General features: G+C 48.9%; 1 pseudogene; it reads right to left on the reverse strand.

Moving 5' to 3' along the window:
* Positions 1 to 5,415: 5,415 nt before the first annotated feature.
* LOC123494515 (uncharacterized) lies at positions 5,416 to 53,383 on the reverse strand (annotated as a pseudogene).
* Positions 53,384 to 72,089: the final 18,706 nt, after the last annotated feature.

Consider the following 72,089-nt stretch of genomic DNA (forward strand, 5'->3'; position numbering starts at 1 on the left):
GGCCTCAAGCCATTTTGCGGAATCTGGGCTCACCATCGCTTCCTCATAGTTCGTAGGTTCGTCATGGTCAAGTAACATGACCTCCAGAACAGGATTACCATACCACTCTGGTGCAGATCTCACTCTGGTTTACCTACGAGGTTCGGTAGTAACTTGATCTGAAGTTACATGATCATCATCATTAGCTTCCTCACTAATTGGTGTAGTAGTCACAGGAACAGATTTCTGTGATGAACTACTTTCCAATAAGGGAGCAGGTACAGTTAACTCATCAAGTTCTACTTTCCTCCCACTCACTTCTTTCGAGAGAAACTCCTTCTCTAGAAATGATCCATTCTTAGCAACAAAAGTTTTGCCTTCGGATCTGTGATAGAAGGTGTACCCAACTGTCTCCTTTGGGTATCCTATGAAGACACATTTCTCCGATTTGGGTTTGAGCTTATCAGGATGAAACTTTTTCTTATAAGCATCACAATCCCAAACTTTAAGAAATGACAACTTTGGTTTCTTGCCAAACCACAGTTCATACGGTGTCGTCTCAAATGAATTTAGATGGTGCCCTTTTTACGTGAATGCAGCTGTCTCTAATGCATAACCCCAAAACAATAGTGGTAAATCGGTAAGATACATCATAGATCGCACCATATCTAATAAAGTACGGTTATGACGTTCGGACACATCATTACACTGTGGTGTTCGAGGTGGCGTGAGAAGTGAAACTATTTCACATTGTTTCAACTGAAGGCCAAACTCGTAACTCAAATATTTTACCTCTGCGATCATATCGTAGAAACTTTTATTTTCTTGTTACGATGATTCTCCACTTCACTCTGAAATTCTTTGAACTTTTCAAATGTTTCAGACTTGTGTTTCATCAAGTATATATACCCATATCTGCTCAAATCATCTGTGAAGGTCAAAAAATAACGATATTTGCCGCGAGCCTTAACATTCATCGGACCGCATACATCAGTATGTATTATTTCCAATAAGTCATTTGCTCGCTCCATTGTTCCGGAGAACGAAGTCTTAGTCATCTTGCCCATGAGGCATGGTTCGCAAGCATCAAGTGATTCCAAAAGCCCATCGGCATGGAGTTTCTTCATGCGCTTTACACCAATATGACCTAAACGGCACTGCCACAAATAAGTTGCACTATCATTATTAACTATGCATCTTTTTGTTTCAATATTATGAATATGTGTATCACTACGATCGAGATCCAACGAACAATTTTCATTGGGTGTGTAACCATATAAGGTTTTATTCATGTAAACAGAACAACAATTATTCTCTAACTTAAATGAATAACCGTACTGCAATAAACATGATCAAATCATATTCATGCTCAACACAAACACCAAATAACACTTATTTAGGTTCAACACTAATCCCGAAAGTATAGGGAGTGTGCGATGATGATCATATCAATCTTGGAACCACTTCCAATACACATCGTCACTTCATCCTTAACTAGTCTCTGTTTATTCTGCAACTCCCATTTCGAGTTACTAATCTTAGCAACTGAACTAGTATCAAATACTGTGGGGTTGCTATAAACACTAGTAAAGTACACATCAATAACATGTATATCAAATATACCTTTGTTCACTTTGCCATCTTCTTATCCGCCAAATACTTGGGGCAGTTCCGCTTCCAGTGACCAGTCCCTTTGTAGTAGAAGCACTTAGTCTCAGGCTTAGGTACAGACTTGGGCTTCTTCACTTGAGTAGCAACTTGCTTGCCGTTCTTCTTGAAGTTCCCCTTCTTCCCTTTGCCCTTTTCTTGAAACTAGTGGTCTTGTCAACCATCAACACTTGATGCTTTTCTTGATTTCTACCTTCGTCGATTTCAGCATCACGAAGAGCTTGGGAATTACTTTGGTCATCCCTTGCATATTATAGTTCATCACGAAGTTCTAATAACTTGGTGATAGTGACTAGAGAATTCTATCAATTACTATCTTATCTGGAAGATTAACTCCCACTTGATTCAAGCAATTGTAGTACCCAGACAATCTGAGCACATGCTCACTGGTTGAGCTATTCTCCTCCATCTTATAGGCAAAGTACTGTCAGAGGTCTCATACCTATTGACACGGGCATGAGTATGAAATACCAATTTCAACTCTTGGAACATCTTATATGCTCCGTGGCATTCAAAACGTTCTTGAAGTCCCGGTTCTAAGTCGTAAAGCATGGTGCACTAAACTATCAAGTAGTCATCATATTGAGCTAGCCAAACGTTCATAACGTCTGCATCTACTCCTGCAATAGGTCTGTCACCTAGCGGTGCATCAAGGACATAATTCTTCTGTGCAGCAATGAGGATAATCCTCAGATCACGGATCCAATCCGTATCATTGCTACTAACATCTTTCAACTTAGTTTTCTCTAGGAACATATCAAAAATAAAACAGGGGAGCTAAACGCGAGCAATTGATCTACAACATAGATATGTTAATACTACCAGGACTAAGTTCATGATAAATTAAAGTTCAATTAATCATATTACTTAAGAACTCCCACTTAGATAGACATCCCTCTAATCCTCTAAGTGATCACGTGATCCAAATCAACTAAACCATAACCGATCATCACGTGAAATGGAGTAGTTTTCAATGGTGAGCATCAGTATGTTGATCATATCTACTATATGATTCACGCTCGACCTTTCGGTCTCAGTGTTACGAGGCCATATCTGCATATGCTAGGCTCATCAAGTTTAACCTGAGTATTCTGCGTGTGCAAAAACTGGCTTGCACCCGTTGTAGATGGACGTACAACTTATCACACCCGATCATCACGTGGTGTCTGGGCACGACAAACTTTGGCAACGGTGCATACTCAGGGAGAACACTTTTATCTTGAAATTTAGTAAGGGATCATCTTATAAAGCTACCGTCGAACTAAGCAAAATAAGATGTATAAAAGATAAACATCACATGCAATCAAAATATGTGACATGATATGGCCATCATCATCTTGTGCCTTTGATCTACATCTCCAAAGCATCGTCATGATTTCCATCGTCATCGGCATGACACTATGATCTCCATCATCTTGATCTATATCAATGTGTCGTCACATGGTCGTCTCGCCAACTATTGCTCTTGCAACTATTGCTATCGCATAGCGATAAAGTAAAGCAATTATTTGGCGCTTGCATCTTATGCAATAAAGAGACAACCATAAGGCTTCTGCTAGTTGCCGATAACTTCAACAAAACATGATCATCTTATACAACAACTTATATCTCATCACATCTTGACCATATCACATCACAACATGCCCTGCAAAAACAAGTTAGACGTCCTCTACTTTGTTGTTGCAAGTTTTACGTGGCTGCTACGGGCTGAGCAAGAACCGTTCTTACCTACATATCAAAACCACAACAATAGTTTGTCAAGTTAGTGTTGTTTTAACCTTCTCAAGGACCGGGCGTAGCCACACTCGATTCAACTAAAGTTGGAGAAACTGACACCCGCTAGTCACCTGTGTGCAAAGCACGACAATAAAACCAGTCTCGCGTAAGCGTACGCGTAATGTCGGTCCGGGCCGCTTCATCCAACAATACCGCCGAACCAAAGTATGACATGCTGGTAAGTAGTATGACTTATATCGCCCACAACTCACTTGTGTTCTACTCGTGCATATAACATCTACGCATAAAACCAGGCTCTGATACCATTGTTGGGACCGTAGTAATTTCAAAAAAAATCCTACGCACAGGCAAGATCATGGTGATGCATAGCAACGAGAGGGGAGAGTGTTGTCCACGTACCCTCGTAGACCGAAAGCGGAAGCGTTAGCACAACGCGGTTGATGTAGTTGTACGTCTTCACGATCCGGCCGATCAAGTACGGAACGCAGGGCACCTCCGAGTTCTGCACACGTTCAACTCGATGACGTCCCTCGAACTCCGATCCAGCCGAGTGTTAAGGGAGAGTTTCGTCAGCACGACGACGTGGTGACGATGATGATGTTCTACCGACGCAGGGCTTCGCCTAAGCACCGCTACGATATTATCGAGGAGGATTATGGTGGAGGGGGGCACCGCACACGGCTAAGAGATCCAAGGGATCAATTGTTGTGTCTCCAAGGGGTGCCCCTCTCCCCGTATATAAAGGAGTGGAGGAGGGGGAGAGCCGACCCTCTCTATGGCGCGCCCTAGGAGGAGTCCTACTCCCACCGGGAGTAGGATTCCCCCCTTCCATGTAGTAGGAGTAGGAGTCAAGGAAAGGGGAGAGAGAAGAGAAGGAAGGAGGGGGCACAACCCCTCCCCCTAGTCCAATTCGGACTAGGCCTTGGGGGGCGCCCAGCCTCTCCTCTCTCTTTCCCCTAAAGCCCAATAAGGCTCATATACTCCCCGGTGAATTCCCGTAACTCTCCGGTACTCCGAAAAATACCCGAATCACTCGGAACCTTTCCGATGTCCGAATATAGTCGTCCAATCTATCGATCTTTAAGTCTCAACCATTTCGAGACTCCTCGTCATGCCCCCGATCTCATCCGGGACTCCGAACTACCTTCGGTACATTAAAACACATAAACTCATAATATAACCGTCATCGAACTTTAAGCGTGCGGACCCTACGCGTTCGAGAACTATGTATACATGACCGAGACACGTCTCCGGTCAATAACCAATAGCGGAACCTGGATGCTCATATTGGCTCCCACATATTCTACCAAGATCTTTATCGGTCAGACCGCATAACAACATACGTTGCTCCCTTTGTCATCGGTATGTTACTTGCCCGAGATTCGATCGTCGGTATCTCAATACCTAGTTCAATCTCGTTACCGGCAAGTCTCTTTACTCGTTCCATAATACATCATCCCGCAACTAACTCATTAGTTACAATGCTTGCAAGGTTTATAGTGATGTGCATTACTGAGTGGGCCCAGAGATACCTCTCCGACAATCGGAGTGACAAATCTTAATCTCGAAATATGCCAACCCAACAAGTACCTTCGGAGACACCTATAGAGCACATTTATAATAACCCAGTTACGTTGTGACGTTTGGTAGCACACAAAGTGTTCCTCCGGTAAACGGGAGTTTCATAATCTCATAGTCATAGGAACATGTATAAGTCATGAAAAAAGCAATGGCAACATACTAAACAATCGAGTGCTAAGCTAACGGAATGGGTCAAGTCAATCACATCATTCTCCTAATGATGTGATCCCATTAATCAAATGACAACTCTTTGTCTATGGCTAGGAAACATAACCATCTTTGATCAACGAGCTAGTCAAGTAGAGGTATACTAGTGACACTCTGTTTGTTTATGTATTCACACATGTATCATGTTTCCGGTTAATACAATTCTAGCATGAATAATAAACATTTATCATGATATAAGGAAATAAATAATAACTTTATTATTGCCTCTAGGGAATATTTCCTTCACTGGCAACGACCCTGGGCAGCCTCGACGTCCTTCACCGCCGCCTCGCGAGCAGCTGCTGCCTGGGTGGCAGCCTGCTTCTCCCCCTCGGAGGTTGCTGCGGCCTGGCTTAGCGCCGCCCGAACGGACTTGTCGGCATGAAGCCCGCCAGAGGCCAGCTCCACGCACCCAGCTGCCAGGTGGGGTTCGGCGCCCTGGAGATCTTCTTGCAGACGGGTCTTCTCAGAAAGGGCACGCTCCAAGACGTCAGGGGAAGCGGAAGGACCTGGAACCAGCAGTGCAGCAGGGGGAGGAAGAGGCGACGACGTCAGCATGGCTTGGGAGACTGGGGGTTCCCGAGCTTTGGGCACCTTAGCAGCCGCGCTGGGTGTCAGCACCTCCGGAGCCAGCAGGGCCGCGGGAGCTGACTCCTCACGAGGATGTCCTTCCGGGCCTCGCAAGGCCGACCGGGCCGGGGAGGTGCGAGCGCTGTCGCTCCCCTTCCCCACGGAGGGAGGTATGGCCGCCGCGGATGGATCAGCCCCGGACGGAATCACCGTACCTTCCTTCCTCTTTTCGCCACAGATGGCGGCCTAGCCAATCAGCGGAGAAGCGTCAAGGTCAAGCAACATAAGCAAGAATGGAGCAAGGTAGAAGCACTTACTAGTCCACCATGGTGTAGTCCACCCTCCTCTTCGTATGTTTGAAGCCTGAGAACTTCCCAGCCTAGGGCGCGGGCGCACGGGCCCCAGGGGCAGAGGAAGGAGCAGCAGACGGGCCAGAAGCAGCCCCAGGCGGCATCGGAGCAGAAGCACCATCTCGGGAGATCAGCACCGACCGGCCCCTCGTCGGTATCACGGGCGGCTCCCCCCTCCGGAGGTCGTCGGCCTCATCATCGTCGTCAGGCATGGTGCGGAGGAGGTCATCCTTGCGCATGGGGAAGCTCTCCCCCATACCCTCGGGTGTCGCCCCCGAGTCGCGCTCCTCGTCCTCATCTTCCTCCTCCTCCTTCTCCTTGCGAGAATCGTCAGAAGACACCTCCACCGGCACCGTCGCAGCCGAGACCGCAAGAGGCGCTGGCGGCACCAGCCTGCGCCCGTCAAAGGTTGGCCTGGTGTCCACAACCCACGACATGTCCGTACGGCGGAACAGGGGAACGAAGGCACTCGGCGGGTACTCTTGGTCGTCCCCGACCAAGAGGCGGAGAGCTACGGCTAGCTCCTCGTCAGACAGGGCTATTGGGCTCAAGCGAACCTTTTCTTCTTCGTCCCCAAGCCTCCACAAAGGACGCGAGCGTGCTTGAAGCGGAGCCACCCGCAGCGTCAAGAACTCCCTCAGGAGCACGGCCCCCTTCAGCTTCGCTGCCTTCGCGTTGCCCGGCTTCAGGTCGGCGTTCATCTGCTCCAGCACTAACGCCGCCCAGTCGTCAGCGAGCTTTGTGCAAGACCACCCCTTGACAGGTTGGGGCATCTCGGTCGGCAGCACCAAGCGTGGGTGGACGCACTTGGCATCCATCATGACCCACTTGCTCCTGATGCCATCATCCTTCTTCCCGGTCTTCGAGATCGAGTTGGCCTTGCCGGCCGCGATGAAGTTGGCGCACCCGGAAGTATCACGCCGAGGTACGCTTCGCAGTAGTAGGCGAAGATCGACAAGAGAAGGACAGAGTTTGGGTGAAGATGCAGCACCTGCAGCCCGTAATGGCCAAGGACCTCATAGAAGAAGTCAGAGAAAGGGGGACCAAGCCCGCGACGATGCTGCTCGTGAAGAAGGGGTAGAAGGTACTGTCCAAGGCCTCCGGCATGGCGGAGCCAGCCCGGAGCTCGGTCTCCCCCCTCTCGTTGCTCTCCCCCGCCGTCAGCAAGCGCGTAGCGGCGAGGTTCTTCTCCGAGACGTTGGGCGCGTCCAAAGCCGGCTCATACCAAGCCGGCGATGAGGTGGGCTTGACCACGCGGGGAGCCATTGGTCGGAAGCTTGGAAGGGGATTGAAGCAGATCTGGAAACTTTGGAAGCAAGGAGCGAGAAAGGGGATCTGGAGCAAGACGAAGGGAAGCAATGAAGGCAGGAGTAGTCTGTGCCAGCCTTTTTGTCAGCCGGGCAGTTGCCGAGGCGGCGTGGGGAAGCGAAGATGACCACATCCAATCAATCGCCACGCGTCAACAAGGCCACAGGCTGTTGGGGCCCGCGGCGCTCCTTACTTGCCCTTTGGCTTCGCCTCGAAGCCAAGCCCGAGCGCGCCTTGGGCCCGGGGGCTACTGTCGGCGTTCTGGGAACGGGGGTCCCCAGATTTGCCTGCCTGCGGCCCACGACGTGGCTCCACCAGCGGGCCCGTACGACCCATCTTCATCGGCGTGCACCCAAGACCCTCACGAGGGGGCCCAGCCTCGTGAGGCGGACGACGCAAGACCTCCTCAGGAGCGGCCTCACCAGGCTGGCTCGCGAGGAGTGGAGAGATCAAGGCGGGGCGAACCTCGCGAGGTTCCAATGACGCGAGCAATGACGACCGCAACCAGGCGGGCGCCCGAGCGCGCAGTGTCCTTGTTCCCTCTTTGGTGCTAAAGGGGCAAGTGCAGGCGCGGAGTTCCGAGGCATCAGGCAAAGGTTTCCATATCGGTGCAACGAGACCAAGACCAGCAGGACGGTAGGACAAAGGTCACCGTGGAGCCCAAGACGGCGTCACCAACAGAGCCTTTGGCAGGCGAAGACCGCTTTTGTCAGGATAAGCTGTACTAGTTGTTCCCCTTCAATTGTGGGATCCCTTCCCGCTCGATATTTGGGAAGAGGACCCGGGCCCCTATAAATAGGACTAGCCACCACAGTAGGAGGCAACTAGTCTGGAACGGAACCCTTCTCCGGCTCACGAGCACAAGAACACCTCGCCTCAAGAGGCTGTTCTTCCCCTTGCACTGTTCATCCCCAGCCCAAGAGGCAATCCAGCACACACACTGGAGTAGGGTATTACACCACATCAGTGGCCCGAACCAGTATAAATCTTGTGTCTCTGTGTTCTTTGGGTTCGGCGAGTTAGTCTGCTAGATCGTGGAGTGCGAGAGCTTGGGAGAGGAGAGATCTTCGTGCGCAACCCAGTGTTCGAACCTTGAGGGTTTTGCCGGAACCCATGATCCGACATTGGCGTTCAGTTATTTGCATAAAGTTAATGCTTGCAGAAAAGTGTTGATTATAAATAAGTATATGAACAATTTACTATACAAGCAAATTTTTGCTTGTTGTCATTGCAAGCAAGTAGGTAACGCAGAATTCAATTTGTAGTCAATATAATAAATGTACGAGGCGAAGATATAGGAGGTATGAAACAAACATAATGTCAGTACATGTCAATCACACTCAAGGATAGATAATTTAGTGTTCCATCACAACATAGACTAAAAACAAATGAAGAATGTAGCTAATAAATAAATAAAAATGACGCTCGTCAAGCACAGTTTGCTGTGATTGTGCCAGCGGCATCACCGATTGGTTGCGCGGATGTGGTTACAACAGGCAGTAAAAACCTTATTATAGCAGTTAGAGTAGTGGTTTAATACATGTATGTCCACATTATACATCGATCAAAAATAATTAGACATTCGAGGTATGTCTGCAAGATGGCATACCTTATTTTGCATTATGTTCCGTCTAGAACATAAGTGAAACATATGGCATGTTAATAAAAATGTGTTAAAAAGTAACCAGTGGAAAAGCATAATAAAGTAAGTAAGTTTATATGTGAAAAAACATACATACCACCTTTCTTTCGTTAGTTAAGCCACCTTTTTCTAAGAAGGATTTTTGTAATTCTGGATTAGTACTTAGAATGGCTTTTTCATATTGAGAAATTCGGTCTAGTGGCATTCGATCACAGAAGCTGTTGACAGCAGCATAGATCACAACAATTTGTTTTTCAATTGGAAGTGGTTCATATTGTGGTTGTTTGGGCACTTCTGTAAGCCTTGGACCTCTACTGAGTATTGCCTGAGTCGCAGCATCAAGGTCTGACCCAAATTGAGTGAAGGCGGCCACTTCGCGATATTGTGCCAATTCCAGTTTTGAACTACCGCAGACTTGTTTCATAGCTTTCAACTGAGCGGCAGACTAGACGCGACTGATAGATAAGCCAATGTTAATAGCTGGTCTAATTCCGCGATAAAAGAGCTCTGTTTCCAAACAGATTTGTCCATCTGTAATGGAGATCACATTGGCGGGGATATAGGCCGATACGTCTCCAGCTTGTGTTTCAATCACGGGTAACGCAGTCGAGCTACCTGCACCTGTCTGGTCTGATCGTTTAGCGGCTCTTTCGAAGAGACGGGAATGTAAATAGAAAACATCCCCTTGGAATGCCTCACGGCCTGGTGGTCGGCGTAACAATAATGACATTTGTCGATATGCCACTGCCTGTTTACTTAGATCATCATATATAATTAATGCGTGCATTCCATTATTGCGGAAATATTCCCCCATGGCACACCCTGAATATGGGGCCAGAAATTGCAGAGGAGCAGGATCCGAAGTGGTGGCTGCTACAAGAATGGAATATTCCAAAGCATTCGCTTCTAAAAGAATTTGAACTAATTGTGCCACAGTCGAGCATTTTCGTCCAATCACAACATAGACACAATACAATGTCTCACTCTCATTTGTTCCCCTTGAGTTCATTTGCTTTTGGTTTAACATAGTATCGATAGCTATTGCAGTTATTCCAGTTTGTCTGTCCCTGATTATAAGTTCTCATTGACCACAACCTATATGAACCTGTCGCCGTTCTGGGAACGGGGGTCCCCAGACTTGCCTGCCTGCGGCCCACGGCGTGGCTCCTCTAGCGGCCTGGTATGGCCCATCTTCACCAGCTAACACTCAAGACCCTCGCGAGGGGCCAAGCCTCGCGAGGCGGATGACACAAGACCTCCTCAGGGGCAGCCTCCCTAGGCTGGCTTGCAAGGAGCGGGGAGATCAAGGCAAGGGGCACCTCGCGAGGTTCCCGTGACGTGAGCCATGACGACCAAGGTCAGGCGGGCGCCAGCGGGCACAGCGTACTTGTTTCCTCTTTGGTGCTAGAGGAGTAGGCGTAGGCGAGGAGTCCTGAGGCATCAGGCAAAGGTTTCCATATCAGTGCAATAAGACCAAGACCAGCAGGACGGAGGTCACCGCGGAGCCCACGACGGCGTCACCACCAGAGCCTTTGGCAGGCGAAGACCATCTTTTGTCAGGATAGCTTGTACTAGCTGTTCCCCTTCAAATTGGCCGTTGTGGGATCCCTTCCCACCTAACATTTGGGAAGAGGACCCGGGCCTCTATAAATAGGACTAGCCACCACCGGGGACGGGGGATGATTCGGACCATCCCCACACACACAAGCTCACCAAGCTCAAGAACACCTCTCCTCAGGAGGAAGTTCTTCCCTTGTACTTGTTCATCCAAGCCAACTAGGCAATCCACCACACCTCGCCTCGGTAGGTAGGGGTGCGTCGAAGCTTTCCTTCCATCGATCCACGCTCCACCGCTCTACCGCGTCCATGGCAGACGTGCGTCGAGCCCGCGCCGAGCGAAGGGCCGCCCTCGCCGCCCGTGTCGCTCAGACAGCCCCTGTCGGCGGGCCTCCCTGTCGTTCTCCGTCACCCGCCGCTAACGCCGCCACTGGCCCGGCGAGAAACGAGCAGCAAGAGTCCTCGCTGCACCCCTCTGTGCGGCGGGACGGCCGCACCGCTACCCCGTCGCTGACTCCGGCCGGCTCATCGTCCCACGCTCGCCGCACGCCCACGGACGCGCAGGCCGCGCTACTCATGGAACGCGAGCTCCTGCGCTACCGCCCGGTCGACGACCTCTATGAGGACTGGCTGGACCGCATCGCCGAGCTCGTCAGCGTCGCAGGGGGCTCACCCGTACCGTCTCTCTCGCTACCTCGCCCTCCTCCAGCCGCGGGTGACGTAGCTCACGGAGCGCCTCCGCCACCCCGGCACCAAGACGGCACCCTGGCACCAAGACGCGCGGCCCCCCGGCACGACCCGCCGCGCCGGGCGCCCGCGCAAGAAGAAAGAAGTTGCCAAGAGATTCCCCGACCCAGAGAAGACGCTCCCGCGCTCCCGGCACCACCACGTCAAGACCGCGTGCCACCTGCGGCAGCGGTATGCGGTCACAAAGACCAAGCTCCTCCTCCGCGGCGGGCCCCGGTGGCTACTGCGGGCTGCCGTGCCTTCACCCCGGAGCTGCGCAGCGTCGTTTGGCCAGGCAAGTTCAAGCCAGACCTGCCTCCACGCTACGACGGCACCCCCGACCCCGCGGAGTTCTTGCAGCTCTACGAGCTGAGCATCGAGGTGGCCAACGGCGACGAGAAAGTCATGGCGAACTGGTTTCCCATGGCTCTCAAAGATGGTGCTCGCTCGTGGCTCCTGAACCTGCCCTCAGGTTCGATCTCCTCCTGGGGTGAGATGTGCGACCGCTTCGTCGCCAACTTCTAGGGCACTCGCGACCGCCCGCCGGCCGCGGGTGACCTATGCCGCATCAAGCAGCAGCCAGGGGAGACCCTGCAGAAGTACATCCAGCGCTTCAACAGCGTTCGCCTCAAGATCCCCAAGGTCACGGACGAGGCCATCATTTCAGCATTCTTTGATGGCGTCCGCGACGTCAAGATGAAGGAGGATCTCACTATCCACGAGGAGCTATGCACTGCACTGGAGATGTTCAACATGGCGACAAAGTGTGCGAGGGCTGAGGAGGGGCGCCTCTCCCTCCTCGAACTCCCAGCTGCCGACCCAGAAGAGTAGAAAGCCAAGGCCAAGGACGTGAAGCGCAAGGGGGTGGCCGTGCTTGCGGCGGAGCCGGACACAAAGCGCGGCCGGGACCACCCCGAGTCATCCAAGGGCAGCCGTCCATTCTGCGCCTTCCACAACATACACAACCACAACACCAATGACTGCCAAGAGCTCAGGGCCATTCGAGACGGACGCTTCGGCCGACGTCCCGAACGCGACGACCGGGGCTATGGTCGAGGAGGAGGACGAAGTGGAGGACGCTGGGACAACCGCGGCCCCGTCAAGAGTGGCGCGACCAGCCCCGCGAGGACCGCTGGCAGGACCAGCCTCGTGAGGGCGCCTAGAGGGACTAGCCTCGTGAGGACCGCCCCCAGGGCAATCCTGGCCTTCCTCCGCTGCCGCCGCCGCCAAGAAGGAACGACGACCACCATCAGGACGAAGGGGCTGGGGGCTTCCAGGAACCGCATGCTATCGCTTGCATTTTGGGCGGAGCTCAGGCCCAGCATCCCAGCGCATCTTTAAGCAGTTTTCTCGCGAGGTGAACGCAGCCCTTCCCAGGCTCAATGCCACGCGCCCGCTCAGGTGGTCCAAGTGCGCCATCACCTTCAGCTCGTCGGACCAGCTCAAGTGCGCGGCCACTGCTAGCGCCCTCCCGATGCTTTGCTCACCCGTCATCAGCAACGTCCAAGTCACCAAGACCCTCATCGACGGCGGCGCAGGGCTCAATGTCCTGTCCGTCAAGACATTCGATAGCCTCCAAGTGCCATACGATCAGCTGTAGCCTACCAAGCCTTTCTCAGGAGTGACCGACGGCTCCACCACCCCGATAGGGCAAGTCCGCCTCCTCGTCACCTTTGGCCAGCGTGAAAACTACCGCACCGAGCTCATTGACTTCGACGTCGCCCACATCCCCCTACAGTACAATGCCATCCTCGGGTATCCAGCGTTGGCCAAATTCATGGCGGTGACCCACCACGGCTACAATGTCCTCAAGATGCTGCGAAGTGGCGGCGTCATCACGGTTCCGTGTGAAGAAAGAGATGAGGTGTGCTCCCTTGAGCGCGCCTTCCAAGCCGCAGCAATCGACGACCCTGACAACCAAGGCACCATGTACCCTCCTGAGGCCATCCCCAAGAAGAAGAAGCAGCTACTCCACCTAGCGCCTCAGGGAAGCGGTGTCTCCAGTGGTACCACTTCAGGATCTGCGCCCACCGCCGGGGCGCCTCCCTCCCTCGCATAGGAAGGCGCGCCCGACGCCCTCCTCAGGCAATACTCGGGGGCTCTCTTCTGGAGGGCCTCAGACCTAGCCAATGTCACGAGGGAGGTGCTCGGGCACCACATGGAGGCGTGCTTTGCTGCACATTTCCCTCAAGAGGGCACTGGGCGAGGAGCGCTCGGTGCTCAGGAGTTCATCATCGAGGCCACCCAGGAGCTTCAAGAAGCAAGGACCATGCACGGCGACCACCGCCCACCAGCTAGCGCAGCTCCCCATCCTGGCGAGGATGGCAGGCTGCGCGTCTGCATCGACATTCTAGGGCTCAACAGGGCCGCATCTCAGGAGCGCTTATCGCGCGTTGGGCGGTGCGAGGGTCCGCCTCACAGCTACGTCTGCATGCCATTTGGCTTTCCGAACGTGGCGGCCGCCTTCCAGCGCCACGTGCGGAGTGTCCTGTCGGCTCAGGAAGCTAGGCTTCACGCAGTCCGGGCGGAGATGGCGACAGTCCTCAAGGAACCACCCGGGCCCCCGGAGCCTCCTGAGGCTCAGGGTCCTGGCGGCTCATGAGGAGCGACTCCTTCATCGCGCGCATTCGGCTACCTCAACCCTCCTTCGACAACGGTACCAGGTGACATTTTCCAAGTTTACTCAGCTGGGAGCGCCCCTCGGGCGGCACGATTCCCAGGTCGCACAGGCCTGTCCCTGCGGCATGTATCCTTTTTGCATCTTTAGCTTACTCCGTCGGGGGCGCCCCTCGGGCTGCATCATCCCCACGCTGCTTGGGTCCATCCCAGTGGCATGTATCGTTTTTGCATCTGTCTAAGCTAGCTTGTTCCATTGCATGAGTTACCTATGATTACCACCTGTCTGCCCGGCACTCCGATGCCATGAACGTCGCACGCCCTAGCAAGCCCACCCACGACCGCCTCATGATGAAGGACTGGCACGGCGTCTGTGCTCGGGTCCGTCCCTGCAGCGTCGCCAAACCCAAGAGGCTGAGCTCTGGCTCGCGTGCCCGCTCCCATGTACGTCACCTCCCATGGCCCTTGGTGCCTTGTTCTCGCATGCGCTAGTCATGGATGGACAGGCTAGGCCGCGTGACCCGGTGCCTCGCCACCGTGGGAGCCGCGCGCCGGTCGTCTTTCTTTAGGATTCTTCGCATGAGAAGATTAGGCACGACGTCTGTGCTCGGGTCCGTCCCTGTAGCATCAATAAACCCAATGACTGAGCTCTGTCTGGCAGGCCGGCCCCGCTCACGTCACCTCCTTGGGTCGTTGGTGTTTGGCCTTCTCATGTGATCGCCTCAGGAGATTTTCCCGGCGCGGGTTGCCTAACCATCTCGCAGGACCACTACAACCATCAAGAATCATGACCAAGCGCAACCCACCTTGAGGTAGGGCCTCGTGAGTCCCGTGCTGGCTCACGAGTGCCCAGCCACACCTCGTCTAGCCCTGCCGTGCAAGCCACGTGTCAAGGCGGGGCTGTACACGCCCCGGGAGCTCCACTCAGAGGGAGCCCTCACCCACGCACCAGTGGAAGCACCATGCTCCACACTGGCAGTCGACACGGTCGAGGAGCGGCTATGCCCGTGCAAGTGCGAAAGCGCTATGCTCCGCGCTGGTGATAAACAACTGAGAGCGGCCCCATGACCGTACCAACCTCAGGGAGCCACCCGGCTCGGTGTCCAGCCTCAACGCAACGCTTTCCCCTCGAGAGAGCCACGCGAGGGGGCTGGGTACGGGAGCTGCGCTCGGGTCATGCCCAAGCGTACACCGCCCTGCCAGGTCTCTCGGACCTGGTCGTCACGCGCCCTCCCGAGCGGAGCCAAGGTATGAAGGTCATTTGGACGTCAAGGGGGACTCCTGGGCATCGCGACCCGGGAGCCTAACTGGCCACATAGCCCTCACCCCTTGGTCTCGCCCTGGCGATCCGGATGACCCAACAGCGGCTGAGGTATGCGCGGGGTCGGGCCCCGCCGACGTAGAACACTAGGCCTACTCCCACATCTCCTCTCCATAAGCTGTTTGCATGTCCAGGGGGACTCCTGAGCATCACGCCTCAGGAGCCTAACTAGCCACGTAGCCCCTCACTCCTTGGTCTCGTCCTGGCGATCCGGACGATCCAATGGCGGCTGAGGTATGCGCGGGGTTGGGCCCTGCCGACGCAGAACACCAAGCAAACGGGAAGGAAATCACGGAATCTCAAACTAATATTACAAGACATGTTGTTATCTGAATACCAAACAGAAGTTTAAACGCCTCCACGAGGCATGGTGCATGTTGCAAAAGCAAAGTAGGAAAAGGAGCCGCCAGCAAGCCATCTCGTCATCCCTGGACGCCGCCATCACTTGCGAGGGGTGCCCCTTCCACTACAAAAAAATACACTTCTGTGATGATACATGTTTGTCACAGTAGGTCACGTTTTCTGTCATGCATGTACATCCATGACGATTTTATGACAGAATCAAGATAGTCATACATGTGCTATCGTAGAAGTGTTCCATGACATAACCGAAATTATCATCACGGAAGTATCCACTTCCATAACGATAAATCGCGCGTCACAGAAGTGCTTTCGTCAAGGGTGACCGACACGTGGCATCCACCGTAACGGAACGCCATTAAGCTATCGGGTCCGGTTTTGGATCCGATAACCCATTAACAGCCCCGACCAATGGGGATTTTCCACGTGTAAAATCATCATTGGCTGGAGGAAACACGTGTCGGCTCACCGTTGGGACAGATGTCATCCACTCATTGGACCCAAAGCGCCTATGATACGTCGACACGTGGCACGGCCCAACAGAGGCCCATTCCTGTGAAAAGGCTGGCCCATTTGAATTGGTCAAAAGGTGGCGGGCCGGCCCACGGCAAGCCTGTTAACGGCCTGTTCGCATATAGCCCATTTACAGCACGCTAACCCAGGGCCCGTTTACGGCCTATCCGAATTAGGCCCAGTAGCGTCATCTGGGTCGTCCAATATAATTCTAGCCCATTTTAATTTCCGGCCCATGTATGGCCCATGACGTCTTTCGGCTCATATGAGGCCCTTTGTAACTCTCGGCCCATTAACGACCCGTAGTAAAACTGGCCCGTAATGAACAGTGTATCACTTTATACCCATTAACGACACGTGGTGAAACTGGCCCGTAATGAAGAGTGTATCACTTTATACCCATTAACGACCCATTATTCCGTTGGGCCGTTTCCAGCCCATGTTATCTTTTGGCCTTCTTAGGGCCCATTTATTCTTGGGCTCATTTCCAGTATTCGTTTACTTGCAGCCCGTTACTGTCATTTTCTGCTTGTGGGCCAAATTCAGCCCGTGGTTACAGTCGGCCCGTTTGTAGCCCGTTAATATGTTGGGCCGTTTTCATAGCGTCATCAAATACGACCGATTAACGACGGCCCGTTATGTTCGGCCCATGAATGGACGATTTCAACTCTAGCCCATTTTACGGCCATAATGTGGTCTATTATTGGCCCATGTTTGGCCAACCGATCATACGGCCCGTATAAGGCCCATTGATGATACGGCCCGTAGAAGGCCCATTGTGTCTACGGCCCGTATAAGGCCCATTGTTTCTACGCCCCGTAGAAGGCCCATTGTTTCTACGGCCCGTAGGAGGCCCATGTTAACTACAGTAAATATGTAGCCCATGGTTATTGTGGCCTAGTTTTAAAAAATAGGTTATTGCGGCCACTAGCAAACCGCGGAAAAATAACTGCACTGACTACAAGAAAACAAATAAACAAGACAATAAGGAAATAAATTAGCAAGCAACTTACGCTAGGCTATCACGGCTATTACACATTACATCAACTGGGCATCAAAGTTCGCCACCAGTGCAAATATTGGGAACAAAGCAGCATATAAACGACGCAGCAAAACAAGTCCAGAACTGAAACCACTTCCGAAGAGCTCAAGAAACAATATCTTGCGTACCCATAATGCTGGCAAGATGCTTAGCAAGCTTATTAACTTTCTCTTGTTTGGCGCTTAAATCCTCCAGCACTTGCTATTGCACCAGAAAGTATGCATCTGAATTCTGCAGGGACTTCCTCGGTCCTTCGGCTTCCTGTCGCATAACATCTGATCGATGTCTTTCAACTTGAAGTTGAGACTCAAGAAGCCGAACTGATTCAGGCAGCGAGTTCAAAGAGCTGGTGCCAGCAGTAGTAGCCAGTAACTCGAACACTACATCAAGACAGGACTTTGGGGCTGTCTCAGTGTCTTCAATATAGTTTTTATCAGCTTTCTTGGAGACCAACAGGGATGTCTCACTATCTTGAACGTTATCTGCATTACTTCCTTTAACATTGCATAACGGGGTACTCTTCTCCAATATTTTATCTGCGTTCTAAAAGAGAAACAAACAAACACATCACAGGTTTACAATGTAGTATATGAAACTCATTTTGGTAAACCAGTTCAGTAGTAAGGTGGACAGGATAACAGCATGAAACAAACATATATCTATGTAGTATGGTCACTGTATGGTCTATCATTCTAGTTTATGTTGCCAAATCAAGATAGATACAGTTCGAATCATATCTATTTAAGACAAAGCAGCATAGACAGAATATAAGTGTGGGAAACTACACAGCAATAACAACACTTGTAATGTGCATGGCATGAGAACATAACTATTTATTCAATTGAAACTGGAATCAACATAGAGCAAGTTACAACAGCAAACATGTTAAAGAAACAAGTTTAAAACATACCTGTTGCACCATTGGAGTTTCAATTGCATCCTTCAAATTTGAAATTAGTTGGTATGAGTAAATGCAGTGATGCAAGAGCAAAGTAGTATGAACCATAGCCACGAAACCTGACCTGAGAACAATTCTTCTTCTGCTTTAAGCGTTGACTTGGGGTTCGGAGTGGTGGTCCTCGTGCTTTGGGCACTGCAGTTGCCTTACTAACTGCTCGTGTTTGGGTGCTCTGTGGTGCAGACGGTGCTATGTCAACGGGAACTGGGTTACTATCTGCTGGGGTTGGGGTTAGAAGGAGTGTAGCTGGTTCTATGTCCAACTAGGTAGGGGTACAATCTGCGTGAGTCTGGGTTATGTGTGGTGGGGCTAGTTCTTGGGTAAGTACAACCGTGGTTCTATCTCCATCGACAGGTAGCACGATCTTTTCTGAAGACCGTGTTTTTACTCCCACAGATACTGCCATCACCCCCTCCAATTGAAATGGCTGATAAACAAGAAAAGTAATTGAATGTATAGACATTGTAAGATAGACAGGTGCAATGGATAGTAGGGAAGAAAACAGGGCATGAAATAATTCACATTTATGGTTTCTAACCAAACAGAATAGCAGGACATAATTTCACATATATGATGGCTAATTAAACAGGATAGCATGACACAATTTCACATGTATGATGGCTAACTAAACAGGATAGAATGACATACTTCAAAATATGATGACTATGTAAACAGGATGACATGATATAACTATACGATGTGACTATTAAAGTGGTTGGCATGCCATAAATCACAAACATGCCATCGATGGAAACATGATGGCATGATATAATTCACGGATAGAATGACATAATTCAAAATATGATGACTACGTAAACAAGATGAGATGATATAACTATATTATGTCTTTAGAAAATGGGTTGGCATGCCATAATTCAAATACATGTTGCCTATGTAAACATCATGGCATAATATAATTCAAATATATGATTTATATACTAAGGAAGTGAGCAGAGGGTAATCGCATATATGATGTCTCAACTAAGGAGATGGCATTCAATATCGTGTATATGATGTAAAAACTAAGCATTGCAATACAACATATGCATGATATGAGTAATATAACCCTGCCAAGTTTGAGCATACACCTCAGGGGGATAATAGGACTGGTCATCTGCCTCGGAATCCTCCTCTGAAGAGCTATCTGTAACCAGCAAGATATCTGCTTCAGCAGGTAGCATTGTCTGCTCTGAAGACCTTGTTTTCACTCCAGATTTCTCCATCACCAATTCAAATGGCTGATGCACAGGAAGAGCAGTTGAATATACAAACATTGTCGACAAAAGCAATGAGAAATACAAAAAAGGATGGCATGATATAATTCACATATATGACGCTTGGCTAAACAGCATGGCATTGCATAATTCACATATATAATGCCTTGCAACAAGATAGCATTGCATAATTCACATATATAATGTCTTGCAACAAGATGGCATTGCATAATTCACATATATGGTAATTAGACACTAAACAGGTGGCATTCACACAAAGCATGTCTAAACTAAGCAAATGGCATAGCAATGCAAGATACCATACGCACGATATGAGCAACATAACCCTGCCAAGTTAGAGCATGCACCACGGGGGGGGGATAGGACTGGTCATCTGTCTCTGAATCCTCCTCTGAGGAGCTATCTGTAACCAGCAAGACATGCGCTTCGTCAGATAGCATTGTCTACTCTGAAGACCTTGTTTCTACTCCAGATTTTTCCATGACCGTGTCGAATGGCTGATGCACAGGAAGAGTAATTGAATGTACTAAAATTGTTGACAAATTTAACACGTAATAAAAAATGATGTCATGATATAATTCGCATATAAGATGACTGGCTAACCAGGGTGGCATTGCAAAATTCACATATATGATGCCTGGCTAAACAAGATGGCATTGCATGATTCACATATATGATAAAGAAACTAAACAGATGGCATTGACACAAAGCATGTCTAAACTAAGCAGATGACATCTTTGATGTATACAGTAAGCAATGCAAGGCACCATATGCATGATATTACCAACATCAGCATGCCAAGTTAGAGCGAAGACCTCATGGGGTAAATAGGAGTGGTCCTCTGCTTCTGAATCCCCCTCAGGACAGTTATCTTCCTCTTGATTATGATCCGAAATGGGTGGAGGGGGGCTGCCTTTGCGCCCACCATGGAGCGACATCTGCATGAAATTTTATTGCCATGCAAGGCTCGTCTCTTTTGCTCTACATGTTCAGTTCCATTGTGTACAATAACTGACATGAATAGGAATAAAACATAGTGAGATTATGTAAGGAGTGCATGCACAAATCCAGAGTGGTGGTAGCAAACTGTGGATAGACCCAAAACCAATGATAGCAGGCAGATAAAAGGTTTAGTTAAAAAACACAGATAATGGCTCCTTTAATGTTTGTTTGCATCCAACATGAAACTCATAGTAGACACCCGAGATTAACCAGATAGTAGATAGATAGTACTGATTCCTGCCCCAATATGTACCCCACAACCATTTAAAAACTCAAGTTTCAGCATAAGTTTGGACCTGACTCGGAGTCTAATAGGTGAACACGACGATAAAGTAGCATGTCATCATATTAAGCAATGCATAACGTAAGCAGACACGGAAGAGTGCGACCTCTCTTGCGGACCCGTGTAGTCCTCAAGGTCATCTGCTGAGTTGATGATGGTAATGCAGTTGTCATAGCTGCCGGCGGCGGGGAAGAAGATCTGAGGCGGCGAAAGACAGTCTGGAGAGCGGATCCCTGCTGTGGTGAACCCTTCCGTCGTTGGAGCAGCTGAGCTGGGGTGGAACACAGCACCGCAGGAGCAGGACAAACCACACAAGGTTTTCTTTGACACATATCTGTAACAGAAGTAATTGTGTAAGGGCTTGTTTGAATTTGAGGATTCTAACAATGCAGGGATAGGAAATAGACAGGAATAGGATAGGAATGCACGTGTAAAACAGAGAATTTAAAAACATAGGATTTCTGCCAATCTGGGTGTTTGGTTCACAAGAATTGGAAGATCACAGGATGCAAAGAAGCATGGTGAGATTAAGTCAAACCACAAGAAAATGTACGGTTATAATGCTATTATGCTACTATCTCTTAGTCTTGTGCTTCATGAATAGGAATTTGAAAAGGAGGACAAGTGGAAATTAAAATTCCTACGGTTTTTCTTTCAAGGAGATACTAAAGGAACAAATCCTACAGTTTTCCGTTGCTCCATTCCTTTGCACCAAATTCATGAAAAGTACCATAGGAAACTTTCCAATTCCTATGTTTTTCACTCACTTTTCCTTTCAAGCACTGGCGATTCTAGTAGGCAGGCTTGAGCAAGGAAAATCCTACACTGAAAAAATGTTTTTGTGCTACTTCTATTACTTTGGACCTAGGCCACTACCCTACTAGCTCAGCTCCCAGGGCCATCGATAAATGCAGAGCTCAAACGCGCAGAGATAAATAATGATGGCGTTCAAGAGAGTCCATCATGGATAGCTAAGTTGCCTGGTACCTCACTGCTTGTCATATAGTAGGATAAAATAATCGTATTTCCCGTTACTCCGTGTGCTCAGTGGAGAATATATATAACATGAAGAGTAAAAAAGAGATGCAACAAGTGTACAACCTCTTTGGCGAAGCCATGTCGATCTCAGCGTGATTGAGTTGGCCGGTGAGGATGCTCCGGCTAACTTGGCTGTCGGAGGAGGGGAAGAAGATCTTAGGCGTCTGGAGATGGAGCATGAGGTACTGCTCCACTGTGATGGAGGGTTTCGTCGTTGGAGCAGCTCCGGTGAGTTGTACGACGCCGAGGCTGAAGCAGGACAAGAGGGACAACGTTAACCTGAGTGGAATTCTAATAGCCTCTCCAATAGATGACGTAAAATACATAACCACAAAGTGCTAGATGTAAAATACATCAGCCGCTCATCTCTGAACTTAACTGTCGAAACTGAATTTAACTGTCGAAACTGAACTTAACTGTCGAAACCGAATTTTGGTGTCGAAACGGAATTTTACTGTCGAAACTGAACGCACTAGAGGTGAGGCTACACGTCAGTCGACTGACTTTTTCATCTCTGGTCAGTCGACTTTGCAGCCGTTGGATACGAAATAAAGGGCCTGTAGTTCATCTTCAACCTCCACCCCCCCTGAGCCGCCAGCCACCACTGGCCAAACAACCGCCCCCCGCCGCCCGCGGCCGGCGGTGCGCCGCCCCACCCGCCCTGAAAACACTCTCCACCGCCGGTCCGCCGCCGCCGCCCTGGCCATCCCTCTAGGCCCCCCCGTGCCGAGCTTTTTCTCCGGCGATCCCCACGCCACCGCCCCACCACCGCCGGCGACCACCGCCCCCACCCTGAACCCTAAGATAGATAGTGGGGTACCTCTCCGGCGAGCCCCCCTCCCCGTTGCGGCTGGTTCTTCCTTAACTCCGGTGAGCCCCCCCCACCCCCTGAAAATCGACTGACCCAAAAGTCGATTCAGTCGACTGAAGTGTAGCTAAATCAGAGCAGCATCGGAAGCAAGAGCAAGAGCGAGAGCAGCAGCGCGAGCAAGAGCAAGAGCAGACCAGGTAGGGGACCGGGAACAAGAGCAGAGCAGTAGCGTGAGCGAGAGCTAAAGAAGCAGCAGCTCCTACTGATGTGGACGTCGCCGCCGAGGGAGCGACGCCGTGGAGGAAGTGGCCGGCGACGCCGCCGTGGATGGAGCCACGCCGTGTCGGCTCGGGACCGAGCGCTGGCAGCACCATGAGATCGAATCAAGAAGAAAAAGCGGCGATTAGTGTACAACCTCTTTGGTGGCGCCGATTAGGCCGCAGCTTCATACGAGGAAACGGTGATGATGATGCTCTTCCGGTGGTGCAGGTGAAGACGGTGGTGTGGGAATGGAGGTGGCGCGAAAGATGAGGGGAACGTTGGGGCAGTTCCTTGGAGGTGGTGGACGGGGTGGCTGAACCGGCGGGACGACCAGATCGACGACAGATCCTCATCCAGGATCCAGTATGGTGGATGAGGGACGTCGAGGTGTTTCTGTGGATGACGTCGTCGGGGAAGAGGCTCCCGCTGGGTGGCGGACAGAGGAGGGTGTGGGGCTTTGCGGGTTTTCGCGGCCTCAGTGTATGAATGGGTGGGCGGATGGGATGGGAGTGGGGAACCATGGCTTAGGGACACGCTTGTCCAAAATGTGGGGTAAGTTATGAAAGTACCCCCACCAATTTGAGGCGGTTCTTTCGGTTCAGGGGTATCACGGGCATTTCGCGTATCGGGATTTCACAGGAGGTTGGAGTTTTCACGCGCGTTGTAATTTTGGAATAGCAAGGCGCGGGTTGAGATGGAGGGTGTTGTCGGAGCACAACGAGACAAAGATATATCTTAAATATTTCGGGCTAACAAGGCGCGGGTTGAAATTTCCGGACAAGCCTAACGTGTACTGTACCAAATCAATTCGCACTACAAATGTCATTCAAAACTTTGAATTCATGTTATGTTCAATTAAAATATTTCGCTACGTGTATAATGCATGCAACCTACTACTCAAATGAACGTCTTAGTGCATTCCAAACGTATATACTACCGCTTTAATATGAACTAAATTTGAATTTGTTTCTCTATTTGAATAAGATCTACAATAATGATTGTTGTGAAGTCAAAGCATTTGAATTCGTTTCTCTGTTTTAATAAGATCCACAATCATCATTATTGTCAAGTTAAACCATCATTTGTGTATTATCTTCACAGCACACCACATTATTAGTCTCAAGTTACATATGAACTATGTGTACTATATTAACTCGAACTCGATTTTTTGAATCCACTTTATGTTGATTTCAAATCACAGTACATTTCAAGCTCTAGCTAGATCTTCATAATCTAAACCATGTCTCATATGTATAATGTGTTTATCACATTATGTATGGTGCCCCGCCCCCTACGCCTACAAGTATTTAGATGTGAGCTGCACACACCACACATTACCACAAATTCAAATAAAATGTGAGAATGTTCGATATATAGTATTGTTTAGATTGTTCGATATTTAGTTGTAAGCTGCAAACGCCACACATTATCAGAAATTCAAATAAACTGTGAGATTGTTCGATGTATAGTATGGTTTAGATTGTTCGACATTTAGCTGTGAGTTGCAAACGCCATGCATTATCACATTATGGTATAACATGTGCAAAACCACAACACGCGTATCACCGCTATATTCATGCATGCATATGTTTAAAACACTATGATCTCCTATTCAAATATATGAATCCACTTTCATATCAAATTATGATCTTTGTTAGTCTCTTACACCCACACAATCCTCTAACCTTTGTAGCCACCACTAACTTTCTCTCATGCATGCACACGCCCTCCTCGCCCTCCCCCTCCCTCAGCATTCTATCCATCACGCACATTCATTTTTTTTCTTTAGGTCGTTCTCCCACAGTCTCCACAACTCCTTTCCAACACACACCGACCGATAAACCTCTCCAGCGATGTCTGCCTACAACATACACACGCAGCTTCAATCTCCTCCTTTATGTGTCCTTGCCTCGTGTCTCTCATATGATCCCACGCACGTGTAAACTCTCGCCCCTCTTTTCATCGATCTCACAACCGCACACTCCTCCCCCTATCTACCTAGTAGTTGGGCCTCTCGCACCACCTCCTAGCTCCATTCTCTCTGTCTATCCATCTCGTCGGGCCTTATTTGCCTCTAACAAATGGACGTACACCGACCGATCTCCCGCTATACATATAGCTAGCTAGGTCCTTATAACTCGTTTTTTCCCACGCGTCGATCAATCTACCTCATTAGTTATGTCTCTCCCTTCCTCCGACAAACAACAATTGATCTACCGATCTAGTTAGGTTTGCTTACCAAACACATGGTTCCCCTTCATCCTCCATGGATGCGTCCCGACAGATCTATCACGCACAGGCACACATAGAAACACATCCCCACTCTTATTGATAATATTGCAGTTCCACCCTCAGTTTCTCTAGTAGGCCTCTCCCACCATCTTCGAGAAGCAACTCCATCACCCATCCAGCACTCTACCCCTCTCCCTCCCTCTTTCTCTCCTCTCTCTCTCTCTGTCCCATCCTATTTCCGTCCTTCAGTTATGTATGGATGTCACCGATCTCCCTCAAGACATAGCTGGGTCTCTCCTTCTCAACACATATACAGGTCGTTCTACCTCTATAGTTAGGCCTCTGCCTACCCCTCCCCCCACCCCCCTCCCACACACACACACACACACCGATACATCGAGTGCTCTAGTCTTGTCTCCCTGCCACACACAAACTTGACCTGTGCCCTCTGACGTTCCGGTAGGTCAATCGCCCTATATCTTTGACTTGCACACACACACAATTTCGATGGCTCTCTTCATCGATCTCGCACCCACCCACTTGATCCTCTCTTCGACTCTATCGATATCTATGACGCCTCCCTCTCTTCTCGTGGATCGCCCGGCCCTCTATATATGATATGGATAGGCCTCCATTTCACACACATTGCATGCAAAATTTTGCTTGAGATGTCATCGACACATATTCCCACAAATACATTCACGAAATCAACCCCCCCCAAAACAAAAACACTCACGAACGCACACGCCATTTGTCTAGGTTTGTATCTCTCTCACACACACCCACGTAGGTGGGGGACGTGCACAAACAGAAGAGGTGCACACACGGCGCACGTACTCCCATCTCTTTCCCAACCACACCCGTGCGGGTGCACGGTGGAGCTCATTTCTGTACGAAAAGGCAGCCCACGTGGTAATTTGACACGTGTACTGGTTGTCCACTTGGTGGAGGGAGGATCGTCTACCACGGGTGAACAAACAAATTGCGACTTGACACGTTATGTTAAAAAAGAGGCAAACCATGTGGGGCCTACCTTAGAGGCAAGGCTCTATACACTGGAGTACTTTTGATGTGTCCCGTCAACTCGCAGAACGAGGAGAAGCTTGCTTAGTACGCCGTCTCCCCCGCCCACGGGCGCGGTGGCTCGCAACATGAGGTGAAGCTTGCTTACTAGTAGTAGTACTGTACGCCTTACGCCCGCTCCCTCGCCCACGCGCGCGGTGGCTCACAGGACGAGGAGAAATTTTTATTACTCCCTCCGTTTACTCCTCGTCCCTACTACCTTGGTTAGAGAGATTATCATATTGTTTGGAATATATATGTCCTTTAGTAGATTTCAATATGAACTACTAGTACATACTCCAAACACTGATGTATATAGACGTATTTTAGAGTGTAGATTCACTCATTTTGCTCCGTATGTAGTCCATATTGAGGCCCTGTTTGGTTCATAAGTCCTAGGACTTTTTCTAGTCCCAACTAAAAAGTCCCTACTCCTTAAAAAGTCCCTCCCTGTTTGTTTTCAGGGACTAAAAAGTCCCTTGTCCCTCCCTAAAGGATATTGAATGACCATGTTACCCCCAGTATACAGAAAAATAACAACCAAACAACACCATGGGGCGGCGGGGCAATGGGTGCAGGGAGGGGTATTGTTGGAAAAGTCCCAAAAAAGACTCTCCTTGAGAGTTTTCTTCATTAAGTCCCAAAAAGCAAGTTTTAGTCCCTAGTAGTCCCTCCTATTTGGTTAAAAAGTCTCTAAGAGGAACTTTTTCTAGTCCCTACACTAAAATGTCCCTGGAAACAAACACCCCCTGCATAAAGTTGAGACACTTATTTTGGAACGGAGGGAGTACATATTTGCTATGATCTTTTTGAGGAACCGATATTTGCTATGATTTGTCAATCATTGAGATGCAATAGCATGCATGTTAGTCTCCTTTGTATTTGATGAAATGTTGCAATGGGCAACCTTGGACGCAAGATACATGTAACAGAAGCTGGAAGCTTCGTAGCATTGTACTATCTCGCTGATAAATTACAGTACGTACTATACTAGTACTTCCTCCGTTTCCTAAATATAAGTCTTTGTAGAGATTTCACCATGAACCACATACGGATGTATATAGATGGATTTTAAGCGTAGATTCATTCATTTTGTTCCGTATGTAGTCCACCTAGTGGAATCTCTACAAAGACTTATATTTAGGAACGGAGGTAGTACTATGTAAAGAGTTAGGTGTCGCACGGTGTCCAGAAAATATGGTGATAGTGTGAGGTGGGCCATGTAATCACTGAGCCTGCGTGTTTTCATTGCTCTTGCACTCCTCCGCCGTAAGAATGGAGAAAATTGTAATCTAGTACTACCTCCTTTCGCCGAAAGCGTGGGACATCCAGCAGTCCTACCACCTCAGTAATAATGACCAATGAGCCGTCAAATCACATAGACCCAGCAGTAAGTTGGACGGACGAAGCAACCATTACTCTTGAATCCGCTTCTCCCTTCAACGCAGGAGCCAGTGAGAGGTCACGTCCGCTCTTCCCGGGCATGAATGTGGCACCGATTCTTTGGAGCGGCGTTGACCGTTTTGGGCAGGAAGCGCGCACGGGCGATGGAGGGGCTTTGGGTGGGCCAGGATGGTCAGGAGCGGATGTAGCAGTTGTCCGCCTGTCCCTACCGGACGCCCGAAAACAAGAGGATGCACCGACTCTCGCGGCTAAAATCGTACACTACACACCATCTCTCTGTAGGAGTAGGTCGATCTGTCGCTCTCTCTAACACACACATGCTGTTAAACACACACACACGCACGCACACAGAGGTTCATAGAATAGGAAAACCGTGCGAGTGCGAAGCCACAGGAAGTGAGATACAAATGGAGTACGTACAAGAAGAGAAGAGGTGACGAATATTCCATCAAACCTGGACTGAGGAGTAGTACTCCCTTCGACTAGGTGTTAAGTCATCCTACGGAAATCAGATATTCCCAAAATGTTTAGGCGTCGTCCATTAACTTCGCATCTCAATCCCCTCCTGGCCTCGTTGCTAGCGAGCGTTGTTACTTAGGGAGCGTTTGGATCCATAACAAGAACAGCTTATAGCATAGTCGGGCAAGGTTAGGCGTTTGGAACTGTTAAAATATGTTAGCTTTTGTGGGCCAGCTAGCTTGGGTGGGCTAGAAAAACCTTGCTAGCTCAGGAGAGCCAGATCGGCTCGCTTCCGACGGCAAACTTCGCATAGTAGTAACATAGACTAGTAACATATGCATGTTACTAGTCCAAGTTACTCACCACTATGACCAGCCTAAGCAATGTAACCAAACGCTCCTTACTCTGCCTTGTTATCTCCCCAGGAACCCCAATTCACGAAGCGCAACTACGCGTTGATCAGTCAAGAAATCAAAGTCGGCTTGCATGCGAGTTAATACGTGGCCTTGCATGGTAGCTAAAATGGCATCTCTTAGTTGTTTGGATTAATTGTTGCGTTTAGAGACAGAAATCAGGGCTTTGATTGGAGGAATGACCGGTCAAGTTTCTCCTTCTCCTCCAATCTGCTTGCATCTTGGTCCCGCCGCACCTTCTAACGTGACTTATTACACCTAGACGGAGGGAGTTGTACGAGATATGGTGGCACACTGACTTAGGTCGAATACAAGTGCCCAAAATTGTGTGCATGTTATAATAAGGATTCACTTAAAATAGTACTTGAGCGAATAGAGGGATCAATTGGACAGTGTTCCCGAACAGTAGCGAGATGTGTGAGGTAAGATACACTACTGGCGCTTTTAATTTTTCTTATTAATTTGTTTGTTTCACCCTCTGACTGGTGGGACCCAACGTACTACGTGGAGAGAGGTAAGGTGACTAAGGCTGCATTATTTCTGAACCACTATGGATAGTCTTACCACCAAAGCCACATGACACGATTATGATTTAAATCCCAATGACTCCCACACAAAAAAAACACGGCATGCTTGTCACACGAATGCAGGAATGTATAAAAGGTTATTTTCCTCTCGTTGAACATAACGGGAGGGTTGTGTAGCTGGTTAGCCTGTTCGTCATAAAACTTGAGGTCTCGGGATCGATAACTACACTTGAGCATAATTCGTGCCAGGAGGATTCTTTGACTGGTCAAAATGGATGGATACGGAGCTATACGATCTCGTAGTGACCGTATAATCACCTCATCACGTATAAGTAGCAGCCTCAGCGCTTGTTTTCTAGGGTTTGCACTCTTCACACTCTCTCGAGTATATATATACACGCTGGAGCCTCAGCACTTGTAGTTGCTCTCTTCACACTCTCTCACCCTCTCCAGATCTAAACAAGACTTCGTTGGCCTCTCTCTCTCCCCCTCACTGTTGGTATGCTTGTAGTTGCTCTCTTCACACTCTCTCACCCTCTCCAGATCAAAACAAGACTTCGTTGGCCTCTCTCCCCTCACTACTGGTCAAAGAGCCGGCAGGATCCGTCCACCGGGAAGGGAAGGAGGCTTAACGCTGTCACCGTCGGCGAGGGAGGGAATCCACTACCGGCGCAGCTGTTCACTTTCACCCAGCAGCGACGCGGGAGGGCCTCTGACCCCTTCTTCTTCGCCGCCATACATAGTGTGGTCCGGACGGCCTCCGGTCGCCCACTGAACCACACCCCAAGAACCTTAAGGTATAATTTACTTATTCCACATGCATTGCTCTAGCTGCATGTGGGCTTTTTCCGCTTCTGCACTTGAATCTAGGTGATGGATCAAACAGGAAAGTAGTGGGGAAAGTTGTATACCATGAATCTAGGACGTGGTTCAAAGAGGAAAGGAATGGGGGAAAGTAGTGGGAAAAGTTGTATAGCATGAATCTAGGACGTGGTTCAAAAAGGAAAGGAAGGGGGAAAGTTGTATCGCATGAATCTAAGATGTGGTTTCAAAGAGGAAAGGAATGGGGGAAAGTTGTGGGGAAAGTTGTATAGCATAAATCTAGGACGTGGTTCAAAGAGGAGAGGAAGGGGGGAAAGTACTAGTACAGACTGGCTATCCAGCACCTGCGTTGGTCGAAAAGGGAAACAATGACAAACGCAGTACGCACATCTGTAACGAACTGATCTTTTGTTTTCGGGGACAAGGCTGTAGAGTTTGAGCAGGACTAGATTTGCTGCGCTCACATAGGGAAAGGTGTCTAAAGATAAAAACTAGGACCAACACAAATATGCTCCTTGGTTGTTTGTTCTTTGTTGCAACAGACTGTGCATCACCCCAGTACATCGGTAGATGCACATGGTGCTGGTGCGTCCACTGTCCCGTGCAACTCTTTAGATGTTGTTAATCTAAGGCCCTATTTGGTTAAAAACTCCCTAGTCCCTACATGCTTGGTTCCAGGGACTAAACATGGACTAGAGGTTATTAAATGACATGCTAAAAGACCATGTTACCCCTAGTAATGAACTAATAGAGACAAGGTGCGATGCATGGCGAGGGGCAACTGTTGGAAAAAGTCCCAAAAATACTCCCTCGGGGTCTTCTTTCTTTAGTCCCAAATGCCCACTTTTAGTCCCTAAAAGTCCCTCCTGTTTGGTTTAGATGGGACTGACACGGAGTTTTTTTAGTCCCTCCACCAAAATGTCCCTGTAAACAAACACCTTCTAATAATGCCGCTAGAAAATTGATGCAATGCCACAGTTAAAAGCAAATTACATGTTTAACGAATTTTATTGTTAATATAATCTCTCTGTTAATATTAATCAATGCCACCGTTTAAGAAATGCTACTGTCTTGCTTTCTTTCCCATTTAGATAAGGTAGATGCTTCTTTTTGTTGGCTTCTGTGTCATCCACCGTTATTGACCACTAGTTGTTTCCTTTGCACCTTTGTGTAACCAGGGTTATCTACTTCACCTCGTTGCCATTGTGACCTTTTGTTGCACTGCACAAAACACTTTTGTTTTAGGAGTGTTTTGTGCAGTTTAACGAAAATGCCACACCGACAACATTGCTTGATTGCTTGATCTTAGTGGAACTGCACAAGAGGAGATCTTACTTCCTATCCGTGTTGGCAAATTTGGTTCAGATCTTCTTCTTGTGAGTTGTTTGAATTCCGTGTCATGAGAGGTCAGTACTAGCCTTCTTTCACATGATTCTGCAGTGTGCTTTCATATGTTGTGCTACTTGTACGGTAATGTTGCTTGATTTTAGTGAACTGCACAAATGGAGACAAGACTTCCAATCTGTATGTGCACCGTAATAACCCCTTGAGGTAAGATAAGGATATTTCACAACTGTTGGCCTGTATTTTGCCACTTTCATCAGAAAATTAATGTCATTGTTTAGTGCTATACTTGTGCAACCTAATTGACATGCCAAATCTTACATTGAAGGCGAAGCTTGTCTGTTATTGAACCAAGTGCTGAAGGGGAAGAACAAGCGGAAGAAAAACAAAAATCAACTCCCGGTGCTGTAATGAAGCACTGGAACTGTGATGACACAAGTAATGATATAGTTTTGCATCTTAATTTATTGCTATGGCTGGAACGAGCAATTGTTTTGCCACTGATTTGATGCCACTCTTAATGTAATACATAATTATCTCTACTTGTGCAAACAGGGGCCTTCTCTGAAGATACCATATATTTTAGTGGAACTGCACAAGAAGATGTTGGAAACATTAAACTAATCGAGGAGTATATAGTAAGCATGGCCACCACAGTAGATAGCAACAGATGGTTCTGGAGAAGTGCTTCATCTATATGCTCTACATAATAAGCCTCCTAACAAACGTTGGTACTCGCCCACTGATTGCATCCATATGATTGAGCTTTGTCATCTCTATTGGTGTTGTGCTACTGTTTAGATACTGTCATGAAAAAGTGGTATTGTACTTAAGAAGTGCTTCATCTGTGTTGTTTTAAATATTTCCTTTCCTTTTTTTCGAGCAAACAGGGATGCTAGCATTTAGTTGTCCTCTTGTCTTTGCACAACAGGATCATCCTCCTCTGAAGAAGAATATGGAGTACGTGAAGTGACTAGTTCAGATTATGCCAGGATGAAGAAGCCCTGTCTATCTTCTCATCAGAAGGAGCAGTCGAAGGATGGTTACATTACTCCCCACAAGACCAAACTAACTTCAGCTCAGAAGGACTGACAAATCTCCATTTTCTTGCTGTGATGCGCGAGTACAATGTTGTTCTGGGATTCTTTCCGGTGAGTTCCATTTTTCTAAAAGTGTGCTCTACATGGACCATGTAGGTGCCTGTTTAAACTGTCAATTCATAGTACAGTTTGCTTTATACTAATCACTTTTTTTGTATTTGTTCAAACAGGGGTGCTCAGCTTGATTTCAATGGGAACTGCACAAAATGTTCATGAATACATCGAATCATTCATTTCCACCACAAGAAAGGAGGTGCCGATAAGTTCAAGGCGTTGCAACATATAAGGGCGAAATCATACAAGCTACGCGCGAATTTGGTTGATTTTGGTGGAACTCAACAAAAAGAACAGCTGGTTTATTTAGCACGAGGTGCCATGTCAATGTCCGAACTGATGGAAAACCCTGCCCATTCCCCAATCGTAGGCATTTGATATTATGGAATGGGACAACCTTGTCAAATTTTGCTCATTGATTTTAGCAAGAAGACATGCGTTTGATATTTTCGAATGGGACGCCCTTTGCTGTCAGTAGCATCCATCCATTTTTTCTTTATTCTTTAGTTGTGAAGTATATATTGGCTCTGACATGTGAATCGCTGAGATGCATAATCATCGATTGTTTTGAATGTTCTCTATGAATTGCCTAGCCTGTGTGTTTGATTGCAATGTACAGGAACGCTAAAAAGCTGCTCAAACTCTTTGTACTCCTTCTGTTCCTTTTTACTTCGCACATTGTGAAAGTGCATACTTTTTCTATAAGATTGGTCAAAGTAGAGATACTTTGACTGTAGACAAAACTTGTATGCAGACTAGAAAGGACCGGAGGGAGTACATGTGAAACTGCTGCAAACGAGGTGATCACCCTGGGAATAATGCTAGTACGTATTGTTTTGCATGTTCATCCAATGCTAGTGATACAAGAATTCGAACTAATCGAAATAAATTCATTCATACACGGTCGGATTTCATATAAACATGCCGGATTTCATTACATTTCATACATTCTTCAAACTAAAAGGGGTGCGCTAGAGGTATACTTAATTAACCAAAGCTACCCACCTGTGTCCGGCTGAGCAGAACAGAAACTTCAGTGACTTAACTGCAGGTGCAGTTGCGTAACTGACATGTGGCGCAGATGCCTGTTGGGCCCATGTGTCAGTCAGCCAACTGCACCAGCAGTTAAGTAGAAGTAGCGTCCTTCTCCAACATAGCTCTCCGACTCCACGTCGCCACCAAGAAGCTAACCGGTCCTCAGTGGTCAACCCACCTAGCTTGGCTTCAACCGGAGGGTAGCAGCGGTGGCCTTACTTGGACCCGAGTAGCGGCGACCTACCGTGTTCTACTCTTCGTCGTTTTTTGTGTGTCGCGGCCTCGTTGGCAGCGGGGCGGGGCCTCGGCGGAGCCGGCAATGTCCTCTGTCTCGTTGCCGGCGGGCGGCGCCTCGGCGGAGCGGGGGAAATCCTTCCCCTCGTTGTCGGCAGGGTGGGGCCTCAGCGGAGCCGGCGGTGTCCTCTGCCTCGTTGTTGGCGCCGCGGGGCCTCGGCGGAGCAGGGCCTCGTCGACGCCAGCGGAGCGGGGACTCGTCGGAGCCGGCATTGTCCTCTGCCTTGTCTTCGGTCTCGCCAAACAGTGCCTCGCCCGCTTCATCGCCCTCTCTTTGTAGGCGGCCGCAGCCTCCGCCACCCGCATGCGGTACCGCCAGCGCTCGAGGCGGCCCTCGCGGGCGGAGCGGTACGAGTCGAGCAGCACCTCCTGCTCCGCCCGCTCCACGGCGATCTGCTCCTCCGCCTGCAGGTGCTCCTGGAGGAGATGGTGGTTGTAGGCAGCATCGGCCTGCGCCTCCCGGAACTGCTCCTCACGCTTCTGCCTCACCATGTCCATATATTGGGCACGGGCCTCGCCGATGGTCATGGTGCAATGCACCAGCGAGGATGGCGCAGAGGAGGGGGTTGGCGCCGGATCGTCGACTACCATGTTCTCCATTGGGACGTCGTCGTCCTCCGGCTGCCTGCCGGCCAACCAGTTGGCAGCAATGGCTGCCATCTCCTTGTGGTCCGTTGTCCGCCCGCCCCGAAGAGCGCTGGAGCGCGGGGAAGCCATGGTGGGCAGTAGTGCTGTGGACAGGAGAAAGGGAACCGATGCGGATGACTGCGGCTATGGCCGGCGTAGCAGTTTATATAGCAATGGTGGGCGGCGGAGGAACGAACGTGCGGCGCCGGAGTAGCCGCCTCGGCAATCACGTATCATTAATGTGGGCGGAAGAAGGACGGACGGACGGAACTTGTGTCGTTTGAAGGCGGAGCAATCGCCTGCACCGGGAAGCGGGGCGGGCGGCGCTGACCGTTTCAGGCAAAAAGCGCTCGGGGGCGAGGGAGGCGGTCTCGGTGGGCTAGGGCAGTCAGACTCGTGCTTGGCAGCAGGTCGGTCCAGCAGCCGGACATGCTGGCTCGCCAGCTAGCTCGCCGAGCTGAGCGACGACAATCAGACGATGGACGTAGCTTCCGACCAGGAGCCGGCGCCACTGTCCAAGCCAGTTCATGCCGTGTTCACCATAGAGCAGGTGCGGCCGCACTTTGACGCCCTAATGGCGGAAGAGCTACCAGCGCAGGAGGACCTGTGTTGCAACCTCCGTCTCCTCAACGAGCACCGGTGAACAAGCGAACAACAATGCCGTCGCGGACATGTGGCCCTATGATCCTGGCTTCCCGAATGAGCAGCGGGCGCTGTATCAGACCATCCGTAGGGCCCGCGAGGCCCTCTCCGTCGTCCTTCGAGTTGTTGCGCTCGCCGTGGCGCCACCTTCTCGCGTTGTCAACATGGTAAACGGACATGAGGATGAGGAGATGACTTTACTTGGAGAGGATGACAGTGGGGATCCACCAGGGCCATAGCCGCACGTACGCAAGTGCCTCCTTATTAGTATATAAAACTATATTTTTTTTGCTTCCTCCTGGTTTCCTGACATCACGGTCCCACACCATTGTCAACCTATGTAGTCAATAAATGAGATAATTGCACAAGAAGTGGCCGACAGCTGGGACCAAGCAGCTCGAGCAGTATTTGTGTTTTTGAGGTGTGAGCACTGCAGAGTTTTTCTTGAGCGATGTTTAGCTCAGATATTAATTTTTCTCCTCTGAACAACAACGAAAACATCGCTGCAGGTATTAACTTGGCGGGCTGTGGCCCGTCTAGCCCAAGCCAGATATCCAGCCCAGATATTAATTTTTTTCAAGCTGAAAATGGCTAGCCCAGCTATACTTTTTTTAGGAATATCCAGGCAAGGTCAAGTTGTTATTCTTCGCCCCGCTGGGCTGCAAATCTTTCCTAGGAGGGATGCATTAGGCTTAACAAGAAAATGGGCTTTAAGAAATAATAAATGGGATGTAATTATAAAAACTGGGCAGTAACTATAAAATATGCACCAAACACGCAATTACTTTATAAAATATTATTTTTGGATATTGAAAATTTTAATTTCATTAATTGTTGCGAGCGCAATGTTTCGTTGGATTTTTACGTAATATAAATTTATGTTGAAATTGTATTTAATCTGACTAGAAATTCTGGGATAAAAATATTTCGGATCCCATCAAAATATGGGAAATTTTATTGAATTCTGTTTTGAACGGTTGGTTGAAATGGGTTGTACTTTTAACAAACTGTAAATGGGTGTAAGTGCATCTAGTGCCCCTTAGTGATTTTGGTGTATTGAAGACTTATAGCTTAAGGGACTAATGCGTTTGTGAGTGTACACAGATCTATAAGTTATGAGGAGTTTGATAATTACAGAGAAAGTCGACCCCTAAAAATGAAGTTCTTCGACTGAAGACTTTGGATTTCTGAAGACTTTCTGAAGACTTTGAAGGTGAAGAAATTGGTGTGACCTTGAAGACTTGGTATTCATTTTAGGAATATGAAGCGTGAAGACTTTTGTTTTCGTAGTTTGATTTTCTCTTTCTTGAGTCATAGGAAACACCGTACTGTGAAAGGGGGTCGAGGAAATACTAAGGAAAAATTTCTATGTGATGCTCAACTCAAAATCCTACACCTACCAATCCCTTCGAGTGAATCCATTGGAAATCTCATACAGTTCAGTCATATTCTTCAGTGACAGAGACGAAGTTCTTCTGGTCTCTGAGGAAATTGTTCTGACTGAGGAGTTAGGAATTCGCCAGTGCGGATTGCCTACACAGTGAGGAACATGATAGCCCTGAGGAATTTGAACCTCAAATTTCCGACCATTGATGTGCTATGCGCCAGCTGTCCCAAAATATCTACCCACCTAACGGTCATATCATTGAAGGGCATATATGTCTTATCATGCGGCCTGCTCCCTAGGCTATAAATAGCCGCCCCCTACAACCACTAGCTGGTTGGCTGCTCCAAGAGAAACTGACACTTGTCATTTGAGAGCATCCCATCCTCCGAGGACTTTGAGCGAAAATCATCAAGTGAGGAAAACCCAAACCCAAACACCTACAAACCCAAAGTGATTGAGCATCACTGAAGAGATTGATCCTGCGTGGATCCGACGCTTGTTACCTTTGAAGACTGTGCTTCTTCTAGACGGTTAGGCGTCATGGTCTAGAGCATACAAGAGGAAATTGTGGATCACCGAGTGACCGAGTTTGTGAAGGTTCGGAAGTCACCTGAAGACTTACCACGAGTGATTGGGCGAGGTCTGTGTGACCTTAGCTCAAGGAGAATACGGTGAGGACTAGGTGTCCTGGATTGTGTGTTCAGGACTGGGTGTCCGGGACTGTGTGTCCTCAGGTTTAAATACCTAGCCGCTCCAACTAGATGTACAACTGAGACAGCAGTTGGAACTGGTCTACCAAATCATTGTCTTCACCGAGCTTACTGGTTCTATTTCCTCAACTCTTTCATTTCCTCATAACTTTGTTGTGCACTTGTTCATATCTGTGTTTGAAGACTTTAACTGAAGACTTTCTCAATTTCCTCAGTTCAATTTCTTCAGTCTGTTTGTCTTCATCTTGTGTTATCCTGTGTTTACGCTTTCTGTACTCTGTGCTTGTCTTCATTTCATCATGATGACCCTGCTTGTATTCTGTTATGTTTACTTCTGAGTACTTATTCCGCTGCAAGTAGTTCTTCGCTAAGGAATTTCCTCACCCGCAAATTCCTCAGTGAAGAATTCATAAAAATCGCCTATTCACCCCCCCCCCTAGTCGATATAACGCACTTTCAATGGGCTGTAGTAAATTCCATTAGAATTCAAAAATTGGCTGCACATTCTTACAAATCTCAAATGGGCTATAAGTTCTCCGCCACAAACGTGTGTCCTTACTAAGTTGACGCGTCCCCTAAAAAAAGAGAGTTGACGTGTATGTAAGGCTTTGTCAACTTATAGTCAACACACGGTTCTAGCAGCAGTGGTCGTTGGATGTCCATCCAACGGACGCCGTGCTTCTTCTTCAATCTCGGATATTCTAGCTTCACCCACCCAAAAAATGATTCCTCCCCCTGACATCTGGGACGCACCGTTTCGGAAGCTAACCTGTGGGCCTACTAAGTTGACGCGTACCAAGGGCTTTGTCAACTTAGTCGATATAAACGATTCTAGTTGCAGTGACCGTACGATGTCCATCCAACGGTCGTCGTGCTTCTTCAACCTCTGGTCTTCTTGCTCCAGCCGCCCAAAGCAGCGCTGGTCGTGTCGCATGCTCCTGCCTCCCGTGGCCAGCTGTGCTGTCACGGAGGCCTCACTGCCCCCTACTATTCCCACCGCTGGCCAGGCCCTGCGGCGACGGCAGCCTCACACCGCAGCCAAACTAGTGAACCCTCGTACTCCTCTCCGCGGGGGCTTCCACTGCCGCGTCTTCCCCGGCTCCGCGTTGTCCCCTTCCTAGGCCTCGCCGTCGTCCACCGCCCTGGTGCTCTCGGCGCGGCGTGGTCAACATGGTCAAGGACCGACTTCCATCAGAAGAGTATTGTACAAGGAGAGGCTGACAGCTGGGTCCACGGCGGCCGCAAGGAAGTGCCTCCTTATTACGCGCAAAATAATTATTCCTCCACCTGACAGCAGGGACCCACCGGACGGGCCACCGTATTTCGCGAAAAAAATGTTTCCCTTGACTGCTGGGACCCACCAGCTACATCTTCGCACGCAAGGAAGTGTGTCCGGGCAAAAAAACGATTCGCCCCCTGACTGCTGGGACCCACTAGCTACATCTTCGCACGGAAGGAAGTGCCTAACAGTCGGGACCCACCTAGTCGAAGCGTACATAGCGTTGTCATTCTGGTCGCGAACGTGTACGTACATACTGGTCGATGTAGAGGCGCACACGTGTCGTAGTAGAGGCGCGCACGTAGCATGTACACATACGTACAGCGGCCAGTGTGCAAGAAAGAAAATACGGCCACGTACGTACATACGGGCGGGGTCTCAAACACCTACTCGCACATACGTACGGCCAGGGCTCGTGTACATGGCTGGGTCGGAACGGAGAAACTACGTCGTCGTCGTGTTCATGGGGACGCAACGGAATGTGTCGTGTTCATCGGGAGGCAACGGAACGTGTCGGAGCCAACCGGTTTGGACGGAACAGCCGATGGAAACGTGGCCTGGCGTACCATAGAACGGAGGAAACGGCCTTGTGTTCGACTGGCCACGGTCAAAATGGGATCTTGTTCATCGGGAGGGGTCTGGCGTACCGCAAAATGGAGGAAACGGACTTGTGTTGGACCTCCTACGGTCGAAACGGGGTCCTGTTGATCGGGAGGGGTGTGGCGTACCGCAAAACAGAGGAAACGGACTTGTGTTGGAGCGCTACGGGCGAAACGGGGGTCCTGTTCATCGGGAGGGGTCTGGCGTACCGCAAAACGGGACTCCACGGGATACTGTTCATCTCCACCGTCGACCCCCTCCAGCCTCCACGGGCTACTGTTCATCCACCGTCGACCTCCTCCAGCCTTCACCTGCGACTGTTCATCCACTGGCTCCTGTTCATCCAGCCTCCACCGCGCGCTACTCCACCGGCTACTGTTCAACCAGCCCTCTCCACGGGCTCCTGTTCAGCCACCCCTCCACGGGCTACTGTTCATCCAGCCCTCCACCGTCTACTATTCATCCAGCCCTCCACGGGGTCGTCCTGTTCATCCAGCCCTCCACGGGGTCCTTGTCGGTGTCAAAACCGGCGGATCTCGGGTAGGGGGTCCCGAACTGTGCGTCTAAGGCGGATGGTAACAGGAGGCGGGGGACACAATGTTTACCCAGGTTCGGGCCCTCTCGATGGAGGTAATACCCTACTTCCTGCTTGATTGATCTTGATGATATGATTATTACAAGAGTTGATCTACCACGAGATCGTAGAGGCTAAACCCTAGAAGCTTGCCTATGGTTATGATTGTTCTTGTCCTACGGACTAAACCCTCCGGTTTATATAGACACGGGAGGGGGCTAGGGTTACACAGAGTCGGTTACAAGGGAGGAGATCTACATATCCGAATTGCCAAGCTTGCCTTCCACGCAAAGGAGAGTCCCGTCCGGACATGGGACGAAGTCTTCAATCTTGTATCTTCATAGTCCAACATTCCGGCCAAAGTATATAGTCCGGCAGTCCGAGGACCCCCTAATCCAGGACTCCCTCAGTAGCCCCTGAACCAGGCTTCAATGACGATGAGTCCAGCGCGCAGATTGTCTTCGACATTGCAAGGCGGGTTCTTCCTCCGAATACTCCATAGAAGATTTTGAACACAAGGATCGTGTCCGGCTCTGCAAAACAAATTCCACATACCACCGTAGAGAGTATAATATTTCCACAAATCTAATCTGCTGACAGCGTGACATCACGTCGTGGTCCGGTCGTTATTCGAACCGTTTTTCTCAACCACCTACTGCACATATTGCGAGGTCGTTTTCTTGGCACGTCTTGTCGAAGCAGAGATCGTGTCCCCTTATCACGGGATTCTCATCAATACGGGTGTGGGTAACCCAACCGCGCCATTAATCACGGCGCTTGGGGAATAAGCGAGTTTACCAGGCAGGTGAGGAGGCGCACAGTTTCCTCCGCCCTTATAAAGGGACAAGGACTTCTCTTTTTCACCCACGCCTTCTTCTTCCCTGCCCATCCATTCTCGCGCACTCGAGCTCCAGCGCCCAAGTTCGCATTTTCTCCTCAAAACCACTCCAAACATGTCCGGAGCGGGAGGCAAGTGGATGGTCTCCTCCGTTACGGAGGGGGACATTACGAAGCTCCGGGAAGCCGTATACCTAGCCACAGATATCGCGCACCGGCTCCCAGACGCGGGGCAGATCGTCCCTACTCCAGAACCTCACGAGAGGGTCGTATTCCTTACCCACTTCGTCCGCGGACTGGGATTTCCCCTCCACCCATTCGTCCGCGGGCTCATGTTTTACTATGGTTAGATTTCCATGATCTGGCCCCCAACTTCATCCTCAACATCTTGGCGTTTATCGTCGTGTGCGAGGCCTTCCTTCGCATCAAGCCCCACTTCGGCCTATGGCTGAAGACCTTCAATGTGAAACCAAAGGTGGTGGTCGGATAGCAGGCGGAGTGCGGAGGCGCCATGGTGGGAAGAATGCCCAACGTCACCTGGCTCGAAGGCTCCTATGTGGAGACCGAGAAGGGGTGGCAATCGGGGTGGTTCTACATCACCGAGCCGCGCAACACCAACTGGGTGGCGGCCCCCGAATTCCGATCCGGCATCCCCATGCGGCTCACCTCCTGGAAAGAGAAGGGCCTGTCCTGGGGTTCGTCGGTGGAGCTGACCGGACTTCAAAAAATGTGTCAAGAATATGATAAGCAAGAAAATCAAGCTTGTCAACGTGGTCCAGGTCATGCTCTTCCGTCGAATCCTCCCGTGCCAAAGACGGGCATTCAATATGTGGGAGTTTGACCCGGCCGAGCACCAGATGCTGCGAGAGCTTTTCAACATGACGCACAAGGACGTCTGGAAGGTGCTGTTCAAGGGCGCCGAGGTACCTCCTCCCCTTACCGAGGATCGCGGACTCAGTGCAAAGCGCCCTGCCAATCCGGTAAGTCTTTTATATCTCATAAGATGTTTCTTTCCCCCGTATAATCATGCATGGGATCTAAGCCTCCACGCCATTTAACAGGACTGGGTAGCGACAGTGGAGCAGATCGATTGTCCCACCCCCCTACCCGAAGATCCAGCAGATGCTCTCCTAACGGAGATGCTGGTTCCAGCGCCTTATGAGGAGCCGGAGAAGAAGGCCAAGAAGAAGGCCACGGGGACCAGGAAAGGTCTCCGGCGCAAGGTTATATCGGACTCATCGTTCGAAAACACCGAGGCGTACTCCTCCCACGAAGACGAGGAGGAGGAAGAGGAAAGTTCTCCCCCCCCCTCCTGTCGGGGGGGACAGGAAAAGGAAGGCCGCCCCATCAAGGGAGGCCGAAGGGTCCAAGAAGGGAAGGACCCTCCTTCCGGACTGCTCCACGACGGCCGCTTTCAGCGACGAGGAGTGGTTACTCAGGGACAAGCCCCTGGCGAAGTCGTGAGTATCCGGATACCATAATAGTTCTTGGTACGTTTTATTTTATTGCTTCTTATCACGCCGAACATGATTATGCAGTCCATCCCGAGCCCATATCGACGTATCTTCTTCGGATGATTCTTTGGGCCTGTCGGATATGAACAGCGATTCACTCCCGACCGCCTCCTCCCCCCGCCCTACGGACGACGCCGAGGTGTTGTCTCAAAGGGCACTGAACCAAGGGGAGACAGTTCCGGAGGCGCCCCAAGGAGACATTCCAGGCGTTGGGCGCACGAGGGGCAAGACTCCCCTGGGCCCTAACGCCGGGGGCAGCAAGTCTAGCCCCCAGCCGAATACTGCGTCGGAACCTCCAGTGGTTCCGGATTCTATCAGGCAACCCCTCGCTAAGGGGGGCAAGCCGTCTGTGCCGATGGCCTCTGTCCATCCAGAGGCATCGGACAACTTGCTGGAAGCGCTTCGCGGCGCTTCCATTGACGAAGAGCACCGCACTGTTATGAGTGCGGTGGTCAAGAAGGTTCAGTCCTCCAAGAGCGGACTTACTGAAGCCTGTGTCAGCCTCCTAACAGGCTTTGAGGTAAGTAATCAAATTATAAGAAAATCTTACAGCATAGACTGTAGTCCCTGATGCTCTATTTGGCGTTCGCGAAGAAAGGCCGAATAGAGGATCAAATAATAATCACAGGAGTCTAATGAGAATGTGTCTATGTGAATAAGCAGGCTTCACTGCTGGCCACTGCCGCTCGTACTGCGGAGGTCGCCGCACTGAAGCGGGACCTTGAGCGGTCCAAGGAAGAGCTCGGCCTTACCAAGAGGCGGCTTGAAGAGAACAAAGGTAAGTGATACCCCGTGTGTATATTGATAAAGAAAAATGTGGTTGTTGAATAATAGGATCGTCATGAATTTTACTAGGGCCACGACCGAAGTGGCGGCCCTGAAGAAGGCGTTGTCCGAGGTCAAAGACAAAGCGGCCAAGGAGCGCATAGAGCGAGAGAAGCAAGAGGCCCGAGTCGGCGAGGTGCAGCAAGAGCTCTAGGATTTTGTCAAGAAGTACGAGTCCTTGGAGCGGGACTCGAAGACGCAAGGGTCTGAGCTTGCGAAGGCCCTCGAGAACGCACAAAATGCCAAGGCCGAAGCCCAAAAGGCCCTCAAGGAAATTGAGGCGGTTAAGAAGATAGCGGCGGGTAAGGCATTCATTATGCAAAGCAAGTATGTGAAGGAAACTTTCCTTTTACTTACCCGAGTTTGGAGCTCTCCAGGAATGTTTGCAGATCCACCCTGCAGTGTGTCGGATGCCACGGAGTTCTACCGGGCCGAGGAGGGGAGCTCGACGGAGAAGTTGTTCTGGTCTCAGTATACTGGGACCGAACATTCGATGCCCTTGAGCGACCAGTTGAAGCAACTGGTCGAGCTTCACAAGGCGGCCGAACAGGCCATGAAGGGTCTTATAGTCCGGATGTGGCCTGGCGAGCCCCTGCCTAGTAGCTACTTCGGTCTGGTAAGGCGGCTTGTGAATGCCTGCACACGGTTTGAAGTCATAAAGCGGTCCGTCTGCATTGAGGGTGCGCGCAGGGCCTTTGCCTGGGCGAAAGTGCACTGGCGAAGTTGGACGCCGAAAAGCTGGTGAAGGAAGGGCCGTCGGAGGGCAAGGAGCATCGCCACCCCGAAAAGTATTATCACAGTGTCCTAAAGGGTGCTCGCCTTGTGGCGGAGGAATGTGCTAAGGATATAATATTTGAATGACTGTACTCATGTGATCCTGTAATATGAAATGAGTTCATCTGCGCTATGCAACGCTTTTTAATTTAAAATATTACCTTCTGTGCGGCCGTTTGTAAAATCTGAGAGTTGGCCAGTCGTCGGCTTCTGCCCCCATGTAACTAGTACTGAGGTGTTCGGGATAAACCTGATCACTCTTTATCCCAATTTTGGGTCCTTCGAAGGAGGTGTTCAGCACAACGAACCAGGTAATCGGAATATAAAGCTTTATCACTCTCACTTACCATAGAAGTCTACAATTTTAAATTTTGGCGAAGCCCCTAGCATTCGGAAGGCCGAACTTGGGGCGCTATATACGCCTAAATCGGACAAGGCCGACTCCTCGCCCGAAGCAGAAGAAATCTTTAAGGATTTGAAACCTCTAGAACAGCGACCAGCTCTCGCCTCATCATGACAGTCAGTTTTCGGCTTTCTCTATTGAGGTGTTCGTCTGGAAGAATCGGGACACAATCGCAGTAGTTCTCCCAGCGCTACCTTGGCCGATATAGTGGAACGTAAGGTACCAAAACATGGGAGCCGGGCAAACCCAACTATTGACCCAAGACATGATTCAGAGCTGATGCATATAATGCTATAAGTTCGGGGTGCCGCACTGTCGAAAGTGTTCGGACTTTTCATGACGTGTGATGGGGTACACTGAAGCCCCTGGTGCACTGGTCGTACCAGAATGTACGGGTGCAATTTGTCGTAAATAAGCAGACAAGGGAAAAAAGGAAATGCAATAATAGGCTAACGCTATGCATTGTTATTTAAATAATACGTCAAAGCGTACGGATACAAGTAGTGCAATAAGCAAAAAATAGGACTATTTGACATGTCCTATCCAAGGGCAAGCTGCGTACGGGTATGTAAAACAGGTATGTCGATCGTTATCAGAGACCACCTGGGGATTCCCTTGTACGTCAGAGCGTCTTGCTTCCTTGGTATTTCCTTCCCGTAATGGGTCCAATGATCAGGCTGTCGGAAAGAGCTTCCAGAGAGTAGGGTCCTGAAAGAGAGAAAATGATAAAGATGTACGGGCCCTGAGGCGGTTGAGCCGCATTGTGGGTCGTGCCTCCGCCTGTGCCCATGGTATCTTGAGTGCGTAATTATGTACGCACGGCACAAATTTCGCCGCTTGACTGGGACTAGGACAGAGGCCGAATTGCTTGGCGAGCTCGGAACGTGCCTGGCGATCCTGTTGCAGGGTACTCTAGATTCGCTTGAAGGTTTCTGGTGGCTTCTTCGCCGAATTGGCAGTTGTCCTCAGAAGGCTGCTTTGTACTTCCGCTGCGAGGGCTGTAGTGTGCTCCTCTGTGCGGAGCGAGCGTTCTGTGTTTCCATTAACTGTTATAACCCCGCGAGGTCCTGGCATTTTGAGCTTGAGGTATGCATAATGCGGTACCGCATTGAATCTAGCAAATGCGGTTCGTCCGAGCAGTGCGTGATAGCCACTACGGAAGGGGGCGATATCAAAGATTAATTCCTCCCTTCGGAAGTTGTCCGGAGATCCGAAGACCACTTCCAATGTGATTGAGCCCGTGCAACAGGCCTCTACACCTGGTATGACACCTTTAAAGGTGGTTTTTGTGGGTTTGATCCTTGAGGGGTCTATACCCATTTTGCGCACTGTATCCTGATAGAGCAGGTTCAGGCTGCTGCCACTGTCCATAAGGACTCGAGTGAGGTGAAATCCGTCAATGATGGGATCAAGGACCAATGCGGCAGAACCGCCATGACGGATACTAGTGGGATGGTCCCTGCGATCGAAAGTGATCGGACCAGAGGACCATGGGTTGAACTTTGGGGCGACTGGCTCCATCGCATAGACGTCCCTTAGTGCATGCTTCCGTTCTCGCTTGGGAATATGGGTTGCGTATATCATGTTCACCGTTTTCACTTGTGGAGGAAACTTCTTCTGTCCTCCTGTGTTCGGCGGCCGAGGCTCCTCCTTGTCGTCGCTATGCAGCCCCTTTTCCTTGTTTTTGGCATTCACCTTGCCGGCCTGCTTGAACACCCAGCATTCTCTGTTGGTGTGATTGGCTGGCTTATCGGGGGTGCCGTGAATTTGACACGAGCGATCGAGTATGCGGTCCAAACTGGACGGGCCCAGATTGCTTCTTTTGAATGGCTTTTCCACTGACCGGATTTAGAGCCACTGAATCCGGCATTGACTGCCGTGTCTGCGGCGTTGTCGCCGTTGTTGTGGCGTTTGTGTCTGTTGCGACGTGGTCTGCCGTTGCTATCTTTGGCATCTGAATTGCCAGGATTTCTTGACGTGTTGTTGCTGCGAGCCAGCCAGCTGTCCTCGCCCGCGCAAAAGCGGGTCATGAGTGTCGTGAGGGCTTCCATAGACTTCGGCTTCTCTTGGCCGAGGTGCCGGGCGAGCCACTCGTCATGGATGTTATGCTTGAATGCCGCTAAGGCCTCTACATCCGGACAATCGACAATTTGGTTCTTTTTTGTTAGGAACCGGGTCCAGAATTTCCTGGCCGATTCCCCTGGCTGCTGGGTTATGTGACTCAAGTCATCAGCATCCGGTGGTCGCACATAAGTGCCCTGGAAGTTGTCAAGGAATGCGTCTTCCAGATTCTCCCAACTGCCAATGGAGTTTGCTGGCAAGCTATTCAGCCAATGCCGAGCCGGTCCTTTGAGTTTTAGTGGGAGGTACTTGATGGCATGTAGATCGTCGCCGCGGGCCATGTGCATGTGGAGGAGGAAATCTTCAATCCATACCGCGGGGTCTGTTGTACCGTCATATGATTCAATGTTCACGGGTTTAAATCCCTCTGGGAATTCGTGATCCATTACTTTATCAGTAAAGCATATGGGGTGTGCGGCACCTCTGTGCCGGGCTATGTCACGACGCAGTTCATACGAGTCTTGTCTGCTGTATTCAGCCCGGCCGGATTTGCTTTTAGTATATCCAGCGTGACGATCATCGTCACGCGTTAGGGCGCGCCCCCGTGATCCGTAGATCGATCTTGTGTATCTTGCTTCGTTTTCCAATACGTGTCGCAGGTCCTGCGTGTTGCCCCGGGCCTTGGTGTTTTTGTTTGACTGGCGACGGGGTGCGGGCTGGACTTCGGGGTGATATGCCGTTCTGTCTCGGCCACGGGGTGGCCGATCAGCCGCATCATACGCTGGTAGTGTGGGGTTTAATGCTTCCTCCTCGAGTTGGGGTAGCAACCTGCGCTTTGGGTAACTCTTGGTTGGGCGCTCGAGTTCGTATTCCTCGGCCGCCAGGACCTCAGTCCATCTATCCGCTAGCAGATTTTGATCAGCTCGAAGCTGTTGTCGCTTTTTCTTCAGGCTATTTGCTGTGGCTATAAGTCGGCGCTTGAAGCGCTCCTGCTCGACGGGATCCTCAGGCACGCTAAATTCTTCGTCACCGAGGCTCACCTCGTCTTCGGAGAGAGGCATGTAATTGTCATCCTCTGATTCTCCGTCTGCTGCCTGTTCCTGAGGGCTAGCTTGTCCATCCTCCCGCTCGAGGCCTGGCTGGAGGGGATTGTCTTCGTCTTCGGCACTATCCGGAGCGTTATTGTCTCTTGTGCCGGTATCGCTGCTTTTGCTATGGCGGGACTTAGAGCGGCGCCGCTGATGCCGGTGCTTGGATTGCTTCTTGGAGGGATTATCCTCCGTTGCCTTATCGCCATCGCCTTCTTTGGGGGTGTCCACCATTATATATCATATGATGAGGTGGCAGTCCAGCGCCTTGTGGGCGGTGGTTCCTGTTCGTCTCCTGCATCGTCATCCATACCATTGATGTCTTCGGAGCCGAAATCGAGCATGTCGGTTAAATCGTCGATAGTGGCTATTAAGTGGGTGGTGGGTGGGGAGCGAATTTCTTCGTCGTCCGCATCCCACTCCAGCCGGACATAGCTTGGCCAAGGGTCTCCTGACAAGGAGAGAGACCTTAATGAGTTTAGCACGTCGCCCAGTGGTGAGTGCTGAAAGATGTCCGCGAAGGAAAACTCCATGATCGGTGCCCAATCAGATTCGATAGGCACGGACGCAGGCGGTTCGGAGCCCGTGGCCGGGGACGAATCGAAGTGTCCGGCAACACGGGTCTCATAGGATGTGAAGTCAATATTCGGCTCTATCGCAGCTGAGTGTGCGGCCTCCGTGGCGGGGTCCATCCACCCATCCTCAGATGGCGCAATCCGCTCCGGATTGAGGGCCGGAGTAGCTACAGGTGTGATCTCCCGAACACCGTCCGATGACAGAGCTAAGTCGTGCTCATCGTGACTGTGCGGCGCACCTGACATGGGTTGAAATCCGTCGAAGATCAAGTCTCCGCGGATGTCAGCAGTATAGTTCAAGCTTCCGAACCTGACCTGATGGCCAGGGGCGTAGCTCTCGATCTGCTCCAGATGGCCAAGCGAGTTGGCCCGCAGTACGAAGCCGCCGAATACGAAGAGCTGTCTGGGGAGGAAAACCTTGCCCTGGATCGCATCGTTGCCGATGATCGAAGGAGCCATCAAGCCTTTATCGTGACAGCACAGTGGAACTCTCAATGAAAGCACCAATGTCGGTGTCAAAACCGGCGGATCTCGGGTAGGGGGTCCCGAACTGTGCGTCTAAGGCGGATGGTAACAGGAGGCGTGGGACACAATGTTTACCCAGGTTCGGGCCCTCTCGATGGAGGTAATACCGTACTTCCTGCTTGATTGATCTTGATGATATGAGTATTACAAGAGTTGATCTACCACGAGATCGTAGAGGCTAAACCCTAGAAGCTTGCCTATGGTTATGATTGTTCTTGTCCTACGGACTAAACCCTCCGGTTTATATAGACACGGGAGGGGGCTAGGGTTACACAGAGTCGGTTACAAGGGAGGAGATCTACATATCCGAATTGCCAAGCTTGCCTTCCACGCAAAGGAGAGTCCCATCCGGACACGGGACGAAGTCTTCAATCTTGTATCTTCATAGTCCAACAGTCCGGCCAAAGTATATAGTCCGGCAGTCCGAGGACCCCCTAATCCAGGACTCCCTCGGTCCTGTTCATCCAGCCCCAACCGGCTCGATCGATCGGGGTCCTGTTCATCCAGAGGCAACACCACGGGGTCCTGTTCATCCACCACCACCGGGAATGGTTCATCCAAACTCCCCAGCAATGCTCACTATTCATCCAGATGTAGCATCGATCGGCTTCAGTTAGCAGCAGTAGCGAAGGAATCGCTCGATCGGGTTCAGTTAACAGCCATCGATCGCTCGAGTTCAGTAACGCGTAGCCTGCAGTGCAATTGCTCGGGTTTAGTAGGCGAACGCCTCGCTCGATCGGGTTCAGTTAGAGCCCAACGCCTCGCACCCACGCGCGTGCATGTACGAGAGAAACGCGCAAACCTCTGTGCATCGCTCGGCCCCGACCACCCACCGTAACCGGGAACACCCCGATATTTTCCTCGCCCTCGCTTCTACCACGGTTTTGTCCGTCATGGACGGCCCAAAGAATGTCAGGCAGCTGCGTCTCCGGCCCGCCCAGGACGAAAAGCCCATTTTCTGTCATGATGTTTTGTCATAGAAGTAGGAGCCCACCACATCTATGATGATACCGGGTTTTGTCACAATTATCGTCATAGAAGTGTCATAAGTATGACAGAAAAAAATTTCGTTCGGCCCAAAATGTCACGGATGTGTCTTTTTTTGTAGTGTTCCACGGTGACGTTGCCCTCACCTGCGCCGCCCGCCGGAGTTGCAGGTTCAGCAGCGCCACCAGTTGAGGGCACAGGGTCGAAGGTGCGGAACTTCTTCAGCAAGGCCTCCACCTGGATCTTCACGGCTTCAGCAGCGGCTGCGCAGCGCTCGTCATCCACGGGCTCGAGCAGCTCGTCAAGGTCGGCGTCGGGATCACGAAGAGGTGGCTGAAGACGCACGTCAGTGCAGCAGAGGAAAGCGCACGGGCTTCCCCCTCCACCAAGGGGCCGATCCCATAAACGACGTCCTCGAGCGCCACGACAAGATGAGGGAGCAGCTGGGTAGGGCCCTCGTCGTCTGTCGCTAGCGGCTCCTCCAAGCCCTTCTCGTAGAGTGCCCGCAGCGCCACATGGGACCTCTCCTCAAGGGACTTGGAGGTCGCGCGTTCCTCATCCAGGACCTTCGCTTTGGCTTCCAGCTCGGCCTTCTCTGCCTTCATCTCCTGCTCCAGCTTCTCCAGCTGGCTGCGCTCCGTGACCTGTGTCCTCCCCAACGGCTCTAGCTCGGTGTCGTGACCTTTGACGGCGTCCTCTCGGGCCTTCATTTTCTCTTCCTCCGCCTTGCGGTCTCGAGCCTCGGCTGCACGCTCGTTGCGCATAACCTCCAGCTCGGCCTTCATCGACTGGCAGCACCTCTTGGCGGCCATGGCGTCCTTCAGCGCCACCTCGTGGGCAGCCGCGGCTTGGGCAGCGGCCTGCTTGTCCTTCTCGGAAGCTGCCACGGCCTGGCTCAGCGCCTCCCGGATGGATGCATCAGAGTACAACCAGCCAGAGATCAGCTCCAGGTGCCCGGCCACTAGGCAACGGTCGGCGCCTTGAAGATCACCCCGCAGCCGGGTCAGCGCGGAAAGAGCGTTCTCCAGGACGTCAGGCGAGGCAGAAGGGTCACGAACTGATGATGGGGCGGAAGAAGGAGGCAGCGTCATCGCCAAGACCTGCAGGTTGATGGCGGTGGAGGAAGAGGCCAGGAGCTCCGGAGCCTGCGGGGCCTCGGCCGGCGAGCTGCGGATGAGCGCCTCAGGAGATAATGAGGCCTTGGGGGTCGCCCTCTCCTGGAGATGCTCCTCTAGGCCTCGCGAGGACGACCGGGCCGGAGAAGTGCGGGCGCCGCCGCCGCCTTTCTGCACCGGAGGAGGTGCGGCCGTGCCAGGCTGCTGGGTCCCTGAAGATGTGGCCGCCCCCTCCCTCTTCTTCTTCGATGACAACGTCGGCCTAGCGGCACAAGGAGGAAGCATCAGGAAGCCACGGCGGAAGCAGGAGCAAGGACAAGCTCAAGACAGGATACTTACTGGTCTATGGCGGCATAGTCCCGCCGCCTCTTCAGAAGCGCGGAGCCTGGAGGCCTTGCAGCCTGGGGCACTGGCGCGCGGGCCCCAGGGGTCAACGAGGCCGTGGCGGCCCCGGGCGGCAACACAGCGGGGGCTTTGCCCCGGGAGATCAACGCCGATCTACCCTTCGTCAGGGACACCAGGCGGCGGCTTCCTTGAGGGGGAGACCCTGGACCTCGTGGTGACCCCAGCAGGAGGTGGGATTTCCTTCACCAGGTGGTCGTCGGCATCGGCGTCATCGGGCAAAGCGCGAAGAAAATCAGCCTTGCGCGGAGGGGAGGTCTCCCCAGACCCCTCCGGGGTGGCCGCCGAATCCAGCTCCTCCTCCTCGTCGGAGTCACCAGAGGACACCACCACCGGAGTCGTTGCCACCGGGACATCCGAGGGCACGGGCGGCACGAGCCCACGCCCATCAAAGATAGGCATGGCAGCGGCAGTCTCCGCCCCATCTGGGCGGCGGTACAAGGGAACGAAGGAGTCCGGCGGGTACCCTTGGTTGTCCCCAACTAAGGAGCGGAGGGCCGAGCCCAACTCCTCGGCAGAAAGGGCCTCCGGACGCAGGCGAAGGTCGTCTCCGAGCTTCCACAAGGGGCGCGAGCACGCCTGGAGGGTAGCCACGCACTGTGTCATGAATTGTTTGACGATCATGGCTCCCGTCAGCTTCGCCGCCCTTGGGTCATCAGGCTTCAGTCGGCGGTCATCCTCTCCAGCACCTGCGCCGCCCGGGGGTCGGTGAGCCTCGCGCGAACCCACCCGTCGTGGGACGCGGGCATCTCCGTCGGCAGCACCAGCCGGGGGTGGGAGCACTTGGCATCCATCAGGACCCACTTGCTCCTGAAGCCCTCGGCCTTCTTCCCGGCCTTTGAGATCGCGTTGGTCTTGTTGGCCGCGACGAAGTTGACACACCCTGAGCAGTGGCCCTCCTTGATCCGGAGGAAGAAGAAGTGGCGCAATAGTGCCACGGACGGCATCACTCCAACGTACGCCTCGCAATAGAAAGTGAAGATCGACAGGAGGAGGATGGAGTTGGGAGGAAGATGGAGGGCGTGAATCTTGTAATGGTTGAGGACGGAATAGAAGAAGTCGGAGAAGGGGGGAACCAACCCCGCGATGATGCTGCTCATGAAGAAGGGGTAGAAGGTGCTGCCTGAGGCCTCAGGCTCGGTGGAGCCAGCCCAAAGCGTAGTCTTCCTCTTCTCATTGCCCTCCGCCGTCATCAGGAGCATGGCGGCAAGGTTCTTCTCCAAGACGTTCGGCGCATTAAGCGCATGCTCGTACCAGGATGGCGGAGGAGCGGCCCGAGCCTTGTTGGGTGCCATTGGCGGCAGGCTTGAAGGAGGATCTGGGCAGATCTTGAGTCTTTGGAAGCGAGGAGCAAGAAAGGGGAACTGGAGCAAGACGAAGGAAAGCAATGAAGGCAGCGCAGCCCGCGCCAGCCTTTTGTCAGTCGGGCAGTTGCCGAGGCAGCTTGGGGAAGCAGAGACGCCCACGTCCCATCAGTTGCCACGTGTCAATCAAGGCCGCATGCCGTTAGGGCCCACGGGCTGCGCTTGACCCTTGGCTTCGCCTCGAAGCCAAGTCCGAGCGCGCCTTGGGCCCGGGGGCTACTGTCGGCATTCTAGGAACGAGGGTCCCCAGACTTGCCTGCCTGCGGCCCACGGCGTGGCTCCTCTAGCGGCCTGGTATGGCCCATCTTCACCAGCAAACACTCAAGACCCTCGCGAGGGGCCAAGCCTCGCGAGGCAGACGACACAGGACCTCCTCAAGGGCAGCCTCCCTAGGCTGGCTCGCGAGGAGCAGAGATATCAAGGCAAGGGGCACCTCGCGAGGTTCTTGTGACGTGAGCCATGACGACCAAGGTCAGGCGGGCGCCAGCGGGCGTAGCATACTCGTTTCCTCTTTTGTGCTAGAGGAGTAGGCGCAAGCAATGAGTCCCGAGGCATCAGGCAAAGGTTTCCATATCGGTGCAACAAGACCAAGACCAGCAGGACGGCAGGACGGAGGTCGCCGCGGAGCCCACGATGGCGTCACCGCCAGAGCCTTTGGCAGGTGAAGACCGCCTTTTGTCAGGATAGCTTGTACTAGCTGTTCCCCTTTAATTTGGCCATTGTGGGATCCCTTCCCGCCTAACATTTGGGAAGAGGACACGGGCCTCAATAAATAGGACTAGCCACCACCAGGGACATGGGACGATTCGGACCATCCCCACACACACAAGCTCACCGAGCTCAAGAACACCTCTCCTCAGGAGGAAGTTCTTCCCTTGTACTTGTTCATCCAAGCCTACTAGGCAATCCACCACACCACACTTGAGTAGGGTATTACACCACATTGGTGGCCCGAACCAGTATAAACTCTTGTGTCCCTTGTTCTTCGGGTTCGGCGAGCTGAGCTTTGAGATTGCAGTGAGGGTGTGAGCTAGGGGGAGAGAGATCTTTGTGCGCACCCCAGAGTTCGAACCTCAAGGGTTCTGCCGGAACCCGTAATCCGACAGAACCAGGCTATCCACTGCTTTTAAGCCTGTTTGCATGGGTTCGTGCACGGATTTATGTTCAATAATCCCTTGGGCTTTCACTTCGACACGTCTTCGTTCGTGATCGCTTAGAGCCCCTTTTCCATCAATAGGTACTCCCAAGGCATCGACCACACGGCCTAACATGGCCTTTCCCGCAGGAACATCCACAATAGAACCAGTGCACTTGACAAGATCTCCTTCTTTAATAGTGGTATCACTACCAAAGACAACAATACCTACATTCTCATTCTCAAGATTTAAGGCGATTCCTTTCACACCGTTGGCAAATTCCACCATTTCTCCTACTTGAATCTCATTCAATCCATACACACGTGCAATCCCATCTCCAGCTGAGACCACTCGACCGATCTCATCCACTTGAAAATTCGTGTAAAAGTTGGTCATTCTACTTTCTAATAGAGTCGTGAGTTCCGCAGCTCTGGGTGATAATTCCATACTTTAACAAATTAGATGGATGATATTTTGAAGGGAGAAATCCGCTTTCAAGAAAAAGATCTTTACTTCACACAATCTGGATTTGAATTATCATTTGGTGAACCGGGCATCTCGGACAAAGATAATAACAAGAAGAGATGGGAAGACCCTTCGCGGTCCTGCTCCCTGGTATCTACCTTGCTTACCGCCCCTCGTAGGGGCTAGCGTACCCATACCGAAAACGATTTACTCTTTTTATGGGCGCTTTCGACCAGGCTCTCGTTAAGGAATCGGCCCAAACAAGACCGAGATTCCCGCGAGAATTGCTACGCTGCCTACAGTGAAATTGCAAAAATCACTTTATACGCTATTTCGAAATCGAATGAATTGAGTAATTGTATTTCCCCAGGTTTCCATTGGAAAAGGGGCTTTTTTGTATGCAAGTGATGATCGATTGGCGGAGAAGCCGCTCCCATGTGGGGTGGCCGTGAGAATGATTCCGAGTCTTCCTGACCAGACCCATGTGGAACTTGTAAATAAATAGGTTTGTAAGTGCCTAGCTGAGTAATAAGAAAAGTACCTTTGCTAATAATCCCAAACCTTTCATCTTCTCTTTCTAGATATAGCAGCCTGCCCATATTGATAGTGGAATTATTGATCTCCTCTTTCGGATAGCCCATTTTGAATAAGTGTTATGGGTAAGGGCTTGACCCACCAGTTCAATGGAATCTACCGTTCTTTATGCTCTCGCTAGCTTTGAACTTGTTTGTACCAGTAATCAAACCCAGAATCTCATTTCCCATTGCTTTCATCGCATAGAGCCAGATGCCGCATCCACATGCCTATTTAGTAAGTGGGGTGTATCCTTGGTGAAACTTGAGAAATAATCCTATACTTCCAATAACCCACTACTTCCTCCATCCAAGCCATAGGAAATGAATAACGAATAACGAATAGAAGTAGCCTAGCCTTTTCTTTCAGTCTCGGTCTCTAGATTCCCTTGTTCTTATTGTAGCTAGCACTTGTTATTGCAGTCAAGGAGCCAGGAGCCTTCAATCACATTTGAGCTTTACGCTCTTCTCCTTCTTGGGGGTCGGCCTGTAGTAGCAGTCGTACAGGATGAGGCCGAATAGTGCACCGAGGCCATTGGGGATCTGCAGTACATGAACGAAGACAAGAGCCGGCACGGTTAGAGAGACACTCTCAAGTTATATAAGATTTGGTTGGAACCTGAAGATGGAGATATTACTGACCGTGACTTAGAGGTCGAATTTGATGAGAGCGTAGGACATCCAGCAGACGCAGTTGAGGAAGCTCACCAGCGACAGGAAGAAGGGCATGTACTCGACGCTCTTGGTCTTGATCACTTTACCTTGCACGCAACCCACAATACACATTAATTCCTCCCCGCAAAAATATATGTTTATTAATTCCAAGCACAGGATGCTACAGCTCGAGCGTTCCACATATATATATATATATATATATATATATATATATATTTAAATAGGTAATTAACAAGATTGATTCCATGTTCTATGTAAAATGTAAATAAATTCAGCAGGTAATATTGGTGAACTCTACACCTGGACCACACGACCCACGAGAAGAAACCGACATACAGGATCCCTTTTCCGTTTCAACGTGATCATCTCACAGAGTTGGAAAGGGAAGATCACAAAAAGCACAGACTGGTACAGGGACACTTGTACTATCTCCATCCAAGAACACATGATTCGAAATCTGGCACACCTGAAACTTGCATCCCCTACGTGAACACATATGTTTATGATGAAGCTGAACATGGCAGATTTCATTAGATGAAATATTCCTCCCCTTCCAGACCCATCACTCAACAGCCAACGAGTTTGGCGAGAACAACAGAACAAGTTTGGTTGTCTAATCAATTGTACAACAGAACTGCATGTATTGAATGCTACTGCAAGTAACAAAGGATACCGCATCGATAATCAGAGGACACGTAGGGGCTACGGTATCTTTTTAGGTAGAAACAAACAATAGGCCTTTTCACGGAACATAGAGCAACATGTTCTTGGGATGTGCCACACGAACACCATGACAGTCTAGCCCAAAAGGTAGCACGTTAGTTTTTACTGGTAAAAATATCATATCACATAGCCGGAAATGGCAAGAGTTGGAGTTACAAATATGGAAAGTTACATCCGGGGCGTTACAACTCTCCACCACTACAAGAGGATCTTATCCCGTGATCTAGGACTGAAAGAACTCCGGATATTTGGAACAGAGGTGATCCTCGCGCTCCCAGGTGGCTTCACGGTCGGAATGCTGCGACCACTTAACTTTCAGGAATTTGATTGACTTGTTGCGAGTCTTGCGCTCGGTTTCTTCAAGAATAGCAACGGGATGCTCATGATAAGACAGATCTTCTTGGAGGTCAATCTCTTCGAATTTGATAGTGCGCTCAGGTGTCTTGAAGCACTTGCGAAGCTGTGACACGTGAAACACATCGTGCACGTTTGCGAAGTTTGACAGAAGCTCGAGTTGATAGGCGAGGTCGCCTCTTTTTTCAATGATCTTGAAAGGACCCACGTATCTCGGAGTAAGCTTCCCTTTGATACCGAAGCGTCGAGTGCCTTTCATTGGAGAGACACGGAGGTAGACGTGGTCTCCGATCTCGAAAGTCAAGTCACGGTGCTTGCTATCATAGTAACTCTTCTGGTGCGATTGCGCGGCTTTGAGATTTTCACGGATGACTTTACACATTTCTTCAGCTTCTGTGATCAAGTCGTTGCCAAGAAGTTGGCATTCACTAGTCTCTGACCAATTGAGAGGAGTACGACACTTTCTGCCATAAAGAATTTCAAATGGGGCCTTGCCCGAACTTGCTTGGAAGCTGTTGTTGTAGGAGAACTCGGCATATGGGAGGCAATCTTCCCACTTCATGCCGAAAGAGATGACACAAGCCCTGAGCATGTCTCTAGGATTTGATTGACTCGCTCGACTTGGCCACTTGTTTGAGGATGGAAAACTGTGCTGAAGTGAATGTCGGTGCCCATGGCCTTCTGGAAGGAGTCCCAGAACTTAGAAGTGAAAATGCTTCCGTGGTCCGAAGAGATCAATTGCGGAATTCCATGCAACGAGACAATTCTGGAGGTGTACAGCTCTGCCAACTGAGCTGCCATGATGGATTCTTTGATTGGAAGGAAATGAGCCACTTTTGTAAGCTTGTCAATGACAACGAAGATAGCATCCTTCCCACGCTTGGACTTGGGAAATCCAGTAACGAAGTCCATTTCGATATGATCAAACTTCCATTCTGGAATAGCAAGAGGTTGGAGGAGACCAGCTGGTCATTGCTGTTTTGCTGTCACCCTTCGACAGACATCACATTCATTCACGAATTGAGCAATCTCTTGCTTCATTCGAGTCCACCAATATGACCGCTTGAGGTCATGGTACATTTTCGAACTGACTGGATGAATGAACAGAAGAGAATTGTGCGCTTCATTCAGGTCAAGATTTTAAATCTAGGCCGATACGACCGATATATAGGCCGATATATCACTTTTGGGGCTCCACCGATATAAACATAACATATCATTTTGCAAATATCATTTTCCAACATATCATCCGATATGGACCGGAATATCGACCGATATGGCCGATATCTAGCCCGATATGTCCACTGATATAGGATGGTACATAGACGACAAGAATTATTTATTAGATAGTAGTGCAATAAGATTATGCATTTACAACTTCATAATATATTATCAAAGTCATGCACAATGATTCATATAAATGCATATATATCATACTATTTTTAATCCGAGAGTAAGCATTTTGTGCATCTTTCCTTAATAGATTCTTAATCAACAAGTTAATAAACTAAGAATCTAAAAGTGTCATGTTAAAGCTTTGACAACATACATTTTGTTTTACTACAAATAAATGTTTTGAACAAGAATAATGAAAAACAACTACACATGTTTTCGCCGATATATCTACATATCGTCCGATATATCACCCGATATCCGACACCCGATATGTCAAAGCCAAACCGATATGAACCCGATATCCGATATTTTGAAGCTTGTTATGACCTTCCTTAGATCACCTTTAGGAACCACAATCCGGTCCTCAAAGAATAAAGTGTCTCTGTCATCAATGCGATAGCACTTGTATTTGGAAAGACCCTTGGCAATACCATGTTTCACCTTCTTCGCCATGGTGTCAAGGAGTTGTGCCTCACGAATTTGGTCTTCCAAAGTTGGAGTGACTTGAAGGTTGGCAAGAAAACCTTGAGGGACAACTTGGAGATTGAGCTTGCGGAAAGCTTCACAAAGATCCAGTTGCAATGGCTTGAGGATTAAACTGTTGCAATAAGCCTTTCTGCTCAAAGCATCTGCAATCACATTCGCCTTGCCTGGAGTATATTCAATACTTGGGTTGTACTCTTGAATCATTTCGACCCAACGAGTTTGCCTGAGGTTGAGGTTGGGTTGAGTGAAGATATACTTGAGGCTCTTGTGATCGATGAAAATGTCCACTTGCCTTCCCAACAAGAGATGTCTCCATGTTATTAATGCATGGACAACTGTCGCCAACTCAAGATCGTGAGTGGGGTAGTTCCTTTCGTTGGGCTTCAACTGACGAGAGGTATAGGCCACAACTTTCTTCTCTTGCATTAACAAGGCACCGAGACCTTGCAAAGAGGCATCGCAGAAAACTTTGAATGGCTTGGATTCATCGGGAGGAGTTAAGACAGGAGCTGAGACTAGCTTCTCTTTGAGAGTGTTGAAGGCAACATCACACTCAGGAGTCCAGACATACTTGACATGCTTCTGGAGGAGGTTGGAAAGAGGCTTTGCAATCTTAGAGAAATTCTCAACGAATCTTCGGCAATAGCTTGCAAGTCCAAGGAAATTGCGGAGCTGCTTGACATTCTGGGGAGGATCCCAATTCACAATTGCAGAAACCTTCTCCGGATTAATAGCAATGCCCTTGGCGGAGATGATATGGCCAAGGTAAAGAACTTCATCAAGCCAAAACTCACATTTGGAAAACTTCGCATAGAATTGATACTCTCTGAGCTTGTCGAGCACCAATCGCAAATGTTTGGCATGATCCTTCTTATTCTTGGAGAACAAGATATCATCGAGATACACCAGGACGAATTCATTTGTGTAGGGGTTGAAGATGAAGTTCATCATTCGAGAGAACGTTGGAGGAGCATTGAGAAGGTCGAAAGACATGACAGTATATTCATAAGAACCAAAGCTTGTTCTGAATGCTATCTTGGGGATATCTTGTTCACGGATGTGAATCTGATGATAACCCATATGGAGGTCAAGCTTGGAGAACACCTTCGCACCTTTAAGCTGCTCGAATAACTCATTGATGTTGGGAAGTGGGTACTTGTTCTTGATTGTCTTCTTGTTCAATGGACGGTAATCGACGCAAAGTCGGTCTGTGCCATCCTTCTTCTAAACAAAAAGAACACCACAACCCCACGGAGATGAACTCGATCTGATCAGACCCAGACACTCTTGTTCATCGAGCTGTTTCTTCAATTCCTTCAGCTCCTTTGGTCCAAGCTTGTACAGACGCTTGCAAATGGGTTCAGTACCAGGCTCAATATCGATAGCAAACTCAACTGCCCGGTGAGGAGGCATACCCGGAGGCTCTTCTGGAAAGACATCTTGGTACTCACAAACAACTGGAATCTGAGAAATTGCATCTAACTCGCCCTTCTCATTGAGAGATAATAACCGAATGGTTTCGTCATGAGCGGCATAGATGATCACATCCTCAGAAGAGTGTGTCAATTGAATCTCCCTAGCAGCACAATCAAGTTGAGCCTTGTGCTTAGAAAGCCAGTCCATCCCGAGAATTAGATCAATATCCGAGTGCCAAGAACAATTGGAGAAGCCAGAAATTTATAGTTGCCCATGTTGATAGAGACGTCAGGAGCTACCAAACTAGAAATCGTAAGCTTTCCCGGAGAAACAACTTGCATAACTTTGGACAAAATCTCTGTGTCAACATTGTGCTCCGATGCAAATGGGTATGAAATGAAAGAATGCGATGCACCAGTATCAAATAAGACTTTTGCAGGAATGGAGTTAACTGAAATGTTTACCCATGATCACATCTGAGGAATCCTCTGCTTGAGCTGCATTCATCATGTTCACCTTTGCATGCTTGGGATTATGCTTTACCACTGCACTGCTAGAAGATCTCACAGGAGGAGGAGGCGGAAGGCGCCTTTGGTTGAAGCACTTGTTTGCATAGTGACCTTTCTGTTGACACTTGTTGCAAGTAACTTCTGAGAGCGGACGATGATAAGGAGCACTTGACCTTGGAGCTTGAGTCTAAGACTTGTTCTGATAGCCTGGGTTGGGTGGGTGGGAAGATCCATGGCCACCTTTGTTCTTCTGCTGGTAGGGATAACGAAACGGAGGAGGTGGAGGAAGCCAAAACTTTTGTTGCTTAGCTGCCACTTGTGAGGAAGAAGAAGAAGACTGAACTGCATCCCTGATTGTCTTCTTTGAAGCCTCAACTTGAGCTGAGCACCTTCTAGCTTGAGGGCCATGTTATAGAATTGATCAAACTTAGTAGGCTCAACAAGAACGAGAGCTAACTACAGATCTTCTCTGAGGCCACCCCTGAAGTGATAGATCATGCTCTTTTCATCAGGAACGTCTTGTTTTGCGAAGCGAGCAAGTTTTTGAAACTGGATGTTGTATTGATACACGGACATGCTTCCTTGCTTGAGATTGCGGGATTCCTCATGCTTGCTCTCAACAACACTTGTAGGAATGTGGTGAGCTTTGAAGTCTCGGCAGAAGTCATCCAAGGTAATCACTCGACCTCCTCTGGAATCTTTGTACCGTTGATACCAATCAGCAGCTTGGTCCTTGAGCTGAAATGAAGCGAACTTCACGTAGTCCTCAGGCCTGAGATTGCTACATTCAAAATGCTTGCTGATGTCCACGAGCCAATCATCGGCGTCCGTGGCCTCGACACAGTTGCTGAAAGACTTTGGCTGATTTGCAAGGAACTAGTTGAGGGTAGCAAACTGAGGCTGATTGTTGAACTGCCCTCGACCTTTATTTCCTTGGTTGCCTTGGCCTTGGTTGCGCTCTTGCAAGATTTGCAAAAGCATCTGGGTGTTAGCGTTGGTGGCTGCCATGACAGCTTGCCATGCCTCCGGAGGCGGAGGTGGAGGGTTCGACTGATCCCCATCATTGCGGCCCGGATTCAGAAGCGTTAGAGGAGCCGTCCTGAAGAGGGTGACATCCGTTAGAACCATGATAGCCAGATAGACAAGCTGAATCAACGGACAGAAATTGCAACATATAGTCTTCACAATAAACATTTGAACAAGGATTGAACGAATGAATTCCAAAGTTAACATTACACGACCATTTTGGTGAGAAACCACTTGATAAGAGATTGATGAATGAAATAACAAGGTACAACTGGAACAAATAAATGGTAAGGATCGCCCAATCACATACCAAATATCTGCAGGAAGAATAACTAGAGCTACTTGAATTCCCACCTTTAAACTCCCGAAACTTTCTGGTTATGCAATCTGGTGTTGGGGATACAGGGGAAGCAATATATCTCACCCAACTAAACAATCCCTACATCCAGCTATATCCATCCGTCAACACATAACCAAGAAAACTCCGGAAATCGTGTACCTCAACCTTCAAAAAGCATTCGTTATACGAGCTATGACAATACTCCTGAACTCCCGCCCCAGTACTGGGTGGCGTCGAGGTTATCTCACCACTAGCTACATAAAAGAGATTTTCGATGTCGGCGAACTCAGGTATTCCAGTATTGCAACGATAAAGTTGTGACGACAACACCTCGGAGCTCAACTCCCCGGGACACTGCCACAACCCCTAAATGTCACGAGGCACCAAGAACAATGTTCTCGTCACAAGAATATCAGAACGATCCCAAGATACCCGCATGATCCTAAAAAAAATTCATGAAATTTGAGGAGAGGAAAGACAAAACATCTACGTCAGAAGGCCAACCAGAGCAATGAAGGGACTGAGGAGTAAAAAGAATCCTACTCTCCGATATATATAATCCTAAGACTCAAAACATTTTTGTTCTAGACTCAACAACGTCAGCGATTCGATCAAGCAGGGGGCTCCTAAGTCGGGGTGGCTCTGATTACCAACTTGTAACGCCCAAGATGCGGCTATATCTCCCACGTGTCGAGGCACGACTTAGAGGCATAATGGCATTTTGGTTTTGTCGCAAGAAGGGTCATCTTCACACAATCCCATGTACAAGAACAAGGATAGAATAAATAGTTGGCTTACAATCGCCACTTCACACAAATAACAAGTTAAACATACATCATTCAGAGTACACACATAGTCCGACTACGGACAAATCCAAATGAAAAGAAAATAACCCCAAATGCTAGATCCCCGATCGTCCCAACTGGGCTCCACTACTGATCATCAGGAAAAGACACTTGATTTCGGTAGCATCACCTGCACTGGCATCAGGAAAAGACCTCGTCGAACTCCCACTTGAGTTCGGTAGCATCACCTGCACTGGCATCGTCGACACATGCAACTGTTTTGGTAGTATCTGTGAGTCACGAGGACTCACCAATCTCATAACCTGCGAGATCAAGACTATTTAAGCTTATGGGTAGGATGAGGTAATGAGGTGGAGTTGCAGCAAGCGCTAAGAAAATATGGTGGCTAACATACGAGTACAAGAATAAGATGAGAAACTACGCAACGGTCGTGAAGCTAGAAGAGATCAAGAAGTGATCCTGAACTACTTACGTTCATACATAACCCAAACCGTGTTCACTTCCCGGACTCCGCCGAAAAGAGACCATCACGGCTACACACGCGGTTGATTCATTTTAATCAAGTCAAGTGTTAAGTTCTCTACAACCGGATATTAAGAAATTCTCATCTGCCACATAACCGCGGGCACGGCTCTTGAAAGTTTATACCCTGCAGGGGTGTCCCAACTTAGCCCATCACAAGCTCTCACGATCAACGAAGGATATTCCTTCTCCCGAAACAACCCGATCAGACTCGGAATCCTGGTTATAAGACATTTCGACAATGGTAAAACAAGACTAGCAAGACCGCCCGAATGTGCCGACAAATCCTGATAGGAGCTGCACATATCTCGTTCTCAGGGCACACCGGATGAGACATCCTACGAGTAAAACCAGCCCTCAAGTTTCCGCGAGGTGGCCCCGTAGTCTGCTCAGTTCAGACCAACACTTAGAGGAGCACTGACCCGGGAAGGGTTAAATAAAGATGACCCTCGGGTTTGCAACCCCTAGGGAAAGTTATAGGTTGTTAGGCAAATGTAAAATCAAGGTTGGGCCTTGCTGGAGGAGTTTTATTCAAAACGAACTGTCAAGGGGGTCCCATAACCCCAACCGCTTAAGGAACGCAAAATCAAGGAACATAACACCGGTATGACGGAAACTAGGGCGGCAAGAGTGGAAAAAAACACCGAGCAAAAGGCCAAGCCTTCCACCGAGTATATAGATGCATTAATTAAAATAAGAGATATTGTGATATCCCAATATAATCATGTTCCAACATGGAGCAATCTTCAACTTCATCTGCAACTAACAACGCTATAAGAGGGGCTGAGCAAAAGCGGTAACATAACCAAACAACGGTTTGCTAGGAAGGTGGGTCGGAGGCTTGACTTGCCAATATGGGAGGCATGATAAACAAGTGGTAGGTAGGGTGACATAGCGATAGAACGAACAACTAGCAAGCAAAGATAGAAGTGATATCGAGGGTAATGGTCATCTTGCCTGCAAAGTTCTCAGAGTTGTCGAAAGCTTGCTCCTCGTTAGGGTACTCAACAGGTTCCTCATTCACGAACTCATCTCCCGGCTCTACCCAAAGCAAGAACACAAGTAACGGAACAACAATCAATCACAGTGCAATGCACAAGCAACATGATGCAATACATGGCATGGGATGCAAGGTATGATGTGCAATGCATATGGGTACTCCGGAAGGGAAAAGAAGATCAAGGCATAAACTTGGAAAACCAAGCATGCCGCTGTTAATATGAGGTGATTTCGGTCGAAATCGATATAAGGGTCACCGGAAACGGATGCACGGTTTGCAAATGACAAGCAAAATAAGAATGATGCAAATCTGTGCTTCACAGCATCATAGCACTTAGAATGCACCAAGAAACTATGCTACAGCACTCCAACATAGCAACAAAGCACATGGCAGTGAACTACACATGAATCTCTACAAATCATGAACACTGAGCTCCTGCTGGAACTCACTATAACAAGCTTAAAATAGCATGGCAAAAATGCAAATGATAACAGATTCACAGACTTGCTACAGGAAAATATCATGGCAAACAAAGGCATGAAATGCTAGCACTAAAGGCATAGAACAAAACTCCCTTATTGAACTGTAACCAAAGATGTATGGATAAGATGATAGCATCAATGCAAACATGGCAAATGATATGATCAGTTTCAGACTTAGAAGAAAAATAGAGCATGGCAGAAACAGATACATCATAGCAACTTTGCAAGCTCATTCCACTCACTACAAAGCATTTCATGGCATAACAAGGTAACAAACAGTAAGTAGACATATTCGTGAAGCTAAGCATGGAAAGAGAAAGTTCATAGCGTACATGTATCAGTAGCAAAAAACATGGCAAAACTGAATCTCATGTTAACAATCTGCTAGGAACAATATTTAGCAAAAGTAGAGCACGGAAAAGACATGCTACACTACTCCATAATTACGACCAGATGCATTAGCGGATAGAGCAATACCACATCTTCAAAATACTCTTACTAGTATATCACAAAATGTGCATCGATCTACTGGTAGGAACAAGTTTACATAGCAACAAAATGTAACAGGAAAAGGACTTGGCAAAAATACTAAGTGTCTGAAAACAGCAACATCATGAGGCCTACTTTGCATGCTTGTGCTAGTCACCATAGAGCTCATAAAAATACAAGGCTTGCACCTCTATAAAGGTGGCATGTAGCTGCTCCAAAAACATATAGACATCATGCTCATAGGATGGACACACAAAATGCAATGAAATGACAAATCGTCAAGTTATGTTAAATGTCAGCAGTTAACATCATATAACACTTTTGCAATGAGGATAAAGGCATGAATATGGATAGTAACATGCATAAAAATGAGACTAACACGAAGAGCTTCACGAGACGAACATTTCAATATATCATACACGCAAAACAGAGTTATGAGCGTCGAGATATGGCATGATGAACAGGGCAACAAAATTTTAGGGATTCGGGACTAGGAAGATATTTTTATCCCGGATCTAGGGTTTGACCAGCGGCGCGCGAACCGAGGCCGGATCATACACGGGACGCGGTGGCCGGAGTTGGGGATGCGGCGGTGCTACTTCTTGAGCATGCGTTGGTTTTCCCTTGAAGAGGAAAGGGTGGTGCAGCAAAGTAGTGTAAGTATTTCCCTCAGTTTTTGAGAACCAAGGTATCAATCCAGTAGTAGATTACACGCAAGTCACATAGTACCTGCACAAACAATCAAGAACCTTGCAACCAACGCGATAAACAGGTTGCCGATCCCTTCACGGCCACATGCAAAAGTGTGATCTGATAAAGATAATAAGATAAATATTTTTGGTATTTTTGTTGTATAGATTGGAAAGTAAAGATTGCAAAATAAAATAAATAGTAAACTAGAATTATAGATCGAAGACTTATATGATGTAAAATAGACCCGGGGGCCATAGGTTTCACTAGTGGCTTCTCTCATGATAGCATATATTACGATGGGTGAACAAATTACTGCCGAGCAATTGATAGAAAAGCGCACAGTTATGAGAATATCTAGGCATGATCATGAATATAGGCATCACGTCCGTGTCAAGTAGACCGAAACGATTCTGCATCTACTACTATTACTCCACACATCGACTGCTATCCAGCATGCATCTAGAGTATTAAGTTCATGAGAACAGAGTAACACATTAGGCAAGATGACATGATGTAGAGGAATAAACTCAAGCCATATGATATAAACCCCATCTTTTTATCCTCGATGGCAACAATACAATACGTGCCTTGCTGCCCCTACTGTCACTGGGAAAGGACACCGCAAGATTGAACCCAAAGCTAAGCACTTCTCCCATTGCAAGAAAGATCAATCTCGTAGGCCAAACTAAACAAATAATTCGAAGAGACTTGCAAAGATAACAAATCATGCATATAAGAATTCAGAGAAGAACCAAATATTGTTCATAGATAAACTTGATCATAAATCCACAATTCATCGGATCTCGGCAAACACACCGCAAAAGAATATTACATCGAATAGATCTCCAAGAACATCGAGGAGAACTTTGTATTGAGAACCAAAGAGAGAGAGAGAAGAAGCCATCTAGCTAATAACTATGGACCCGAAGGTCTGTGGTAAACTACTCACACATCGTCGGAGACGCTATGGTGTTGATGTAGAAGCCCTCCGTGATCGATTCCCCCTCCGGCGGAGCGCCGGAAAAGGCCCCACGATGGGATCTCACGGGTACAAAAGGTTGCGGTGGTGGAAAAGTGGATTTGTGGCTCTCCTGGATGTTTTTAGGGTACAAGGGTATATATAGGCGAAAGAAGTACGTCGGTGGAGCTACGAGGGGCCCATGAGGGTGGGGGCGCACCTACCCCCTGGGCGCGCCCTCCTGCCTCGTGGCTGCCTTGTTACATCTCTGACTTCCACTCCAAGTCTCCTAGATTGCATTTGTTCCAAGAAATATCCTCGCGAAGGTTTCGTTCCGTTTGGATTCCGTTTGATATTCTTTTTCTACGAAACACTGAAATTGGCAAAAAGCAGAAACTGGCACTGGGCCTCCGGTTAATAGGTTAGTCCCAAAAATAATATACAAGAGCATATTAAAGCCCATTAAACATCCAAAAACAGATAATATAATAGCATGGAACAATCAAAAATTATAGATACGTTGGAGACGTATCAGCATCCCCAAGCTTAATTCCTGCTCGTCCTCGAGTAGGTAAATGATAAAAACAGAATTTTTGATGTGGAATGCTACCTAACATAATTTTCAATGTAATTTTCTTTATTGTGGCATGAATGTTCAGATCCGAAAGATTCAAGACAAAAGTTTAATATTGACATAAAAATAATAATACTTCAAGCATACTAACGAAGTAATCATGTCTTCTCAAAATAACATGGCCAAAGAAAGTTCATCCCTACAAAATCATATAGTTTGGTTATGCTCCATCTTCGTTACACAAAATGCTCAAATCATGCACAACCCCGATGACAAGCCAAGCAATTGTTTCATACTTTAGTATTCTCAAACTTTTCAACTTTCACGCAATACATGAGCGCGAGCCATGGACATAGCACTATAGGTGGAATAGAATATGATGATGGAGGCTATGTGGAGAAGACAAAAAAGGAGAAAGTCTCACATCGACGCGGCTAATCAACGGGCTATGGAGATGCCCATCAATTGATGTCAATGCGAGGAGTAGGGATTGCCATGCAACGGATGCACTAGAGCTATAAATGTATGAAAGCTCAATAAAAGAAACTAAGTGGGTGTGCATCCAACTTGCTTGCTCACGAAGACCTAGGGCATTTTGAGAAAGCCCATTGTTGGAATATACAAGCCAAGTTCTATAATGAAAATTTCCCACTAGTAAATGAAAGTGACAAAATAAGAGACTCTCTATCATGAAGATAATGGTGCTACTTTGAAGCACAAGTGTGGAAAAATGATAGTACATTGTCCCTTCTCTCTTTTTCTCTCATTTTTTTTGGGGCCTTCTCTTTTTTTATTTGGCCTTTCTCTTTTTTTGGGCCTTCTCTTTTTTTCCTCACATGGGACAATGCTCTAATAATGATGATCATCACATTTCTATTTATTTACAACTCAAGGATTACAACTCGATACTTAGAACAAAATATGACTCTATATGAGTGCCTCCGGCGGTGTACCGGGATGGGCAATGACTCAAGAGTGACATGTATGAAAAATTATGAATGGTGGCTTTGCCACAGATACGATGTCAACTCCATGATCATGCAAGGCAATATGACAATGATGAAGCGTGTCATAATAAATGGAACGGTGGAAAGTTGCATGGCAATATATCTCGGAAAGGCTGTGGAAATGCCATAATAGGTAGGTATGGTGGCTGTTTTGAGGAAGATATAAGGAGGCTTATGTGTGATAGAGCGTATCATATCACGGGGTTTGGATGCACCGGCGAAGTTTGCACCAACTCTCGAGGTGAGAAAGGGCAATGCACGGTACCGAAGAGGCTAGCAATGATGGAAAGGTGAGAGTGCGTATAATCCATGGACTCAACATTAGTCATAAAGAACTCACATACTTATTGCAAAAATCTAAAAGTCATCAAAACCAAGCACTACGCGCATGCTCCTTGGGGGATAGATTGGTAGGAAAACACCATCGCTCGTCCCCAACCGCCACTCATAAGGAGGACAATCAAAGAAACACCTCATGCTTCAAATTTGTTACACAACGGTTACCATACGTGCATGCTACGGGACATGCAAACCTCAACACAAGTATTTCTCAAATTCACAAATACTCAACTAGCATGACTCTAATATCACCATCTTCATATCTCAAAACAATCATCAAGTATCAAACTTCTCATAGTATTCAATGCACTCTATATGAAAGTTTTTATTATACCCATCTTGGATGCCTATCATATTAGGACTAATTTTATAGCCAAAGCAAATTACCATGCTGTTCTAAAAGACTCTGAAAATAATATAAGTGAATCATGAGAGATCAATAATTTCTATAAAATAAAACCACCACCGTACTCTAAAAAGATATAAGTGAAGCACTAGAGCAAAATTATCTAGCTCAAAAGATATAAGTGAAGCACATAGAGTATTCTAATAAATTCCGATTCATGTGTGTCTCTCCAAAAGGTGTGTACAGCAAGGATGATTGTGGTAAACTAAAAAGCAAAGACTCAAATCATACAAGACGCTCCAAGCAAAACACATATCATGTGGTGAATAAAAATACAGCCTCAAGTAAAGTTACCGATAGACGAAGACGAAAGAGGGGATGCCTTCCAGGGCATCCCCAAGCTTAGGCTTTTGGTTGTCCTTGAATTTTACCTTGGGGTGCCTTGGGCATCCCCAAGCTTAGGCTCTTGCCACTCCTTATTCCAAAATCCATCAAATCTTTACCCAAAAACTTGAAAACTTCACAACACAAAACTTAAACAGAAAATCTCATGAGCTCCGTTAGTATAAGAAAACAAACCACAACTTTAAGGTACTGTAATGAACTCATTATTTATTTATATTGGTGTTAAACCTACTGTACAAGGTTGTCAGAATCGTGATCTTGAATCGGATCGGAGCTCTGATGGTAGGATCGCAAATCATAGAATCTTCACTACCAGGATCGTAGAAACGTAGATTCTATTAACTAAAATCGCAGAATCAGAGGGGTTAGTTTGGATCGTAAAGTCGTTGAATCGTATAATAGAATCAAGATTCTGACAACCTTTCTACTGTATTCCAACTTCTCTATGGTTCATACCCCCCGATACTAGCCATAGATTCATCAAAGTAAGCAAACAACACACGAAAAACAGAATCTATCAAAAACAGAACAGTCTGTAGCAATCTGTATCAAACAAATATTCTGGAACTCCAAAAATTCTGAAATAAATTGGTGGACGTGAGGAATTTGTCTATTAATCATCTGCAAAAAGAATCAACCTAAAATCACTCTCCAGTAAAAAATGGCATCTAATCTTATGAGCACAAAAGTTTCTGTTTTTTACAGCAAGATTGCAAAGACTTCACCCATGTCTTCCCAAAGGTTCTACTTGGCACAAACACTAGTTAAAACATAAAACCACATCTAAACAGAGGCTAGATTAATTACTTATTACTAAACAGGAACAAAAGGCAAGGAACAAGAATAAAATTGGGTTGCCTCCCAACAAGCGCTATCGTTTAACGCCCCTAGCTAGGCATAAAAAAAGAATAGATCTAGGTATTGCCATCTTTGGCATTTATCTTTTTAATGGGGTTATGCTCGGATCCGGGAGGTTCCTTACATTTACCTTCATACTCGGAGATCTTTAGATCTAGAGCATCCAACCGCTTATTGCAAAGAGTGATCAACATATTCATGCGGTGAAGGTTCCCACTAACATTTTTAAGAGGTTCAAGAGATTTTTGCAAAATTTTAGTTACTTCGCATATTTTCTCTAAAACTTGGGTTCCTTCTTGAGTATGATGGAGTCCCTTTTGTGGTGGTAGTACTCCTACTATTCCCTCTATAATCTCATACGCAATACTGGGATCAATTTCAATAAAACTCCCTTTAGCGGCAAAATCCAAGAGTTGTCTATGGGACATGGTTAGCCCAACATAAAAATTGCGAAGTAAAATCTTGAAATCTCCCTCTATAGTGCAATTACGATAGGATTCTATCATCCTGTACCAAGCATCTTTTAAGTTTTCTCCTTGTCTTTGTTTGAAGTGAACAACTTCAAAATCGGGAGACAAAGGAAGAGATGAAGGGCTCGCCATGAAGACGAAACCAAACGATCTAACACATGGACACACAAGAGGCAAGCGAAAACAGACGAACGGAAAAGGGAGAATAAAACGGCAAAGGTGAAGTGGGGGAGAGGAAAACGAGAGGCGAATGGCAAATAATGTAATGCGAGGGAGAAGAGTTTGTGATAGGTACTTGGTATGTCTTGACTTGAGCGTAGATCTCCCCGGCAACGACGCCAGAAATCCTTCTTGCTACCTCTTGAGCATGCGTTGGTTTTTCCTTGAAGATGAAAGGGTGATGCAGCAAAGTAGCGTAAGTATTTCCCTCAGTTTTTGAGAACCAAGGTATCAATCCAGTAGGAGATTACACGCAAGTCGCCTAGTACCTGCACAAACAATCAAGAACCTTGCAACCAATGAGATAAAGGGGTTGTCAATCCCTTCACGGCCACTTGCAAAAGTGAGATCTGATAAAGATAGTAAGATAAATATTTTTGGTATTTTTGTTGTATAGATTGGAAAGTAAAGATTGCAAAATAAAATAAATAGTAAACTAGAATTATAGATCGGAAACTTATATGATGTAAAATAGACCCAGGGGTCATAGGTTTCACTAGTGGCTTCTCTCATGATAGCATATATTACGTTGGGTGAACAAATTACTGCCGAGCAATTGATAGAAAAGCGCATAGTTATAAGAATATCTAGGCATGATCATGAATATAGGCATCACGTCCGTGTCAAGTAGACCGAAACAATTCTGCATCTACTACTATTACTCCACACATCGACCGCTATCCAGCATGCATCTAGAGTATTAAGTTCATGAGAACAGAGTAACGCATTAGGCAAGATGACATGATGTAGAGGGATAAACTCAAGAAATATGATATAAACCCCATCTTTTTATCCTCGATGGCAACATACAAAATATGTGCCTTGCTGCCCCTACTGCCACTGGGAAAGGACACCGCAAGATTGAACCCAAAGCTAAGCACTTCTCCCATTGCAAGAAAGATCAATCTAGTAGGCAAACTAAACCGACAATTCGAAGAGACTTGCAAAGATAACAAATCATGCATATAAGAATTCAGAAAAGAACCAAATATTGTTCATAGATAAACTTGATCATAAATCCACAATTCATCGGATCTCGGCAAACACACCGCAAAAGAATATTACATCGAATAGATCTCCAAGAACATCGAGGAGAACTTGTATTGAGAACCAAAGAGAGAGAAGAAGCCATCTAGCTAATAACTATGGACCCGAAGGTCTGTGGTAAACTACTGACACATCGTCGGAGAGGCTATGGTGTTGATGTAGAAGCCCTCCGTGATCGATTCCCCCTCCGGTGGAGCGCCGGAAAAGGCCCCAAGATGGGATCTCACGGGTACAGAAGGTTGCGGTGGTGGAAAAGTGGTTTCGTGGCTCTCCTAGATGTTTTTAGGGTACAAGGGTATATATAGGCGAAAGAAGTACGTCGGTGGAGCTACGAGGGGCCCACGAGGGTGGGGGCGTGCCTACCCCCCTGGGCACGCCCTCCTGCCTCGTGGCCGCCTGGTTGCATCTCTGACTTTCACTCCAAGTCTCCTGGATTGTGTTTGTTCCAAGAAAGATCCTTGCGAATGTTTCATTCCGTTTGATATTCCTTTTCTACGAAACACTGAAATAGGCAAAAAAACAGAAACTGCCACTGGGCCTCCGGTTAATAGGTTAGTCCCAAAAATAATATAAAAGATCATATTAAAGCCCATTAAACATCCAAAACAGATAATATAATAGCATGGAACAATAAAAAATTATAGATACGTTGGAATCGTATCAGGCGGCCGGAGCTCGCGGGTGAGGAACTCCGGCGAGGCGGTGGCCGGAGTAGTCGGGGGCGGCGGACCCGGCGACGAGGTGGCGGCGGAGGCGTGGCGGCGGGCGGCAGGGTCGACGGCGGGCGGAGGCGGCGGCGCAGGGAGGCACGGGATGCGGCGCGGTCGGACAAGCTGGGGGGCCGCGACTGGGCCCTGCAGGCCGGCGGCGGAGGGGCAGCGCGGTGGACACATGGCGCCCCCTGGTTCGTCCGGCGCGGCGGCGCGGACGCGTCTGGTCTGGGTCGGACGTGTCCGGCGGCGGAGGAGGGGTGGAGC

This window comes from Aegilops tauschii, chromosome 6, assembly GCF_002575655.3.
Source record: "Aegilops tauschii subsp. strangulata cultivar AL8/78 chromosome 6, Aet v6.0, whole genome shotgun sequence".
NCBI lineage: Eukaryota > Viridiplantae > Streptophyta > Magnoliopsida > Poales > Poaceae > Aegilops > Aegilops tauschii.